Here is a 72,089-nt window from a genome sequence, read left to right as displayed (position 1 = left end):
TTCAATTAAATAATTTGTAAACAATTGGTTACTGGGTTTTTGTAGAGAAAAAAAATTTACTCAAAAACATTCTTAAATAATAAATGGTATAAACTAATACAGTATAACTGTATAATAAAATAACTAGTAAGTAGTAATGTTATTGTTTATTTAGCATAAAAATGTCTGCCTTAAAAAAGGTTGTACCTAGTTAGGCAGACTAGACATGATCCAGAGAAATCTATTACCTAAGTGTGTATGTAGTAGGTAAAGAAATTGTTATTTTTGTTAATAAATCATGATTATTATCATTAATAGAGTTTCGATTTTTGGTACGTCAACTGACGAATCATCAAAACTCATCGAGAAGAAGAGGAAGAAAATCTGAGACGTCACACGCGAAGTAATAAAAAAAAACAAAACTTTTAAAATCATTGCGCCGATCATCGCTTAAAAAAATTGTCTCAGTTTAATAATCTATTAACAAATAAAATAAGTTTGAAAAACCACGAAACTTCCACATTACGTAGAACCATCCTTATTTCCCTATTCGCATTTAGGAGGCATAGAACACCGCACTCTTAAGCTAGGGTTTCCTAGGACAGCGGCGCCTGTATTTTAACGGCCGTAGTGAACGGTGATGCGGTGGACAGCCGTCGTAACGGTGACTAGAGAGTGGTTTCCTAGGAAAACGATGTTGATAACATCGTTAAAAAATAAAAACACTCTCTAGTCACTGTTACGACGGCTGTTCACCGTATCACCGTTCACTACGGCCGCTAAGATACGGGCACCGCTGTCCTAGGAAACCCTAGCTTTACTGCAACATATCGGGATCATTTTTGTTGCTTCAAAGACAAAGTGATTAAATAAGGCTGCTAGGAATCGACTCTAGTACCTTAAACATGGTAGGCAAACGCGCCAACTACTACACTACGAGCGTACTTATCTTGATGCGATTTTTGTTTTCAGAATATTTACCTTTCAGAAAACACTCGTCTAGGGTTCTGGTTCTTTTTTGCATTAAATACGATACAATTAAGACATATTATAGAATACGTGGAATAACCACACTTTCCGTGAATAGTGGATAATTTTACATAATATATAAAAATATAAAGTTATTTAAAAAATGAAAGCAGAAATAAGTGTAAGATTATTTAATCTTTGATAAAGTTGTCATTTACACACTTGTCGCTTCTAAAGAAACCGCGCATTTTATCAATCAGTGAAACGCCATAAAAATTAGTGAATTTCTCTATATCCTCAATAAATACAGTTCGGAGCTAAATTGAGTTATTTGTGAATGATTTTTATCGTTCATTTTGGATCAAATCGTATTCAAAGAATCGCTGAATATTCTTTGCAAATACAGTCGAACGGATCGCCATTTTAAAGAAATGTATTTTCCGGTTAATCAAACCCGTTTCGGAACCAAATAATACATTACTAATTAATAAAGCAATTAACAAATTCTTGAGATTATCTATGCATACTATATGCTTATGAAAAGCAAGCAAATACGTTAAGAAGCAGGTTGGTATTAAAAATTCAAGATACCGTATCTTTATTTATTATCTTCTTTATAGTGCAAAAGACAGCATAAATTTCTAGATTTTAATTTACTGTTTCCTTTTTGCATCCTAGTACCGCGGTTTAATTTACGAATTCACATGATCGACATTCTGAAGTAAGATATTATTTTATTAAAGAACATATTTTTAGTGGAAATATACGCTACTAGCTTTTACCCGTTTTATCAGCGAGAAATTAATGTTGTTGTTCAACAGTTAGGTTTTTACCGATGGAACAATATATTTTTTTGGTATGGAAAGTAGCTTGAATCGATTGTCAGTCTCCCAACTATTACTATGAGAAAAATATCACGATCCGTTAGTCTATGGCGACGTAACATCGTTATTCTGTTCACAAATTCCAAATCCTAATACAAAATTAAAACGAAAACCAAAACAAATTAACCATAGATGCAAGTCAATTATAGACATTGAAAAAATCATTTCGAATTTGTTATTTTCGATATCCCACCTTACCACCTATTGATTTCCAATTAATGTTGTATATTATTGATTTATATTTTTTTCATTGTACTTTTTTTCTTTCGGGGTGAAAAATGTAATGAATGTATTTATTTTGATAGTTGTACAAATAAAATTTGAATACCTCGTTATGCTTAACTTATAAACAATATATATACAAAAATAATTTCAAAAACAAAACATTGTTAAAAATACGTATAAATTATTTTTCTTCTCACCTCTCCGGCTATCCGAACGCACAAAAATGACAATCGGTCTCTACGTAGAGACGTGACTAAAACACAAACAAACTAAGGTTCTTTCGCATTTTTAATATTCGTATAGATATATACCGTTGATAATTCCAGTAAAATTATTAAAAACAATTTAATTCGTGTAATTTAGTAAAATTCTAATCGGCAATTCGCAATTTCTTACTGTAGCATGAGCAGCTTTTCTCGTCGGGCAACGAGAACTTTTTCCTTGAAAGTGGACACCGCCTAGAAGACTTAAGTCCTCAGGTGAGGTGTGCAGAATGTGGTGGGCAAGCAGTGGCATTGTTTTTTTTTTAATTTGGCATTTCTAAATTCTATTTTCGTTTAAATAAAAATATATATCTTTCAATTCACACTACTTCTAATACGAGAATCTCTTTATCTAACGCGCTCCAACTTATTTTATCTACATTATTTGTCAAAACTTTATTTACGAGTATTATTATTTCAATATCAATTCCTTCACATGTTTAAAAATATATTTATAATTTTATTTGAAATTTCAGAAAAATCAAAACGTATTTTATTAAAAAAACTCTAGAGGACTTTAAAGGGAATATAAGTTATTTGACTAAAAACATTTTTAGTTTTCCTATAAAAACAATTATTCCCAAAGTTTATGGAAGAAATTTGCAATCAGAAGACAAAAGGGGAGCATCTGTATTTTTTCTGTTTTTTTAGTTTTCCAAAGTTTTAATTAATATTTCAGTAAATACATATAGAAAAAAAATAGCATCATTTAGAATAGTAATTTTTTATTGAAAATCAAATTTTAAATATTTTAGTTTGTGGATTGAAATTGAGTCGTACTTCAGCTTTCCTGAACATTAATAAAAAATACAGATGGTCCCTTCTGCCTTCTGATCGTGACATCATTAAATAAATAAAAACTATGCAGTTTACATTATTTAATAAGTTGTTTATTTATAACATATATAAGTCCTACTGAACTGCATATTTGCAGTTCGTAAGTAGGAAGCGTAAATATTTTAATTTTACATAATTTTTTAAATATTTCTCACATGCTAATGTTAATTTTATTTTATAAATTATTCTGGTGAAGTATTGAATACATAAATAAATACGAACGAAAATTAATGCTTCTATTTTATTCAAAGTATTTCTTTTTATAAAAATCGACGTTTTATTAGCCAGGTCCTCAGCACGTGTCTCGCTCCTTTACATTTAAAATTAAATGTAACTTTTAATTGATATTGAAAGCATTATAAATAAATTAAATAAAATAAATTTTAGGAGAAATAATACATCTGAATGAACATATTTATTACGTAGGTGCTTTTTGTGTTAAATAAAAATAATTCGATTCGAAGAGCATCGGAAATGTGATTTTGAATGGAACGGTAGGCAGGTTTAAAATGCGTAAACATTCAAGAAACATACTCCCGAGAGATGTATCGCGCTTATCCTCCCACTCGAAGGGGATTATTGTGTGTATTACGACACAAGAGTTTTGCAAATGATCCCGTGAGATGTTATTGTGCAACCTTTATTCGCATATACTTAATACTTATAATATTATAACAATGCGCGCTAATTGAAGACACTGCAAAAACCAGGCGCCATTTGCATAACAATCCCCGTGACAACTTAGCCGAGAAAATAATGCATCTTTGGTCTGCAACTTGATATAATGCCTGAGCCAGGTTAAGTCAAATTATGCACCAAAAAGACAAGCGTGGAATTCATTTTCATAAACACAAATTTAATATTTATTTGCTTTTCTTCCTAAAACATCATAACAGGTAAAAATATAATTATTAATTTTTACCTCCATCTTCATATTTATGTTAAAATGCTCTAGTATTTTAAAGTTTCAATATAATATTTTCTACAGGACTCATATTGACCATATCGAGTCTGTCCAACACCGTTTTTCAAGAAAAGTGGCATGGTTGCTCTGATTACAAAGGGGTTATTATTCCTATTTTGAAAAAGAGCAATCTCTTAATCTGTCTTCATTGGAGAGACGTAGAACTGAGATGGACCTTATATGCATTTTCAAAATACTTAATGCTTTAAGTGATGTCCTATCTCTGTTGCAATCTCTGTTGCAATTTTTTTTATGTTCCCAACCGTGTCACTAGAAGTCAAAATCTGCTATTTATAAAATCTTCTAAGAGCAACTTTAGTTTTTATGCCCCAATGTCCAGAATGTGTAGATTAGTCAATTCATCACACGACTTGGAATTTTTTGGTATAGATCTTCCGGCTTTTCGTAGATCTCTTCGCGGCTAAACAGTGTGGGATGAAGTTGGATTGGCATGGTTTAGCTCAAAGTTTTTGGTCTTTCGTTTTTTTAAATATATTGTATACTATTATTGTTTTGCCCTTGTTTGTCTTTGCCAAATAGTTTTAGGTTATTTTTGTTCAGTTTCTTGCATTTATGTTTCTTCATGTAACTGTTGTAATTGGCTTAGGCCGTATATATAATAAATAAATATGTAATAAATTTACAAAATCTGGAACTGCGTTTTTAGTTATTCGCGTACAATAATAATGTTTCCTTTTCTAATGATATTTCTTGATGGAACTGCATTTAAATTATAAAAATATTTTCAACATTTCTCTATTGTACGTACACGAGTTTAGCTGAGTCGTTTAATGACATAGAACAGTCATGATGAGGATTGAAAGTGCATTTTTGGAAAGTAAAGTTAAAGACATAATTACTTAATAAAGTAATATAATAGTTAGTTATGTATTATTATTTATATTTGGCACACTAATATTACCGTATACATTGTTGTGTTTTGCTTAATGTATATTAATAAATATGTTATATTTCATATTCCTCAATTATTTTGATTGTAAATCAAGCTGCGGTCGTGAGCTACACTTCTTTCATGGCGCTGGCTGGCGCTGTAAGCCGCAATATCTATGTAGAGTGTACATATGTAAACTCGAGAGAAGCGTCGATGTAGGACCTCAGCCAATCAATTCGCAACAATGAATAATATTTCCATTTTATGAGACAATTTAAGTTATTGTTACGATTTGTTTGAATAGAGCTTGGCAAAGTACTAACAATTTATTACTTTACTCACAACGAAAAATACTCTTAGACTGTTTATAAATTCATGTTACCTACTCATCTTCGTATATTATAGTACAATATAATACTATGACAATACATGAATAAATAAATATAGTTTCTGTATATTGAAATATTTAGAACCCATAGTTTACAGATAGAAATACTATATATACTCGTACTTGGATATATGGTTAAAGTTATTTTTAAGGCGAGAATAGTAAAATAATGATTACCTTAGCACTTGAAGTCCTTATGGCGCCAGAGACAGCTATGGCGTACACCTCCACATTGTAGAAAGGTGCAGCTTCTCTATCTAGTGGAGCTGCTGTGGATAAGATGCCCAGACGAGGGTCGACATCAAATAGACGATCGACTTGCTTTCTTCCATCAGTAACGTTTGTCACGTAAAACTCTACTTCTGCACCTTCGAGACGAGCACGTACTGTTAGAATACTAGTACCAGCTGCCTCATTTTCGTACACGCTTCCTTCCATGGATAGACTCTCAAATGCAGGACCTGAGCCGGAAGGTCCAGTAGAGATAACAGTTATATAGTCATCTGTGCTACGCCTTTCGCTTTGAACTGCCTCGTCTGTCGCCTTAACCGCCAGACGGTATCGAGGCTCAGCTCTTCCACCAGATCTACGTAAAGATAAAGCGCCTGAACTACGGTGTAAACGGAAAAGTTCTGTATTACCGGAGACCAGCTCGTAGGTGACTAAGCCGTTGGTACTAGAATCCAGATCTCTGGCGAAAACGTTCATTATTACAGTTCCATCTCTAGCCTTTACATCCTGGGTCGGTAACACAGCTGCATTCATAGACACAAAAATAGGAGCATTATCGTTTATATCCTCCACAATGACAGTGACAAGTTTTTCAGCAGACAAGCGACCGGATTCCGGCTGAGCGCGATCGGAAGCAACAACCGTTAATCGAAATGTGTCAATGGTTTCTCTGTCTATTGGCAGTAATGTATGGATGACGCCAGTAGCTGCATTTATACCAAAATGACGATTCGAGTCATCGGGATCTTGATGTGCTATCGCGTAAGTTACTTTTCCATTTATGCCAGAGTCTGGATCTTCAGCAGTAACAGTAACGATCGGCGTGTGAACCGGTATCCCTTCACGGATTTGTCGAACGATTGCCGTATTAGGAAAACTTGGAGGGTTGTCATTAGCATCGATTACAGCGACTGAAAATAGTATTGTTGTTGACAAACGTGGGTTTCCACCATCCGATGCCGTAATATTTAATACGTATGAAGTTAAATCTTCGTAATCTAAAGGTTTATGTAAAAACAATACTCCAGTTAGGGAATCTACGCTAAAAGAATCTTTTCTATTTCCAGATGAAATGGAAAAAGTAATTTCACTGTTTATTCCTAAATCAGCATCAGTTGCTTTGAATTGCATCAACTCTGTTGTCACTGGAGTGGTTTCTTTTACTGAAATCCGGGATTCTGTTTGCGTGAATTCTGGAGCATTATCATTTTCATCTAAAACTTCCACAGTTACTACCGTCGAAGAACTAAGACGTTGCTGCAGTCCAGCATCATGAGCAACAACTGTTAATTCGTATTTTAGAACAGATTCACGATCAAGTTGCTTAGCCAATGAAAGTTGACCGGTTGCTTCATCGATTGTAAATTTTCCTTCACTGTTTCCTTCATTGAGAGAATAAAATACATCTCCGTTTAAACCTTCATCAGCGTCAACTGTATAAACTCTAACTACTTGAGTTCCAATTGGAGAACCCTCAGATATTTGCACTTTATAAGGTGTTCGAAGGAATTTCGGGGGATTATCATTCACATCAGTAATAAAGATGTTTACTTTTACTTTGTCTTTGAGTTTAGTCATTCCATTATCAGTTACGGTTGCCTCTAAAGAGATAACATTTTGGCCCGTCAATGTCATAAGAGCCTCACGATCAAATACATGTAAAGTTTTTATAAATCCATTTCTTGGGTCAATGGCGAAATCAGTTTGTGCACTTGACAAGGAAAATATTAGTTCAGCGTTTCTTCCAATGTCACGGTCGGTAGCCAGTAGCTTTCCAACAAAAGAATCTGGTGGCTCATTTTCTCGAATACTAAAAGTAAATGTTGAGTTTGTAAATTCGGGGCTGTTATCATTTTCGTCAATGACATGAATGACTACTGGTACTTGTGAACTTCTAGGTGGATTTCCTTCGTCACTTGCAGTAACGGTGAGAGAATAATAATCCTTATCTTCTCTATCAAGTGGACTTTTAACGTAAAGATAACCGTCAGGAAAAATTCCAAATTTTCCTTCAGTGTTTCCTTCAGAAATATAATAAGTTACCCTTCCATTAAGTCTTAAGTCTGTATCCGAAGCAGAAAGGGCAAAAAATCTTTCATTGACGGGAGTCGATTCAAGTAAGGATGTTTCATAAGACGTGTGATCAAATACAGGAGTATGATCATTTACGTCTTCTACCATAACCACAATAGAATGTTTTGAAGAGAGTGGTGGACTTCCTCCATCACTTGCAGTCACTTCAATGGATAATGATGTACCCGGTTCCGATCGTATTGGTCTATTTAAATAAATAACTCCCGTAGCTTCTGATATTCTAAATTGTTCATCCAAATTATACGTTAGTGAATAAGTGACTGTACTATTTATACCTGAATCTCTATCTCTTGCTCTGGCAAAATATATTTCTTGCCCTACGGCAGTATTCTCTTGAATTCGAACCTCATCTTTATCTTTTGGAAAAACGGGATGATTATCATTTACATCCATTACCGATATATTGACAATGGTTTTGCCATACGCAAGTCCTGATCGAGCCACGACTGTCAAACTATACATCATCTTGTCTTCACGATCAATATTGCTTGAAGTGGTAATACGGCCGGTATGCTCATCAATTTTGAAAACATGCTTTATATCCCCATATACTATTGTATAAGTTACGGTATCGCTGAAACTTTTCACACGAACCTTTCCGACTTCCCTTCCAATATGAGCATTGTTTTTCCCGCTGTCTTCTATAATTTGAAAATCATAACCGCCGTAAGAATCAAAAACTAGCTCTTCCATATACGATTCTTTTATAATATCAACTATAGCGTCTTCTACGGCTCTTCTTTCACCTCGATCTTTGGAGGAAATCGTAAGCTTATAAAGAGGTTTTTGTACATTTCTTAAATTTCCTTGAAGTGTTATAACGCCACTCCATTTGTCAACAGAAAATAAACCTTCTCCTCCACTTTCTAGGTTATAAATAATAATTGCATTATCACCATCATCCATGTCAGTTGCTGATATTTTCAATAAAGAAGTACCTTTGGGCATATCATCAGCCACGGTTAGAAAATATCTCTGAGGGTAAAATTCTGGGCTGTTATCATTTATGTCTTGAACACTAAGAAAAACGGTTGCTGTTGATGACTGGGGAGGAAAACCTTGGTCCTTCGCTGTAACATGAATCTCATATTCAGATATTTTTTCTCGATCAAGTTGAAGTTTAGTTGTAAGTTGTCCAGTAAGATAGTCTAAAGCAAAAGTATCTGGATATTTTTGCTGCACATCTGATTGTAAAGTGTAAGTAACTGAACCATTAGTACCTTGATCGTGATCCGCTGCAGTTAACATTGCAACAAGAGTGTGAGGAGGTGTATTTTCAGATAAACTTACATTAATGTATGACTGTGAAAATTGAGGAGCTTCGTCATTCTCATCCAAAATAGTAACTTTAAGTTGAGTATAGGCCCATTTAGGATTAGGACCACCATCACGAGCCGAAACTTTGAGCTCAACGGTTCCTTGAACTTCCCTATCTAAAGCAGCACGGGTTGTTATGAGACCTGATACAGAATCAATAGTAAACCATTGATTATCATTTCCAGATGTGAATGCGTAAAATATTTCAGCATTTACTCCAGAATCTTCATCAGTTGCAGTGATACCGGCCACGTAAGTTCCTGGTGGTGCTAATTCACTCAGTATAGTAGAATATTCTGATTTTTCAAATACCGGTTCATGATCATTCACATCGTTAACATGGATTATAAGAAACGCTGTGGCTGTTCTTGGTGGAGTACCTTTATCTGTCGCTACTACACTTAGGTTATATTTACTTATTTCTTCCCTATCTAATACGCCATTAACGCGCACTATATCAAAACTCGGAGTGTATTCTAAACGAAAGTGATTGAGTTCATTTCCAGAAATAATTTTGATTTCTGTATCACCATTGAGTCCTTCGTCAACATCAATAACTGACATTGCCGCTACAACAGATCCGTTTATAGCATTCTCATCTACTGTTGCAAAATTTGCCGTTGCAGGAAAATATCTAAATTTAATTACAGGGTCGTGATCATTAGCATCTACAAGATTAACAGTAACGTAAGTTCGACCATCCTGTCTAGGAGATCCATGGTCTCTTGCAAACACAGTAAAAACACAACTTTTCGGACATGAACTTCCGTGGCGAGCAATAGTCGGACAGTTTTGTTGAGGACAATTCAATATTTCTGTTGTTGAAATCACTCCTAATTCTGGATCCACGGTGAACTGTCTCTCTGTATCGGATAAATAATAAGTTATTTTGCTGTTATCACTAAGGTCACTATCGGTAGCAGTAACTTGTAGCACTGGTGTACCAGGAGGAACACTTTCATTCAAAGAAACGATGTAATCACTGTGATCAAAAATTGGAGGATTGTCGTTTACGTCTAAAATAGTCACATTTACTTGTAAAAACCCTCGTTTTGGAGGGTCTCCACCATCCCGTGCAGAAATATTCAAAACATAAAATCCGCGAGTTTCTCTATCTAGCTTTCCTGTTGTTTCCAAATGTAAGTAAGACGTTTCACCACTAGGGTTGGCGGTAAGGGCTAAACGAAATTTATCGTCGTGATTTCCTTCAATGATTCTATAATCATCAGAAACTCCATTTACTCCGGTATCTTTATCAGTAGCCGCGTCTAGGAGCAACCGTGTTCCGGCCCCTGAACTTTCGGAAAATGCGACTGCAATACTAGGCTCTGGAAACTCCGGTGGATTATCATTCACATCAGTGACCATTATCCTAACTTCAATAGGGTATGTCGGCTGACTTGAGAGTACCACCAGATCATATCGATCATTTTCGAGGACTTCTCTGTCTAGTACGGAGTCTGTTCTTATTTCTCCCGTGTTTGGATCCAAAGTAAATTCAGAAGGCGGTTCATTGAAGCGATAGGTGAAACCAGGTTTAGTAGGAATGTATCCCACGGGAGAGCCGCGGGGTCTTCCTTCGGGAATCTCTAACGTCACGCGTGTGTCCACCGCTCGTGATTGCATCTGCGGTGACAAGGGCGGCAGGGGTGGCGCGGGAGGTGGCAGGCCTGTGCACAGCCCCGCCACCGCCAGCAATAGCAGGCACCCTCGCATCGTGTAACGCTATCGGCGGCACGTTGGAGTCACTGCACACTCGCTCATGTTTATCCCGATGGTTCAATAAATATCACTGTTCGATCGCGGAAATTCGCGCTAGAAACTATCGGTCATACCGCACGCGCGAGACTTGTAAAGTGGCGGCGAAGAAATTTCACGAGATACCGCGCGACTCAGCCTCCCGGGCCGCGGGGGCGGCGGCTGGAGACGCCGCGGGGCGAGGCGGGGAGCTCGGGAGTGAGCGCGCCTCGTGTGTGCTGTCCCGCTCTCACAACATGGCGGCTGACCGCCCGCTTCCGCAAATACACTTATATTTCCTTTTATTACAACGCTGTCACGAAAAATTATAAAACACAATCGCGAGATAAGAATTGGTTCGAAACTATCAAAAGTTCGCGAGGACGCGGGATGAATATTTCAAGTCACGGCAACGTAGATTCCGGAGCACCGTCTACCGCGCACGCAACACTGTCATAAATATCGAATACAATTAACTAAATACCGATCCCGGATTGGCGAGACGAACGACGAATACCGAGGTAGAAACTTAACTAAACTGCGGTTCACTTCAAATAGTACTTTATCATTCACATTCAAAGTGTTCTTCGAGTTAAACTAAACTTTCGAGTGGCGTAAACAACCGAGAGACCACGAAACCGCGCTCGCCTTGCTGCCGTGGGGACAGTCACCCGGGTACTGCGATCCGAGCGCTGCCTCCCTACCCGGCCCCCCCGCCCTGCTGCGAGCCTGCCCCTCTCCCCCTCCGCACGGCCCGCGGCCCCCTCCCGCCCTGCACTGATTAGGCCGTGTTATCCCGGCACGAAAGCAACACGCGAAGGATTTCATGTCGAGGGATGAGATCAAAAGCTCAACGCATATTGCACAGTTTTATTGATAAATGGAAACACGATGGAGGCTTGACATTCTAAAGGACACACGATACATGTTAGGAATAAATTTGGCGAGTCAATAAAATTACAAGTAATTTATTTAAAAAAAAATTGTTGTAGGTTCATTTTATAAATGTTGAATATCAATCAATCCTTCATTAGACTCTTAACCCATTTTTTAAAATTTCGAATGAATATTTGATGAGTACTTTATTGAGCGTTTTACCATAATTTTAATTCAGTTTATTCCAAAACGACTTTTTTTTCAAATGAATGCAATTAAAAAAATATATTTATTTCACTTTGATACTCTGGTATCTACGTACTTTGTTTGAAAAATAAAACAGAATTCATAAAAGGCATTGAATCAGTATACCTACTCACATATCCAATTAACCATTTATTTCACAAAACGTAAGGAAAAATAAAAGTTTTTTGCATAGTGGTAGTTAGACCCTAAATACCCAAATAATTAAAATAAATGTTTTAAAAACATTATATTTTCATTTAAAATATAGTGTAATGGGTACCTATTTACCAAAAAAGAGAGAGAGTGAGTGAGAGAGCCAGAAATGTATCATAGGTACCCTTCCACTTAATTATGTTTTGATTACCATCCCAGATTAAATAAAATATTGTTTATTACATTATCACTGTTATTTCATCAAAAAGCAGCCATTAATTCAGTTTATTATACTCGTAGGTATTTCAACATGAATAATGAAATTGGCGATTTCTTTTATAAATAAATACGGTGTTTAGGTAACTACTGAATATAGGTATAATAAAATTATTGCGATATAAAAAGAAACTCCAACACAATTCTATCAAGTGACACAAACGCTAGGACAGCCAACGAACCCATAATGTTTGAACATTTGACGCTGCACTGCCGGCTGCTTCGCCATCACAAAAATTGCCATTTGACAGTGAGCCTGCCAACATACAAATATAAATGAACAAAAGTCTAATAAAAATAAATAAAATCTTCTGTATTCCCACTTTATATGGACTTAGTTCAATGGTGAATTTGTTAAATGCGTCATTTTTAACCATATTTATCTAACTAGGTATCTACGTTACAAATATGTAACATATTAATTTTGTTATTAATAATGAAAGTGTGATTAGCGTTGTTTTATTAACTAATACAAAATACTAATACAAATTCATATCAATTTATATAAATTTAAGAAATAATTTATATAAATTTTATATTTGAAGCACTAGCTTTGTGGTTATTCATTATAATAAAATAACTTTGTTTTTGAAGGCTAATTATTTTTTTCCACTGACCGGTTTCAAAACAAACAAGCTTCTTCGTCAAGGTTTACGTAACTAATGAATCCTTGACAATTTTTTTTTCTGTTTACTAAATACTACACGTGGAGCCAATAATCAAGTCTTTTTTTCCCTTTTCCCGGTAATTTGATATGAATATTTTCGTATATGAGTGATCTTTAAGAAATATTGTTTATTTGGTATTTAATTATTTTTTTCGTATTCTGAATCGCTTACGTCACTTCGTAAACCTTGACGAAGAAGCTTGTTTGCTTTGAAACCGATCGGTGAAAAAATATCAATAAAAAATAGTAGTTAAAAACGAAGTTGTTTTATTTATTTTATTAATATAGAAAAATCTTACAAAAATAATGGAACCAAAAAAATGAAAACTTTCGAAGTGAATAAAATTAATAGAAAATATAGAAATTAACATAAATTAGTGAAACATAATAACATGTCAAATTTGACAGTGTAAAGTTCTTAAAAATACAACATCATCATCATCATTCTATGTCCGCTTCCGAGTTGGAGCACATGGGGTCCACAATATAGAAATAGGTCACAATGACAAATGATAAGAACTCAAGTATATATCTTTGAAAAAAAAACTAAATCTTTCTTTACATTCTCAAAAATTTTTTTTACGAACTTCTTGATAGTTTTTGAACTTTTATAATGAAATAATTTGGTTTTTTAACAAAGCACATTCAACGTCCATTGCTACGTTTTAAAACTAACTTTTCATGAAACGTACTATTGTTGTACTTGAAATTACATTTGAGTTATATTTCAAGAAAATTGTTTTCCTTTCACTGAATTTATGAGAGAAAATGTTTACAACCCCCTAATTGTGGGTTATTTACAACTCGTAAAAAATGACCAGCAAAATTGAAATATTTCGGTAAATTAAAAGAACGCTAATATTTTTATTTAAATAATGAAAAAAAAACCTTTAATAATATATTAGACACCTAAATATTTTTATTTATAATAATTATCTTTTTTAAGGGAATATTATTATCTATGATACACTTTTTCCTGGAGGCTGCACGTGAAGCGAAATCCCGGACTTTGTCTTCAAATAAATCCCATTGTACTGGATAAAGCTCAAACACGGATAAAAAACAAGGGTTTCAATTTAATTTTTACATTCAAAGACCGTTTACACTTGGCCACTTCAATATTGTTTCTGTCCCAGGACTCGACCATTGTCCACGTGTAAACAGCTGTTTGTACGACAGGACATTGTTCCGAGACATTGTCACGGAGGAAGTCGGACAGGCTGTATCCGTGGAACAAAGATTACCTTTACCACAGAACGCAGCCCCAATGTCCTCGTGTGAACGCGTACGGTCAGTACCTTATGACAATATCGATTCGGTCGATGCATGCGCATCGCTCCTGCGCATTTCTTTTGACAGTTAGGAGACAGATTTCATTATTTTTTTATTTACTCTAACAATTTCAATATATTTAGGTATAAAATTAATCTTGTGTTTTGTGAACACGTACGTAATAAACGCCTTCGTGGATTGTGAACTCACTCACGTGTTAACCGCAGCCGAATTTTCGTATTGTCAAGTATTATATTCGTATTGTAAGACAATATTGTCCTGTTTATTGTATTGTCTACGTGTAAACGATACTTCAAGCCTAATTTGAGCCATGCTTTTTTCAGCATTGAATAGCCAATAAGTAAGGCGATCAGTTTTACGCTTCAGGCGCCAGTCTAGAAATAATGAAATATAATATTATTGTCATTTAAAGTATCATTGAAAGTCTTCACCACTTACGGCACTTACCCAAATCTATTTTAGAAGTCTTCTGGCATCTTTTCAGATTCGTACAGTGCAAAAACAAATCATCAGATTTTGTGAACGTTTAATTATATTTTATTAATATTCTTCGTTTACAAAAGATTTGCGTTATTTAGAATTTATATTTACTACTTTCAATGCCCCTTTCACAGTCAGTTAACCTTAGTATGTATTGTCAATTTGTCTGTCACCCATAATCTTATTTTCCTCATTCTGATGGTGATACGTTGTGTTAGTTCCTAAGAGCGATAACATGCCACTGGCTAATAAAGTCGCTCATACGGACAAAAACCATTCTATGAATATCAAGCACGAAGTTAGCTACGGTTTAGAGTAATACCATGGGTCATAGATACTCAAGTCGAGAACTGCAAGCGCAAAACGAAACCGTTCGTTACACGTTTTGCCTCAAATATTGATAAACTAAAAACCCACCCAAAAAATTGGAACCCTTTTAGTTAATCGAGTGAATAATTACACTGAGGGTAGTTCTTTAGCTTATTAGTAAACCGGGGCCGCGATTATGAACGGCTATCATCATCGGCATATACTGAGACGGTTTACATTAATATCGATATTTATGTACGAAAGTGTGTATGTTTGTATGAAAATTCAAAGTGTCTCTGTCGGCAACCGGTAATTGAACATATTATTATTTTTTATTTAAATCTTAAAGTAGGGCACACATATCATACATATTGTTATGTGTGTTCTAATAATAACATTGCAAATATATTTAATTTATAAATTGTTTATCACATATGTCTTGACCATTATTTTAAATTTTGATATGTTTTTTTCTTCATAAATATTTTTTTCCATTTCGTAATACTTTTTAATTATTTTAAATAAAATTGAATTTTGTGACTTTGCCTTTTTCCTAAATGGAAGTCTAATTTTGTTCTTTTCTCTAGTATTGTGATCGTGTTCATGCTGGTTCCGATCAATTTTTTTCCAAAATTCTGTTTTTTTATTAGAGTTTATAATTTTATGAACAAATATCATTGTATTGCAAAATATTCTTTGTTTATATGTTAATAATTTCATTTCATTTACCATCGACTTTACCCTCGTATATCTGTTTTTTTTCAAAATGATTCCAAAGGCTTTATTTTGTAATACAGTTAGTTTATCTATGTTTTCTTTGTTTGATAAAAATAAAATGCTACTGTAGTAGTTAACGTGTGGTTCAATAATTGCTTTGTAAATAGTTTTGCAGGAGTCCTTATCAATAAATCTTCTGATCCTTCCCAAAATTGATATTTTTTTTGCAATCTTATTTATTACCATCTTAGCGTTTTGGTGAAATGTAAGTTTTGAATCCAACATTACACCTAAATATTTAATTTCAGTGACTTCATTAAGTTTTATATGAACATGTTTAGAAAATAATATATTGTAAACATATTATATTTTTTGTTCAGATAATTTAATTTTACTTTGTAGATGAAATTAAAGATAAATTTTAACGTTCCATCATAATTGAGGCTTGTTACATTTCTTACATGTTTTCTAACCTCTGGTATATTTTCTTTTATATTTACATATTTTAAAATATCTCCAATTATCAATTTTAATGTACTGTATCTCTCTGTTAGGCAGAAAAATGTTTTAATCTAACTGACGGCATTACGTTTTGTTCACTTTAAACCCATATTTAACAAATGAACAAAACATACTTTAAATTTATTTCAACAGAGAGGGAAAACGTTTTTGAGAAGGGAACATGGAAGTCTAGGCATTTACAGGGCTTATGACTTGTCAGTGTGTAAAGTGGCCACTTAAACCAGCCAATGACAGGTCATAAGCCCCGTAAATGCCTAGACTTCCATATTCCCTTCTCAAAAACGTTTTCCCCCTCTGTTGAAATAAATTTAAATATGAACAACTCCCTAGGGAGAAAATCCAGCGAGTCTGCAAGCATTTGGACATACTCAAACATTGTTGAAAATATACTTTATTTATTACCTATGTACTGAGTAGACATAACTCACTTTCCTACTCAAGTAATTTTCACATTATTTTACCTAATGACTTTTAGTCAACTTCTGCACTCTAAAGCAATGCCTACACTTAACTAAAACATTAAGATGTTACATATTTATGGTTCATTTAAACCAAAATGACGGGAAAGGCTTTAACGGAAGCCCACATAATAAAAGATATTCCTCAATATATTATTTGTAATGAACTGAAGCCGCTCAGAACTCACCGCAAACTTAAGATGTTACGAATACTTAGGTACCTATTTTACTATGTATTATTAAAAAAAAAAACTCAGATGTCAAATCTTTAGTACTCTTCTTAACGTTCCAGATTTATTTATTCATCTAAATCGCGTACTCGTCGATGTCTTGAAATCTAATTTTGAATATAATTTCATTCGATTTAGGCTCTTATGGAAGTTATTTCTGTTATTGTATTTTGGAATAGCGCAGGGTTCTAATTTAAGTCTATTGTTTTTTTTCATAGTTCATCATTATCATCATCCGCTTTTCTGCATCCAATTGTGAATAGAGCTGCTGTTTAGTTTCAGCATATGTTACATGAAGGCAAGGTGATCAAACTTACAAGAATAATGAAATACTGCAGTACAAAAAACCTTCAAACTTAATATTGAACGTATTTATGAACGTTATTTGAACGAAACCATAGAACTGATAAATAAAATATTATTTTCCTCTTTTTTTATGCCTTTTAGGAAAAAGCAACGTATGAGCTTCAAACTCATATAAATACTCACGGGTCATGGCGGGTTTGTGAGCTGCCTGCAACGTTTTAAACTTTTCGAGATCAACTGCTTTCCATGTGATGATTAGACACCTCAAGATGTTGGCTGGCGCGATGCAGAAGCGATGGTGAGGTTCTAAGGCACTTCCATTCCGTAATAAGTCACAACGCCTTATCACAAGAGGTAGTGTTTTTCATGGTGAGAAAGGTACAGGTAATAAGGACAATAAATGATAACAGGACACAAAATGCCGTGATTTCTTCAAAATGGAAGGCCTACTGATGTCCATCTATAGTTCATCATTTCTTAAATTAGTTTTATTGTGGTTTTCTCTAAACGAGCTGGACTTATCTGTACTCTATTATTTATCTAAGACTTTACCTGAGAGCAACTATTGGGTTGAAAACACTTTATTTTTACTTTTTTTTCATTTTATTTATTTCTGAAACCAACGCAGTCATGGTAATAAATAATAACAACAAATTACAAGACCAATTATGGGTTTCATATAGGAACAAATATATAAAAAAAACAAAACGTACAGTTTACTAGGGGGAAAGAAAGTGGGATGGAAAAATAGAGAAGGGAGAGAAGAAGAAGAAATAGTAAGTAAATAAAAAACAATGAAAAAAGAAATAAAAATGTATGTTAATGTACACATATAACATACATACATATACATAAACACACACATATATATATACATACATATATATACATACATACACATGCATACATACACATACATACATACATATATACACATGAACATGCATATATATACACATACATACACACATGAACATATACGCGTACACATATATAATTCATAATAAATAGTGGAAACTAATAAGTGAAACAATAAAAAAAATAGTAACTAAAAATTTTGCTCTTGTGACGTCTCTATCGCAATTTTGATATATTTTTAAAAACAGTATTTTTTTCTTTAAAAAAATCTATCGCGCTAAAATTTTTATCGTATGAAGAGCATACTCGATAAATGTATTCATTTTTATCTAGGGTTCTGGTTCCATTTCACATACAAAACTGCTGGACATAAAATACTCGTATTCATGGATACTCATATACAATATAACATCACACTCATGTGCCTAGTTATTTTTCAAATGGCTTTTTGGTGGGACTGTTTCCTCTGTGATAAAAACCAATAAATTAACAAAACTGATATTAAAAATACTACAACATTTGATTATGAATTATGATTTTGGTTTGTAAGCGCATTTTGAAAATACCTTGAACATTTTAGGATTTAATTAAAAAACCAAGTTACAAGAAGTACCGAGTTGTTTGCAACTACATAATACGTGGATACCAACTGTGCACGACACTTCGATTCCACGTTTACATTCCTTAGCCAACAAATTTACTTGTTATATAGACATTTTTAATCATCATCATAATTATTCCCTTTCCGCGCCTAATAGTGCATAAGACGCTGCAGTGTTACACCAATCGCATCATATCTTAAACATTTTTGATAGATGAATGTAAGATAATCGGTCTTACGCTTCAGGTACCGGTCCAGGGACTATGGAATAGTCTTGTAATAATAAATATTTTATTTCAACCATGTCGGTAATCAAACCCGAGACCTCTTGTATAGTAGGCTAACGCGCTGACTATCACACCACGAGGCCGCCATTTTTTATACTACAATTATTAATTTTAGACATAATCAGACAGAGAAATTTATTACCTATGTTTGTATATAATGAACCATTATTATTATTATTACTATTTTTAAACGTTCTTAAATTCGATGTATAAATCTAATTATTAAAGTTGATATAAAACTTTATTTTTCATGCAACTATTTTTTCGAATATTTTAATATTTGTACCATATATAATATCATCTAATGCACTTACTGTAATGTTATTTTTATTATTTATTTGTCAATACTATTTTATTTTGTGTTAAAAAAATAAATTACGGTTACGTATTAAATTTTTTTTTTTTTCAATTAAATTAGGAGACGGTCGGGCAATATAGTTACGGTGGGCAAAACGGGTACATCTCATATGTGGCTGTTATCACAAAAGCAAGACGAAACATTTGCATAGATTGTTAGATTACTTCCCCCGTAGACAAATAAGTCCACCTCGGCGCGCCGGGAGGATATACATGTCGACAATTTTTCCAGCCCGAAAATAATAACAAAATAAAGTTAAATATGCCGTGTTTTTATGACTTGTGTAATACTTGCTGTGTACCAATAAGTCTCAAATGATGCTTGGTTTATGTGTAAACTTTAACGTGTACAATTTTCTGATAAAGTGTTTCGATTTGGGAAATTTTGGATGGATTTATGTTTTTGGGTACCAGTTTTGCCTTCCCCCTACAGGGTTTTCCCTAAGTTCATAAAAAATGTATTACTTTAAATGATAATTCTGATCATTCTTATGGATGTTGGTCACTGAAAAAACACTGTTACTTTGTGTTTAATTTATTTCATATTTTTTTAAACTTTACGTTAAGCACTTGCCTTCCCCCTACCTTCCCTTACTTACTGCTTTTCATTATATATTTTTTTAATGCACATTTTTATACTTTACTATTAATGTTACATTATATCCATATTTTTTCTTTTTTTAATACGCAAAATTTAACTTTTGATTTTCCATTGCAGCATGCTTTTTTGTTTTCGACTTTTTTTAATTCAAACTGTCGTTTATTTTTAAAATTATCACTTTGTTTGTATTTACCTGTATTATTTTTATAAATGCCCTTGGGCGTATTGCAAATTAAATAAATAAGTAAATTAGTCGGTAAAAAACGTTTTCGTATATTGTTATCGGCACAAACGTTAACGACGTTCGACAAGAAATTAAAAAAGTATGAACAAAAAGAGGTACCACAAAAAAACTGTCATGGTTGATAAATAAGCACTTGTGACTATTCACATGTCCAATAGTTTAATGATTAAATACTGAAGATCAGCGACGCAGCGCTTAGAACCAGTGGTGCTATTCTAAACCGATCTCGCGGACGTAGAAAACACTTTTATCTCGCGTATTTACATACAAAGTACACGAAATAAAAGTGTTTTCTACGGTCGTGAGACCGTTTGGAATATCATCCCAGGAGCGATATCTAGAGCGGTTGGAGTAGTAGTCGTCGACGCCTAATATCAGACAAGACTAGATACAAAAGAAAATGCTCTTTATTTTACCGCATCTAAACTGATGAAAACCACAAAACTGTACTGTACCTACTCACTTCTGGCTATGAATGCTGGGTATTGAAAAAAAAATTTGCGACATCTCTAATCATACTGAAAGGATAATATTAAGAGACATATTCGGAAGATCGGAAGTCTGCAATATCTACAATGATCCTAATATAGTACAATTTATCAAAAAAAGGAGGCTGCGATGGGCAGGACACGTAGTAAAAATGATTAAAGAGAGAGTGTTCAATAAAATGCTTCATACAAAGCCCTATGGTAGGCGTAGCGTTAGTAGACCAAAACTTAGATAGTTCGAGTGCAGCGGGATGTAGATGCTATTAGCATCGGGGAATGGAGAAGTTAATAACCAATACTATTTAAAATATCATCAACTTTTCTGCTCACTCAAATTTAAAATACACATTTGGTCATAATATTCATAATTATAATTCGCGTTATTTAGGGAATCTTCATATGTCTAAGTTTCGCTCAACAAAGTTTGGCAGTAGGTTCTTGGAAAATATTGGCCATTCCGAATATAATAAACTGCCTGATGAGCTAAGACACGAAAAACTGAATAAAAAATCCAGAAGTGTCGCAATCAAAAAATATTTCTTAAAACTTTTTGATAGTGATAATTATTAATGTAGTTTATATAAGATGGTGTTTTATGATTCTTATACAATAATGTTTTCTTTTTATTTCGGATGTATTAATTTGTATGATATTTTGTCAAAAAATGTTTTTTCTTATGTACGGTCCCAAATGAGTTTCTAATAACTCCTGGGAGTATAATATGTAATTTTTGAATTATGTTTTATTAATAAAAAAAAAAAAGTCAGGATAGAGAAAGATGACGAGGAATGTTGCAGGCAACCTGTAGAGTGAATGATTATGATGAAACTGCTGAAATACGGTATTGAAAGAAAAAAATTGCACTGATGAAAAACCGCAACCTGGGTAGTAATTCAAACTCAACGACCTTATAACGCATGTTGGTAGTTTACCTACACAAAAATGAGGGTGAAAACCGTTCGTTATAGATTATTAGTGAACATTTTAGCAGATGCGTTTTTGAAATTTATTTTACGTTCTTCTTTCTTTATAAGTTATTTTAATTAAAAGTAGAGAAAATGAAAACGTGCAACTAATAAACGTTTCTATGCGCGCCTTCCCTAATGCCACCGTCCCTATTTTTCTTCTCATAATTTAACTTATTACCAAGATAGACAAATTATACAATAGTTCAAGCACTTTGACATTATTTTGGATCAGTCAATGTTTTTAAGAAAATTTCTAATTTTTTTACGCAAATAGCTAATATTGCCTAAATGACGTCTCAGTCTCCTTATGAAAGTACTTTTTTATTGTTCACACATTAACTGTTTTTTTTAAACTGCAATACAAATAAAGTTTTTTTTTTAAATTTGCTCGATGGAGTTTCATCTTTCAGCAAAACAGTAATTTACTCGTACAATAAAATCGAATGTTAAATGCCATGTATTAATGTGTTATATTTAGTTGAAAAAATATTATATAATAGAGCCTGTCGGTGAACCGAGTAAACATGTTATTTGTTAGTGTGAGTAAGCACAATAAAATATTTTATATGAAAACTTTATGTCAAGCATACGCAAACAAAGGTCATTAAAGATTGAATTCACCTTACAGTATTATTAAAATCATTTTTAATGTCCGAAAAAAACTGAAGGCATCAGGAGCATTTTTTTTATAAAAATATTTCGCTTTTACAAATCGATTGACAAATAAAACAATATTTGCATTTTTGTTCATTTATTTATTCATTCTTTAAAAAACCACTTTACACACAGCGTAACATTTATCATTCTATCTATGTTTGAACATTGTATTTCTTTAATTCTTACATCTGTTGATCTTTGTGAAGTTACTTTTACAGTGTGTTAAGTAGCCACTTAAACCAGTCAATGACAACCTGTCATGTAAAAATGCCCTGTAAAAATGCCTAGACTTCTATTTTTTTCTTCTATAAAATGTTCTCCACTCTGTTGTTATAAATTAATATTAATATCTCCCGAGTGGGTTGAATCCAGTTCTCATCATTCAAAATTTGAACAAACTTAAAATATTTTTGATGAAAATATTTGGTTAATGAAATCCAGCATTGCACGCGTATTTTAAATGACACGATTTAACAAATTATATCTCAATTTATATTAATAATAAAATATTATAAAGGTTCTTACCATACCGCCTATAGTATAAAAATGAGTAATAGTTAAAAAAAACTGAAAACATTACCATCTTTTGACATGTTATCTAACTATAAATATGGTTTAATTCTTAAATAACACTTAGTTCTCTTTTTTGGCAACAGATGGCAGTATCTCAATAATAAAATATAAATCCGTATATTATGCGGGCGTGAAGGTAAGTGCGATACTAGTCATGATTGGATATACAGTGCAGTGTTTTTCAACCAGTGGGTCACGTAGCCTTGCTTGGGAGGCGGTTAAAAGCGACGCAAAAGTAAAAAGTTTAGGAGGGTAGAGGGCTTGCCAGCTGTTTTTTTACTGGCAAGAGTCGCGTATTCAAAAATGTTGAAGAACTGGTATAGGGCATAGCTGCGTTTCTCAACCTTTTTAAGCCTGTGGACCAGTAAAATTTTCCGGACCAGTAACTCAGGTATAAAAACTTTTATTTATGTAATATTTTGTTTATTGGTTTTTAATATTAAATTATATCAGGTATAGAAATAACAAACGACGCTTTTTTTAGTACGGGAAATTTTTAAATGGGCAACAAAATATTTCTGCGGACCGGCAGAAAATCATATCGAACCTCTACCGGTGGCGGACCGGCGCGACGCGGCGCTTGGTAAACGCTGGTGTACAGCGTTGCATAGTTATAATGTAATGAAATAAAAAAATGTAAACAAATGTGTTCAAAAGTTAATCCAAAATATGAATATAGACCCAGATTTACAATGGAAAACACAAACTAATACATTGGTTAAGCAAATTAGAAAGTGTAAATATATTTTTTAAGACTCAGAAATACCCTTAAAATTGAACAATTGAAAACCGTGTATTATTCCATTGTACAATCTTTACTATACTTTATCTTTAATCTTTGTACAGCATGGTATTATTGGTTGGGAAGGTTCCTACACAAGTATTATAAACTCAGTAAAAATGGTACAAAGATTCATAATTAAAGTGATTTAAAAAAAAACCATCAACACTCCCACCAACAAAATAATTATTTCAAATTTTTAATGTTCCATCAATTGACAGAATATATAAAAAAATGAATTTTACAAATCTATAAAGATAAAAAAAAATCTATACATTAAGTTATTCACGTAGACGCCAATATGATATTAATATGCCAAAATTTCATACTAAACATTTTGAAAAACATTATGTATATCCGGGAATAAATTTCTATAACAATTTGCCCGACGAAATAAAAATTTTCGATGTCTTTACAAAATTCAAACTAAAGGTAAAAATATTTGTTTATCAAACTCTTTCATTTTGATTACATTTATGTTGCTTTTTAACATTTAAATCATACTTAAGTTTTTATTTTAAAATGAAGGAAATGTGTTATTTTTTCAATGTATTTTTTTACAGTACTTGAAGTAAATTGAAAACCTTATTTTAAACTTTCTTCACCGTGTTATAGTATGTATGTGGGTGAATGTGTATGTGCGTGTGAGTGAGTTTGCGTGTGCGTGTGCGTGTATATGTGTGGATATTTATACATGCGTGCGCACGCATGCGCATTTGCATTTGTATATGCACTTTTTTATTTTTATATAACTTCATTTATTTTTTGAAATATATGTATATTTTGTACTTAAATTATTAATATTGAAATCCCACAGAAAGCACAAGAGGTTGCTTTTTTTTGGTGTAGTATTTCGTTTCGTTTTTTTTGTTTCTGTACTTTTCCTTTATTAAGTATTTCTTTTTGTTAACAGGTTGTAACTTTTTTATTTAATTTAATTTTAAAAATAAGAAGCCTTTTATGAAAAAAAACGTGTTTTTTAATAAAATTTGCGTTTTTAACATTACGCCTAGTGTTTAGTATATAACAGCATTTATCAATATTATTCATGGACGATTACCTTTCTTTCTCATCCTTCCCTTGACCTATCATTATGGTACCTACCTTACATCAAGATAGAAGAAATTCAAAATTAGAAGATTTGGATTTGAAACAAAACAAACATTATTTTTGACACATTACAAAATATTGCATCAAAATTCGTGCTTTCTTCGCGCGTCGTTGTAAAAGTTATCATAAATTGTGACATAATTCATAGTGAATTTCGTCATCCAGTGCCCAAAATTTAAGAACTCCTCATCGTACATTTCAAAGGAAGGTCCGTATTCCGTGTTCCTTTCCTTTCTTCAAATATTTCGAACCTTTTACAAAACCGAATGAAATTGGTTTTTTCGCTACAGTCCGCTTTTCGTAAACACCTTGTAAATTACCTAATATAAGAATCGTTGCCATTTTAGAAGAAAAAGGTAGGTTTTAAAAATATTTTTACGAAAGTGTATATTTACATTGATCATTGTAATAAATTTAGTCATAGCTTTTGACGATGATTAATTTTTTTTTTCATTGATGTTATTTTCCATTTGCCGAATTATTAATCAGAAATGGCTAACCTTTTTAAATTGAACAATTTGATTACGTCCTTAAAACAAGAGCAAATGGTTTTTTAGGTAGGTACTTTTTGTATAACCAACTTCACACCGGTCGCAATCGTACAAACCAACAAAATTCGAATGGGTTAATTTTTTGTTAGTAGTTTTTTGTTATCAATTTTATTTATTTAGAATTTAGAGGCTACTCTCATGTAAAAATAAAATTGAGTAAAGATGAGACGACCTTGCAGTATACTGGTAAAGCGAGCTTGCCATTGAATAAATATAAATTGTAACAAAATCGTACAATAAAAATTAATTACCCTATGTAATTTTATCGGGCCGTATGGATTTTTGACGGATGTTTGGGTTTCAAAAATAGGCCAATGACTTCTATTCTGCATGTCATCATTCTGACATTATTTTCATGAACGTAATGAGGAAGTTCAGTGGTTTTGATTTATTTTTGTATTTATCAATGAACTATAAACTAAGCCAAAAAAAATAATCGAGAGTATTTTTATGTATCGTATTATCATCGCTATGAATTTTTATAGTATTGTAATTTTGAAATTGTCGTCCTCGTGGTGTAGTGGTCAGCGCATTTGCTTACCATACAAGTGGTCACGGGTTCGATTCCCTACATTGTTCCCACATGAAAAAAGGTGTTTTTACACTAGAATATTTCATAGTCCCTGGACTAGTACCTGAAGCGTAAGACTGATCATATTACTTTCATGTTATAAAAATGATCAAGATACACTGCGATGTGTGTATAAATTCAGTGCTTTATGCACCATTAGCTGCAAAAGGGGAATGGTGACGATGAATTTTGAAATAACTCCACCCGTGACGTCACTTGTTGTCGTCAGTAAGCCATCCTGGCATTCAAAAAGAGATAACATATAATTGGTAGGCTATTCTTAAAAAAGTTCATTTTTATCAAAACGTACTTTTATCACTTTTTTCATACATTTTCGAGAAAGTTCGCTGTACAAATAAATGCTCTTATTTTTATTGCGTTCAAGAAAACATTTGTATTTCCAATTCCCTGTCGGACTGCATTTTGGATAAAATAATTAGCGACCGTGGCACATATTTACAATGTTTATTTTTCTACATGTATCAAGTGTTACGTAAATGTTGTTCCTATCTGAATTCTTTTTTTTTCTTTATTAAGAAAACATGCACTATATATTTTAAATTGGTTTATAAATCATAAATAATACTATACGTACAAAAATATTAATAAATTGTAGGAAAACCTTGATAAAGCATCTTTTTCTAAATTACAAATGATTGTATCAGGTTTACTTAATCGATACCCTAGTTAGCTAATCTGGTTTTTCCGTCATCCGAAAATGTAAAAATTATACACCATTTTTAAAACGTACTTCTGATTACACACACTGTACTTCTGATTACACAGTACTTCGCTTTCAATCGTTAAATATTAATGTTAGTTTAATGTTTAAAATCGTTAAATATTAATGTTGTTATTGATAATATTATCTCATTACTAGAAACATTATTTTCAAAAAAAATTAAGGTAAATTACCCATTAAATACGAATCAGTAGTTGTTAATAAATATAGGTTTTTACTTTTCGTAACTAATGAATTGATTCCTTTTTATTTTATTTCTATCATGTTCACTAAATATTACACGTGGACCCAATAAATCAAGTGATTTTTTTCTCTTACACGGGTGGTAATCTGATATCATTATTTTTGAAGTAAGACAGGAGAGCAAAGTTGTTTTATTTATTTTATTATAACGAATAACCACAAAGTTAGTGCTTCAAATATAAACTTTATAACAAAAATATTATTCAAGTTGTTATTTAAATCGATCGATTATCGTTAAATCGTCAACATTTAGATTGTTTTTTTAAAATTAATATGCACCGTTTAATATTACAATAGACATGTACTAATTTACGTATTATATGCTTCTCTCCAAAGATTTTTAAAAAATACAACAGGCTAGGATGCCTATTTACAGTGGTGAATTTTAGCACATAACACCCTAGCTTAATAAAAATGATATTTATTTTTTGTGTTCTCACCGAGAATTGAAACAAGAACCTTCCGTGCGTGAGTCAAGCATCTTAATCACTATAGCACGGAGGCCACCACACATTATTTTTTTTATTTTATTTATTTATTGGGAATATCAACAGTAATACATGTCAAAAAATATAAAAAATAAATCATACAGAGAATAAAACCAATGACAGATATCCACAGAAATACATTAAATACACGTACAATAAATACCAGTGTGTTTGTGTGAGTGTAAGTGTGTGAGAGGGTGGGTGAGTGGGTGTTATATTGGAATGAGGGTGGACATGTGTGTAAATATTATTGCACAAGTGTCGAAATTTACGTAACCTTATCTTTATTCAACAGTATTTTGAGATTGTCTAGACGTTTACAAAGACTGGATTTTACCCTAGGGTATTAAGATAAAAAAAATACTGCAGAAATGGAGAACATTTTAGAGAATTTATTAATTTTGTTTATTTATTTATTTACATATGACCTTATGGTCATTGTACATTTTTTAAAACAATTAGTCCCAACTCCATGGGATTACAAGTTCTGTGTTGAGATGGGACGTGCAATTATATGACACAAACATATGAGTATATCACCACAAATATAGGATTAGAAATATAAAAAATAACTGTAAAAAAATATTTTGTAAAACATGTATATGGCACATCAATATGGTAAACAGTAAACTCAAGCATTTGGAAAATCATCAAGGAGTTTTCCACTCAAATCCCTTCCACTAAGGAACATCCAGTCCTTAACTCCTTTCTTAAAAATATTTTTTTTCCTTGAGAACTTAATACGTTCTTTAAAATATTGAACACTCTAGGTGCGATAAATGAAAGATGTTTTTGAGCAAAAGTCATACGGGTTTTGGGTATGACATAATTTTTGCTCTGGGAAAACCTCGTACGGACATTCTGCTGAGACCTCTCCTTATTGTTTGACCAGAAGTGTGTAAGTGCTTCTTTTAGGTACAGTTGTCGCATATCCAGCATCTTCATGTATTGGAACAGCTGTTCTGACGGGTATGTTGGAATGAAATATGAAAGTCCACTCATTTACAGGCCTTATGACTTGTCACTGGCTGGTTTAAGTGGCCACTTTACACAATGTGTAACATAACCCATTTGGCTTATGTGTGAACATCCACACTTCTTCCATTCGTGACGAAAGAATTGATGAACAGTGGATTCGAGCTACAAATACTCATCCAGGATTCTGGTTCTACTTCATCTGAAACTTGTATTCTTCATCCGCCCTGACACAGACACATTTTGTTGACGTGTCCTCATGTACAAACGCACAGGTCCGATGCACTCTGGTCCATATAACTCCGTCATATGGCGTCTTCTCTACTTTTATTTGATTTTTTTTTTCCTATTGTGACTTCTTGTATATTTAGTAACCGACATAGGTGGACTTAGTCCTGATGGTGAGGAAGTAATTTTGAAACCGGTTGACGTATAACTCAAAAGCTTAAGTGTTTTATACAAACATTTGTTTTGAATAACATTTTAGTGGAAGCAGTTAGCTACAATGAAATTAACATTTTACTAATGTCCATAATGCAACGTTGCACATCACGACCGCGTCAAATTAAAGATCCAAACGACGCGACGCTGCTTTTTTGCGGGAATAATTATTTATAAAACGATGCCACCGAATAAGGAAGAACATCGCTTTTTTATTTTTTTAAAATTTATTAATAGACTTTCAAACTAAGCTAACAGAAATCTCAATATTTTTATATCATCAACGCTTTGATTTTAGTTTAATTTTGTGATTTGGAAATTACTCCGCCTGTGACGTTTCAAATTCTCAACGGAAAGTTGTTCCTTGAATGTGTTGGCATCCCGGTAACCGTAAATGTATGAAAACACTGTTATTGGCTGATTTCTCAGATCTAGTGACGTCGTTCAAAGTACTCGTAGTTCATTTTTATTATTTTTTTAATAAATTTCCGAAAACTTCGCTATACTATTATGCTTTAATTTTTAAAATATTTTAAATATCCAATTTCCCGTTGCACTGAACGTCCTCAATTAATAATAGTATTTTATTTTTTAGGAAATACAGGAATTTTCAAAAAAAAACATTATTTAACATAATCTGTACCAAGCCTAGTTAATTTAAAATTTTGTCAAAACTAAGGTAATTGGCTTCATTCTCAAACAATCAATTGCCAAAAAATCTAAATAATGAGCTAATGGAATACGGATATCTCTTTCCCACGTGCATGTTTGTAATACGTATTGTGACCTGTTACCTCTTTCGTTTTGCATTATCGAGTGCGGTTCGATATTAAAATCGTTATATACGAATGGCGTACGAGAATAACGTGTGTATTTGTTTATACGCCATTGTTTGAAAATAATTGAACTTATGCTCATCGATTTCAGAATCATTAGTTTGAGCAATGAATTTTTCCTAGGTTTTTCTTAAAGTGCTTTATTATTTATATATTATATTACAAATTTTACAACAGTTTGGTAAGTAAATGTTTTTTTAGTTCATCAAACGATTGTTAGATGTGTATATTTTCTTTTAAATATATGTGAAACGCAATAAACTACTCATTTTTAAAACTCTTTGGTTACATTAACCTAATTTTCATTAAAACCGCATTTTAATCAATTTTCTTTCCGTATTTAATGGCTTTAAAGTATAGATACGTATTTTATTTGTCAATGTTTCAAATTTATCAAGAGATACCTTAGCAAAATACAAATTATACTATGTATATCATTATGTTGGTAGTTGGTATTTAAGAAGGTGTATTTATACATGTTTATTTACTTGATTGCCTCTGGGTAAAAAAAAAATATTGAATAGCACAGGGGAAAACTGATTATCGGCAGATGTGTTCTTACCATTAATACGACTTGTCATTTCGTTATTATAATGTTTTACGTATAACGTTTTCAAATTTTTAATTTTTGGTCCCAATGCCATTATTTTATTATTTAGTTTGTAATTTTGTAGATATAACTTTCTTATGAGAATGATTTTAACATAAATAATTATACCTACATATAAGTTTTAAAAATACGATGTATCTACCCACGCAGACAGATTTACGATGTATAACATTTCAATGAAAAGATCGTTTATGGGAGAATAAAGAAATATAATAGATATAATCAGTAATATAAATATAATAGTTATAAACAGTTTTTAGTTCACATAAATTGTGCAAGATACGAGTACAATGCTCTCAAGAAAATTATTATGTGTTCTGTTAAATGCTATTTTACCTTTTTTTGTCGAAATATCTGTCATAATATTCATAAAATGTTTGCTATTAGGTATTTACAAATGTAAGAACTTTATGTTAGTTTTTTTCATATAACTCCTAAATTTGTTGTTTTTTTGTTTAGAGACAGAGATATAAGCATTTTCAAAATTGACGAAATAACACTAGAACATTTTATTATCTTTATTCTCCATTTTGAAAGCAAATGCGTCTCCAAGACGTCACGAAAGTAATGAAACCTGTTCTAGTTTTTTCAAATTGGTGAATTTAAGTATCACTCTTCTTTTATTTCAATAACAAACTGCAATGATTTTAATTTAAACCTTAATGCGTAGAATATTTGTAACGCGCACACTTAAATACGTATAATAGACCTTTAAGTTATTCTCCTGCATTAATTGAAGAGATAGTTGTTGTATAAATTATAATTTAATACATAAAATAAAACTTACCCATTATCACCGCTAGTGTGTTAGTATTGTGCTTCATAAACACTCGACTTTTTCCAATAAAATTGTTCAAAAATACAACTGATCTTGTACGTTAAATTATCTGACGAAAACATGAATATAATTATTTTACTCGCAGGTTGTTAATTTGTAAATTTAATTATTATTAAAATTATACGTGCAATTATTATTACTGTCAGTTATGCGAATAGAAATGAAGTATTTTTAAAGTAACAAATAATTTTTAATCTTTCAGTTACTACATTCCACGTCAGTAATGCGATTAATAACAATATTTGTGTTACGCCTAAATTAGAATGTCCAAACAAGAATATTACCTTCTGGCTTTATGACAAGTAAGTGATAATCATAATATTTATTGATATACTGATACTGTGCCAAAATTAACAATTATGAAAAAGTATCACTAAACTCGAGTTACTCTATAAGATGATATAATATTATTATATTTAAACACTTTTATTGTAGTTTTAATGTAATTACGACCCCCTCAGTTAGTAGTAGACTATACAATATTGGTGAGACAGAAGAAAAGTAATTCAAAACAAATTTTGATTAATTCAGCTGCATTTATTTCGCTAGAGTTATTTTTATTCTGTAAACTATAGATTATTAGTTTATTACTAAAATACGTTTTTGTTAATTCATTGATTATTGTAGATTGTAGAAGTATTGAGATGCATATATAATTTATTAGTTCAGTAATACAATTCACGTATGCACGCGATCAATTCAAAAGTAACGTCTATTATATTTTTAGGTCATGTGTTTATGTAATTTGCAACTCTTTCTGATGTTTAATTGCACCTTTATAGCGTACATAATATGTTTACAAGGAACGAAACCTACCTACTTCAGAGGCGGTAATATACTTCTCAACCAATGTTTTTAATTTGTCCAAATTTTTTAAGAGCGTTTGGTGAATAGGTAATTGAGTACAGTTTTTCTGTCACTCTCTCGCACATGCCTCCCCGAATACTGTTCGAAAAAAACAAAAATGGAAAAATCAAGGCCTCTTACTCCCGTTTTCCACACCCCAAAACTAAATAGTTTCGTAATTTCTGCATATTTTAATTTGGTTTTTCTTTTTTCTTTTCTTTTCTCTTCTCTTCTCTTCTCTTCTCTTTAAATAAAAAAAGGAATGGCCTACGCTTTTTTTCCCATTAATGTTATAGCTTTATTTTAAGATGCATTTTTTTTAAAAGTGTATTTGTGTAATTATATTAATATGTAAAAATTATGTGAATGGAAAAATAAATATATTTTTATTAATTTTTCTTAATCTTTTTTTTAAAGAGCTTCAGAAATAAATTTTCAATGTCGACATGTTTTGCTTTTTCAAAAAATAGTTTTTTTTTAAATATTCCATGCGTCCAAAGATGGCAAATAAAACTTGGCCCTTTTAAGGGTTTTAAGATGGTTCTAGCTCCTGTAAAAAACAATTAAAAATATATATTTATAACTGAGAGAGCACGTCTAAACACAACTAAAATAAATCATCGCTCAAATGTCATAATCTAGATAGAAAATACAGGAATACGATCGTATGAAGAACTCCAGACCGCGCATCTTCTTAACGTTACTCTTTGTGGAATTGCGAACTCTTATAGTTAAGCATTTTTTTCGGCACATTGCAAGAAAAAACAAAGAGACTCTCGAAAAGCTGGTAGTAAGCAAGACAGTTGAGGCTAAGCAAGCAAGGGGACAGTCATCTACAAGATGGACGGACCAAATAAAGGAATAAACGTGATTTTTATTGAATACTGCTCAGAACAGAGAGAGGAATGGAAACATATCATACACCCAGTGCGTACCTGATATCTTTGGAGACCATGACACTCGGTATTAAGCATGACGAAGAAGAAGAACGCAATTACTCCTATTTGTTAATTATATTGTTTTTACTCGATTACGTCGCTGTCGCCACTGCCTTATGTCATAGAATAATCAGAATGTATCTAAACATAAAAACTTGGCAAAGTCTGATAAAATTTTTAATTTGTATTTGTTTACATAACAAATACTAAACATTCGTTTAATAGAGTTATTAACTCTCTTAGGAGTTTCAGATCGACTGGTAAAGCATGTCATTGAAATCCTTCACGATTCTTTTACATTTTTAAAGTAATAAAGGTCTATGAAATACTGTTCGGTAAAAAAAGCATTGTTTTTTTATTTATTAGTGGCATGAAAAGTATTTTTAAATTTGTGGTTTTGAATTCCTGCAAAAACTGTCATCCCATTGGCCACGCCCCTAATACGTCGCAATTCATGTTTATTTGTTCCTGATTATTCAAATTTGTTCGGAACATTGTCACGAATCTTAACATCACAACTATCAAGGCCAAACATGTCGAGTTTTTCTTGAGACGTATTAAAAAAAAAACGATTTTTCATATTTATATATGAAAACACTTTTCCACTATATTCATATTTATTTTGAAAATACAATTAATTATTCTCAATCCATTTCATATATTTTTATCGGTATTCGTAGTATGCGATATTTCCTATTATGTTCCGAAGAATGAGCGCTATCGCGTGAACATTGCCATGCAAAACGTGTAGTAGAGTAGAAAAGACTAACTGTCTATGCCAGTTTACTGTGAACTCAAAGCTGTGTGTCGCGTCTTTTTACGCAGCTTCACGTTTACTGAACGTTCCGGAACTTTTCTATTATTTACACGGTTTACCACTTTTTATTGTGCACGGTTTACCACCTTTTATTGCAATCAGTAATGCAAAATTAAAAATCTTAGGTTGAATGGAACACAAGACGGGTGCTTAATGCTGCATCTAATGGCAATGACAATGAGTAACATTATTTTAAAATGAGTAGGCGGTAAGGTGGGATGGCAAAAATAATCGATTAAAATTTCATTAACATATTACAACAGAGATGAAGAACGTTTTAGAGAAGATAATATAGATTTCTAGGCATCTACAGGGCTTATGGCCTGTCATTGGCTGGTTTAAGTGGGCACTTAACACATTATATAACATTCACCATTCTGCCCATATTTGAACATCATTATTCCTGCAATCCTTTCATATTTTGATGTTTTTGAAGTTAAAGAGCCGAAACCTTTATTTATACGGGTGAGATTCATCTGATTGAATTATATCACCTACATTCTAGGCAACGCCTGAAAATTGTATATTTAAATTTTGATGCTTTTTCATGGACCAGGTGGATTAATCAACAATATTTTGAATGTGTCTTACTTTCTCTGTTGTAATATGCTAATATTAACAGCTTCGTAGGGAGTTGAATCCTGTCCTTGTCTCCAAAAATTTGGACAAACCCAAAATATTGTTGAATTCAATTCTTTAAATTTTCATAATTGACTTACTTTATCTATGGTTAGTTTGGTATGATTTTTGTTTTGGATTTGTAGTAGGATCTTAGATTTGCTAACAGAATAACGATGCAAAGTCGCCATAGACTACTTGATCGTCATATTTTTTCCATAGTGATAGAGTACCGGCATATATATTTAAATTAATGACAGGGTGACCATTTAATGATAATTTTATGTAATAAATTATGATGATCCCCCATTAACCCTTCTGGGCCTAAGGGAGGTATCTGAGGTCCCCCAGGTAGGATATTTTTTCAATTAATTTTTGTTAATCATCATATTGATTTCTTTTTTTTCATAATCCTACCCCCTGGTGTTTAGAACGAGTCAAAATCATTAAAATTATTTTCTGCCAAATTCTTTCAATAATTCACGTTTGTCTTTGCTTTTTCCCGTGCAAACAGTAAACATTACATTTTACCGCTCTACAGTTAAATATTATTTGACATGTTCACCAATTTGCAAGCGTACTTTTTGCTATTTGATGCCATTATTACATAAAACCGAATTTCGTGATTTATATTTGAAATGCATTCCCCTTCCCAACTTTCCGATGTACCCCTACGCTAGCGTGTAACACGACATTAGATCAGTGCTGTTCAGCGCGTCGCTGTTTTGCAGGAAAAATGCAATATTATTAAGATTACAGTTTTATGAACACTACCACCTCTTTTTTTTACAGTTGTATTTATAGCATTTTGGCTGGGGTATTCCTACCCCCTCAGGAACTTACGTTTTTTTCACCCTTAGGCTAAAAAATGACAATAATTTTTCAATGTTTCGAAATGTAAGATCAAATATTAATTTCACTTATATTCTTTTAGGTGCACTGAGGCAGATCCATACGAATTATCAATGTTTAATACGGAGACAATAAAATACGCAAAATTTAAACCAAACACCCCATTTAAAATTTTGGTTCATGGATACACGGGGAGTAAAGACTTTGACCCTAATACTGATATTAGACCAGGTAAAATGAAACTAACATCAAAAAAATATGTCCACTGAGAGATATTTCAAAAAAGAAAAATAACTTTTTTCAACATGGAATGTAAAAGTGGATCTAGGCATTTTCAAGTCTTTATCATATTGACACTGTTTAACATTCACCATTTTGCCATTATTTGATCAACCATGATTGTTTGTATCCGGAGGATAATGAAAAAAGTTCTATGTGTAATGTATAAACAGAACCCTCGTCGATTGTTTTCAACGCGATGGCTAAACCTCAGATAAAACTCCGCTTTACCTACATGAATTCCATTTTCTTGGGTTATTTATAACGGCTTCAAAATGAAAATATTTGTATTTTTATTGAGGATAAAAAAAGTAATCAGAAACTTAATTGTAGTTTTTACATCATTTTTAAAGACTAAATTCCACCAAACCACTTTTTGTGGCTTGTCGGTAGATATTTTATTGACTTAATAATGTAACCCTTATAAGAAGAATGTATTTACAAAAACAACAGTCGGAATACAGATGCGCAAATATTTTTGTTTGAAAAAATGCCAAGATTCCATATAACTTTCTCAAAGAAATTCTGGAAACAGGCAACTAGAATCCAAACTGTCTATGCGGTATGTAGCTGCAAGCTGCTACCACACCTTTGAGGTTATTTTCACAAAAGTAGCGCTATATACGACTTTATAAATAATCTAAAGTAATAATTTGGCGGCCTTAGCAATGTAGTGGTTTCGACGCTTGACACAGAAGGTTCGAGGTTCGATTTCCAATGAGAAAAATCTTGTGAATTTTCTCAATCCTGGATGTAATTTTCCAGTGTAATTGGGCGTCCTGGCTTGTTGTAGTCCAAAAAAAAAACATCGTCATCATTATTTTCTTTCCGCACTTAATGGTGCATAGGGCACTGAATTTGCAGTGTACCTGTTTTTTTTACATGAAAATAAGATGACCAATCTTACGCTTCAGGTATCTGTCCAAGAACTATGTATTCTAGTGTAAAAACACATTTTTAAATCAATATTTCATGTCAACCATGCCGGTAATTGAATCCGAGACCTTTTGCATGGTAGATAAACGCGTTGACCACTACACCACGAGAAAAAATAAATTAATAATAAAACCTAATATATAATACATGAACTAGATATTACACTCCCAGGCGTTATTAAACAAAAACTCATTTGGGACCGTGCATAAGAAGAAAACATTTTTATGACAATACATCAGTGGCAAATGGTGATTTTATTTACAGTTAAGTTATAAAAAAATATCATATATTTGTACCTACATAGAAGATACATTATAATGTAAGTAATATATACCATTAAGTGATATTTTTCTGTGGTTCTGTGTGATACAACAACTCTTATCCATGAAGTCAACTCTAACAATTTAACTTCGTGATATATTATATTATGTAGATATGTTATCCATTAATGTAACACATAACTCATAAATAAAAATAATAGCTCTATAAATTCAGTCGATATTAGGTATTCAACTGAAATGTCAACTGGCCGAATCGTTCTAGAAATTAATAGTGCTAAAAACGGCCGCGTCGAGCGCCATATATCCTGCAATATAACGCATGAACGTAATTATGGTCCTATGTCAAAAGTACCATTTCAAAGAAAAATACCCCCTAAGAAACAACGATGGAAATACTGTTTTCCAAATCGAGAATCTTTAAATAATTTGTGTAATCTGCAAGTTTAATCTAGGAGAAAAAACCCGCGTTGGGGTTAAGACATTCAAAATATAGTATACTTATTTGTTTGAAAAAATAAGCTGGAATAATCGGCTAGTTTCTTGGATCACCGCAGGCGCTGGGCGCGCTTTGTTAATATTAATATTTATATTAGGATAAAAATACGGTGGAAATAATTAAAAATAAATGGTAATTATTTATTTGTTTTATGTAAATAAAGTTACAATAAAACACTGTATCCCAGCACGTCTTGCAGGTACAGAGCGCATGAACGGTTAGGATTCTAGTTCCACGTTTCCAATTAAAATCAATTTAAATTATACTGGGCCTTACTTATAAACTTGGCATAAAGCGGATGATCCATCCAAATTAAACCACTATTATTAAGTATAACTTTACGCCGAGTTTAGGTAAGGCCCAATATTAGTTAATAAGAAACACGTACGATATATAATATTCCGTTTAATATCAGTTATTTGTACATTTCAAAGTATGTGTAGTGCAATTTCTATTTTTTTTTTCAGAATATTTGAAGAAATGTGAATCGAATGTGATCTCAGTTGATTACAATCCACTTGTAAAGGAACCTTGTTATTTAAGTGCCACTAGGAACGTACCCCTCGTAGGCCGTTGTATAGCACAACTTATAGACGAACTGGTATTGACCAGGAACATCCCTCTTTCTTCTATACACGTAGTGGGATTGAGTTTAGGAGCTCATGTATCAGGAGCCATAGCCAATTGGATCAAATCTGGGAAGCTTGAGAGAATTACAGGTAACTATTTAACTGAATAACGGAATGAATTATGGCCTCCGTGGTGTTGTGGCAAAAGCACTTTCTGTTTGATTTAAGACTGACTGATTTCCACTTGATTTCCTTTAGCAAAATTATCACCCACTAGTAGAAATTAAAGAAATAAAATGAATAAAAAAATTAGTAAAAAAGTATACACCCACAATGCGCGGTCCGTCCATTGAACCAATTTTTCCCTAAAAATTTGACTTCCAAACATTCAGTAAATATTTTTTTATATTACAAAATCAACTCATATTATTAGTAACCACAACACATAATATTCAATTAGTTTGTGGTTAATCGTATGATCTGAAATGGGTTCGTTGTTTATTAATTAGTAACTTCTAAAAAATTGGCGCAAACCCGCACACCTATCGAGAAAGAGAATTCAAATTCATAGTGTTCCATCTAAAGCTTGGGTTTCCTAGGAAAACGGTGCCGATATCTTAACGGCCGTACGAACGGTGATGCGGTGAACGGCCGCCGAAACGGTGACTAGAGAGTGGTTTCCTAGGAAAACGTTGTCATATCTGGCGGCCACGGCAGCTTATCTGTCAAAAATATGCCCTAGAATGCGATCTGTCATATTTGTCGTTATTTATGAATAGTTTGTCACAGTTTTATTTAATTTTAAACATTTTCGAAGGCATGCGACCTTCTCGTGCACGAAAATTGTATTAAAAAAAGAGTCAACTCTTTTTAAGATTTTTAAGACAGTGAATTCAAGGAGAAATACTGTTTTTCGAAGGAAAATATGAGGCGCATAATTACTCTAGTAAAACTCGATTTGGAAGGACACAAACGAGATGAGAAAATACCAGTAGAACTCCAGGGCCTATTTGCTATTCGGTACTGGGGTAGTAATGAGGTATGTAATGAATAATAATTTTGGCAATATGTAAGTATCGTTTCTGTCAATTCATTTGACAATTTTAAATACGTAAATGTTTAATGCCTATAGATATTAACTTTTGATAAATCTTCCAGATTCAAGACGACTCTGCTGATATACACGAATTTAGTCACCAAACTATTTCAACATCAACATCAATTGGCATGAAAAACACCGGACTATATTATAATGAAGCCAGTGTCCAGAACAAATCTAGTTATATCCGGCTTATTTTGTATGAGAGGATTTCTTAAAGTTATAGGTGCAATAGATTTTTTTTAAAATTTATTAATAACAAATTTAAATATAATATTAAATACAATTTTTTACATTAATCAATTACATATATTTACATTAACGTTTCCCATTACGTAAAAGAAATAAACAATTCTTGTGTACATAATCGGGAGTGACGTCTTATAATAGATTATTTTAGAATAACATAAATAAATTACAAAAAAGATATTAACGATGATTTCAATCAGTGTTACATAAAGAAGAATTATAGATGTAATTTTTTACTTCTTTCTTAAATATATTGTATTCCTGACTGTACTTTTTATTATCTTTGTTCATTTCATTAAAGAAAAATATTCCTCTGTAAGTATAATGATGTTGTGCAGTAGTTGTTTTTAATTAATTTAATCCATCACAATAGATCTTCACAGGTTGCAGTGACGTCAGGAGTTTGTATACAAGGCCTACTTCACAATATCTTTGATATCCGATAATAATGCTATTAACAAAAAAGGCATTTGAATTGTTTCAAACAGATAAAATATTACTCCCTAGTTTACCTCACCCTTTAGATAATAGTAGAACTTTATTTTTCAAATTTGATCCTGTACTTACATTTTATTAAGTGTGTTTGCAATAATTGGATCAATTCAAAATAATCCTCATTTAAATGATTTCAGTATAATATTAGACGCTCAATTTCAACATTCGAAATTCATTAATGATCTTGAAAAAAAAACCTTGATCAAATTTGGGCACATGATATCATACAAAGTCCTATATCCAAGCAACATTCTAAAACAAAATGTATCCCTAGAGTTAAAAGTTTTTAATGAGAAAACAATTGGTGGGTTTAAAGTGCGTAGCGCCTAAAAATCCAGAACTGTTTGTAGAACCCGAGAGTACTCTAGATTTTAAAAGTATATTTTGTAGATGGTGGAAGATTGTAAATGGGTAAAGTGTATTTGAATTTCAGAGATTCAACAATCTTCACAAGGAACCCATTAGAGAAGATAGTGTAGATCATAAAAATTTTCTAAGAAACATGTCCCTTTGGTTAAAAACTTGGAGACTCTCAATACCTGAGAGTTAGTCTCTAGGTGTACAAAAATTTAAATCCCCCATTACTACATTGGATGCGTTTTCAATGTTGATCCTATATATATTTTCCATACATAAAGTAGAATATTTACTCTTGAGTAAATTTCAAAACGATAACTTAGAAGCGAGGTTCGGCTGTTATCGTCAAACGAGTGGAGCTTATTATTGTATTATTTATTTGCAAGTCTTAGAGAGTGAGAGAAAGCTTTGATTTAAATGTGCTGTAATATTGCTGGAGTTGAGCGAGGTTTTGGTAGGTATGTGAATATGAGAGTTAGTGTATATGAGTGTGAGGGTGGGTTTGTGGAAAGGGTGAGTGTGTGTTTGATACAAGGGGATAGAAACATCTTAAATTTATAATGTAAAAACAAATATATGATTTATAGTTTATATAATATATGTTTAGTCTCTCTGATTTGATGTTATATGTTAAACTTTTAAATAGTATTCCTTGAGTATGTTGGATTTATAGATAAATATTTGCAATTTGTAAAATATCATAATTACTTATAATCACATCTATATAATAACTAATTTTAGTTTATTTAATCCTGTAATTATTGTTATTAATATCATACTAAATGGGATATGATAAGGTTTGCTGACGATATTGCTATGGTTGCTGAAAGTGAAGAAGAACTAGCAAGAGCCCTTACAACTATGGAAAGCATTCTTCAAAATAACTACAGTATGAAGATAAATAAAGACAAAACAAAGCTACTGACTGTAGGCCGAATACAACACCAGATGAGAGTAGTGATGTCGGGAATACCACTAAAGAACACCAAGGAGTTTCTCTACCTCGGGAGCAAAATAACGTGGGACGGTTGGTCTAAGAGCGAGGTCGACAGCCGTATACATCAAGCTAGACTTGCATTTAATAAAAGGTCCAAAATAAAAGAATCAAATAATATAGACCTAAAACTAAGAATACTCCTAATCAAGACCTATTTATGGAGTATCTTGATGTATGGCTGCGAGACATGGTGCGTATCCGAAAGAGATAAACAGAGACTAGAGGCTTTTGAGATGTGGTCCTATAGAAGACTACGAGGAATTTCCTGGAGAGACCACATTACAAATGAGGAGGTTCTCCAAAGAATCGAAGGTGGAAGGCACCTGCTCAGGACCTTGTCCGAAAGGCGAGCGAGATGGATCGGTCATGTAATACGTCAAGAAGGCCTGCATGTGCAATGGAGGGGATGACCGAGGGAACAAATTCTAGGGGATGCCCACGCCAAGAGTACCTGGAGGACCTATTAGAGGACGTGCGCTGCTCATCATATGTTGACTTTAAATGAGCCGCACAAGACAGGGAGGAATGGAGGAGAAGAATGAAAGGAATTGCTGCCAGCCAATCCCAGGATTGAGACCAGAGAAGAAGAAGATCATACTCAAATAATTTTAAAAAATACATTACATAATAATTTATAAAATAAAAGGTGTATGTTTTTGATTAAATAAAAATAATATATGCAATAACTACATTTTTATTTGTAACTGATCTTGGTGCGTTCTATTCCTTCACAGGGCCAATTTCTAGTGTTTTGGTGAACAAATCATGATATCCTGTAAACAGAAATAAGAGAAAGAAATATTTTTTTCTTTTATTTAGGAAACATTAAGTACTATTACATAGTTTTATAGTATGCAAAATTTTATGTAAATTATGTTTTTAATACCTCTTATGAATATACACATTATTGTTATTCCATTTTGTATTATAATTTTATATGTATTCTTCTCCTTTTTGTAAATCATGAGAAATGGAGTTTATACTCACATAATATATTCTCTATTGCATAATATTTATGTAAATTTAAGATCATAATGAAAAATTCTCAAACGATAACGATACTAAAACGATTTCTTGTTTAGCATTAGGTCTTATACCCATATATATGTAACTAATATAATATTTGTACTTTTATACAAATATGAACCAAACTTTTCTTCTTTAAATATCTCTTTGTAAAACAAAAGAACCAGAATTCACTTTACTTTACGTTTTCTTTAATATACATATATAAACTTGTAATAATTGTAGTAACAATTTATACTGGAACATCAGAACTTAATATTGCTTACTATATATAAACTGTACAGATTTCTTCTGAAAAATTACAATTATTATACACTTACTTCTTACAGACACCATAATATATACTTATAACTTCCATATGTAATAATATACATAACTACAAACTGTAAGTTCGAAACCAAAATGTCTTCAGCGTTTAACTAATAATTTATGTACCCCACAACACAGTATTGTATAACTTTTAACTCTTTAGGAATATCATCTGCTCCCTATCATACAAGTATATATCCAACCTCTTTGAATCATAATTAAATTCATTTTATTAGTCTGTCAAAATATAATATAGTATTTTACATAGTAACAACAAACATAAAGAATACATTTGTCATTACAAAGCAGACATTGTAATCAATTCATTATTACTCTATTATAGCTATGTAAGTACTCACCTAGAATTTACATCCATAATTTGGAATCCACAATACATTACTTATATTGACAGGCTGGAGAAAGTACAAAATATTTTTTTAATATATTTGAATTTCTGATGCTCTTTTACATTTCACTTGAAAGACTTTTATTCTTTCTTTTTTCACTGCTGGTTTTATATTTTTAAACTTATTTGAATTACTTTTAGAATAGCATTTAAAAATAATATATTGCTTTTTTTACCATAATATGTTATTATTTTTTTAAGATGTTTTTTTAAATTAACTTAAATTTATTGTCTTTTTTTCTTTAAATATCTCTTTTTACAAAGAGATATTTAAAGAAGAAAAGTTTGGTTCATATTTGTATAAAGAACTAATATTTTATGAGTTATATGTATATATATGAGTATAAGACCTAATGCTAAACACGAAATCATTTTAGTATAGCATACTTGAGGATTTTTCATTATAATCCTAAATTTACATAAATATTATGTAATAGAAAATATATTATGTGAGTATAAACTACATTTCTCATGATATAAAAAACGGAGAAGAATACATATAAAATTATAATACAAAATGGAATTACAATAATGTGTACATTCATAAGAGGTATTTAAAACATAATTTGCATCCAGGTAAAAATAGTTTGCTCATATTTATTAGTACATTTTTGTTTTTATGATCAGTATTATTCTGGGAAGTGTTCATTTCAGGGGAGTGTCTGCCTTCCTGGAGGTGGATCTGGTGAGTCCGAAGTAAGTACTGCTGTGGGTATGGTGTCATTGGATTTTTCCATCACAATAGTGAAGGTAGATTTCAGAAAGTCTTGTCTCCCGTCTATTCTACATTGTATGGCGTTCTGGAATGGTCTTCTGTGGCAGTCAGTAAATATAAATACGTGGCTCGTGTTGAGAAGTTCTTTGTGGATAAAGGTTTTCTTTGGACTGTGGTGGATGCCTGGTGTTTGTCTGATGTCTGCGAGTCTGAGTCGTAGGTCGTTGACGAATGTCCCCTTGTCCTTGCATGTTGAGGCAGTGAAGAAATCGCTCGGAAGCCTAGTAATTTCTGCTGGCAAACATTTGAGTTCGACTCGCACAGCAAATCTAGTAGTACTATCGGGAGAGTATCTACCCTCTCACTACTCATATCTTGATCTGCACTTGGGTGAAAATAATTTTGTAGTATGTACTTATTCTGAAAATAAAATTCACAATGAATATACAGGAAAGTTATTGCAACCTACCTTATGTATCTAAATAAGAACTTATTACTGGTGTTTATGGAGTTGCTATAAAACTAGTTTGATCTTGTCTCAAATATAAATGGGAGCTCATTTACATACCATATTATTTAATTGAATTCGGTGATAAGAATCCTGGAACAAATGTATTAATAAGTCCCAAGTATGTCTATATTTAATCGTTTTTCTGTGCCATTAGTTTACTCATTAAAAACAATGTTTTGAGTATGTCCAATGTTTGCAGACAGGCTGGATTTCCTCCCTAGGGAGTTATCTAGTTCTAAATTTGTTGCAACAGAGAGGGAAAACATTTTCGAGAAGGGAATATGGAAGTCTAGGCACTTACAGGGCTTATGCTCTGTCATAGGCTGGTTTAAGTAGGCATTTTACACATTGTAACATTCTCCATTCTGCCTATGTTTTAACATCACATTTCCTCAACTCTTCCATCTGTTTTTTTTTGTGAAGTCAAAGAGCTGAAACTTTTATCATTTGGGTGAGATTTATTCGCCTGAACCAATTCACCTACGACGCAAATTCAGTATTCCCTTCTCAAAAATGTTTTCCCTCTCAGTTGTAACAAAAATTGTTTATGTTGGTGACTACTCTTTGGTGTTTGTAGCTTTCTAGAATAAATAAATGTAATAATTAATGCAGAAAAAATATTATAGTAATGTTCATACAAGAATTACATTGGTATACTTATTTGTATCCATCGACAAATTTGTTGTATTCATTTCATGTTCAAAGGGCATATTTTATTTAAAATTCATCAAACTTACTCTGTTAAGATTATGTTCCAGGCATTTTTCTTGGCTCTTTAATATTCATGGAGAACTCCTTATTTTAAATCACACCCATGTGACTTTTAATCTGAAATGTTGTGTGTTATTTCATAAAATGTCAACTTCAAAATAGGTTAGGATTTGGTAAGGTAACCTAATAAAAAGTGTGATAATGTCCTTACAAGACAAAATGCGTCACATTTTACACCCTTGTAAATAAAAAAAATAAAAGGATAATTGAATCCAATAAAAGCATTTTACTTTGGATACCTTACGAAATTTTAATATAGAATTCAACCAATTATCTGCAGACACAATAAATAGGTTAGGATTCCTTGGAATCTATTACGTATAAACAATGTTATAATACATGTTTTGAATTAGAAAAATAACATTATGATAGATGCTTAGCTTTTTTCTTGTAGCTTATAAACATTTGCTCTGTTATTTTTATATGATTCTATTGTTATTTACATTTTAGTACATACCTGATATTTCAAGCGTTGTCCCGATATTTCTTCACGAACTTTGTTTCAACTCGACTTTTTAATAGTCTTTGCCCTTCCATTACATAAATCGTCATGATTTTTACAAAATTAATCAATATTTCGACATTTTCAACATTCCGCACCACGTTTGCACTCATTTTGACAGCCAAACGGTCACCGCTTCGCGACAAAAACCGTTCGAAAACAGTTCGCACCGCTGTGACGGCCGTCCTGCAAATGGCGGCACCGTTGCTTCGACGTTACGTTCACGGTCAACGCTCTCTAGGAAACCAGCGCCATTGATTTACATAGTCAACGTTTTAATGACGTCATCCGCCGTCCCGTGACGGCCGCTTTGTGACGGTACCGCTGTCTTAGGAAACCATAGCTTAACTCTGGAATAAGGACCTGTATACGTCTATTAAATCCTATAAGGCGGTCGCCCAGTTGTGAATTCATAAGTCCGCGCGTGCGCAAATTGTAATCTTTAGTAGCGCTGTGGAAGCAGTTCTAACAAACCAATTCATGTTTATTTTTCATAATTCTAATATTAAACTATATCAGAGCTCTAAATTTAATCGTTAACTTCACCATGTGCCCCTGCGCACCCACCCCAATTTTACAGGGCCGGATGGATTGGAACGATACATGTGAAATGGGCTCAACTCTTTGGCTAACCTTTTAACTCCCTCCATATTTATTTGAGAGGTAGTTTATCACTGCAATATTTCTCGATCTCTGGACTGGCGTCTAAAGCGAAAGACTAATCATATTGTATTAGTGTATCTTGCAAATTATCACTAATACGCTGCGATTGGAGTGCCAAGGCAGTGTTCTATGCTCCATTAGGCGTAGATAACAATTTAATGATTTAACTTTTTGTACAAATGCTTTTTTTTTATACTGACAGATTTATTACCACGTGGTAATTCCCATCAATCAAAACGTACAATTTACTACTAAATGTATTTTGTAATTGAGTATCATGGTACAAACATTAAATGATATGAATTTTTTCAGGTTTGGATCCAGCATTGCCTCTATTCGTTACGAATGATCGGAAGATAAAATTGGATGATACTGATGCTAAGTTCGTTGATGTTATTCATACGAATGGTTTAGCCAAGGGAGTATTGCACAATTCGGGACATGTGGACTTCTTCGTTAATGGGGGATTCAGACAACCAGGATGTAACAAGCTTCCAAGCATGAGTAAGTGAAATTCGTGGTCATAAAAATAATAGCGAATCGGTACCTAAAGAATTCCGGAGGAGAAGATTAGTATTCTAAAATATCACGCGTCATAGAGTTGGAATTTTTTTATTATTATTAACAAATAAATATGTAATTTTATGTTTTCGATATTTAAAGTATACTTTAAAGTCAAATATTTAAATAAATGATAGAAAATATTTGTATAAAACCACTTACCGATTTTTTTTCATGTCAATATTAACTACTAACAGCGTGTGTCCTAGCAGCACAATGGTTTTATATTTTTATGCTACTACTGTGGTGAAAGTGTATAGTAGAATTCGCTTGTTAGTGTGGTGACTTTCCTGACAAAGAGACGGGCACGTCTCGAAACCGGTAATCAGAAATGTCAATATGTAATAGCATACAATTAATTACCTACATCGAAGGGTAATTTTATTTTAACTAAAATCCAAATCAAATACAAGACATTAAAAAAATGTATTGAAAATATGGTATTGCCATACATAAATATCCATATTTATTCAAATCTTCGTGTATAAAGAAAAAGTACTTTGGCGAACTTATTGCTAAATACAATATATTCCAACCAACCAAAATACCGACTGATCAAAAAAAGAATTGGTCAAAAATTAATACTAAAAAACATTTATTATATTTTGCAAATTTTCAGTTGTAATAAATTGTTATTTTTTTAAAGTAGGTAGGTGAAGTACCTAAGGTGAAAGCCAATTGTACAATTTTACCGCCATCTAGCGGCCAAACTAATAAACATTTTCAATATAATGTTTACAGATAACATTCAAACCAATGGCAATTCAATCCATGTCGAATTTATTGGTGTTTTCAATAAAAATACATAGGTTCGTGAACTACCCTATAATGATGATATAATTTGCTTATATCTTGTTACTTTAATAATTTGATCATGATATAAAAATGTTATTGATAAATAAAATCATTATTCGTTGTTTTTAGTAGCCAAATATTTGAACAAACTTACCGATTTGTTTTTTTTTTTTTTAATCAGTAGTTCTAAACGTATTTTTTCATAGGAAGTCTTTTAAAAAAATAGTCGTGCATTTAGTTGTTTTACTTGTAATATTTTTTCTTGCAAAAATGCTAAATGAACAGCGATAAATTAGAACAAACCATTTACAAGTGTCTATAAAATAATATAAGAGCTGTAAAAATGGTAAATGTATTGTTATTTTTATATTTTTGGAGTCATCTAGAACGATTTGGGTTACGACTTTTATCTGTTATAATCTTAGCATAATATTAGGCCAATGGCTAATAGAGTCGCTTTTCAGGACAAAAACCATTCTATGATTATCAAGCACGTAGTTAGCTACAATTTACAGCATTACAACGGACCGTAGATACTCAGGTTGAGAATTGCAAGCGCAAGCCGAAACCATTAATTACACGTTTGTTGTTAAACTAAAGGAAAAAAAAATAAAACGCTTTTGTTCTCTATCATAGACCTTAAGGTCTTCTCTTGCGAATCATTGAGTTTATAATTTGTCTATTTCCAATATTACATGTACAATGCAAAGTGACGATTACAAAAAACGCTACATACGTCTTTTTGGGAAGATATGAGGATATTGAAGAAATAAAATGAAACGGTAATATTTATTTTTCATAGTGGAAACTTTTCATTTGAAGTGTTGTAATTGCAGCTTCGGCGCATGCGCATTATGTCATCACAAACGTCAAATAACGATCTGACGCAAGCGCTGTAACTACCTCTAATTTTTCAATCTAGATCCTTGAATTCGCTAGAAGGATCTGTCATTGTTGTCTGAACTGTAAAACATTCCGCGCTCAATGTAAGAATTTAAATTTACTTATTTTCTCTCGTATTTCAAATAGGCGTCTGTAATTAAAAGTAGACACATCGAAACTATTTAAAATTGAAATGAATCGCAATTAAAACAAAAAGCTCTCATGAATGTGATATTTGTCCATTCCAGTGCTTATACCGTGGGGTACGGGGTACGGGTGCCTTCAAAAGATATGTGCTTATGCTTCGAATGAACAGGCTCGATAGCGTATCTTCGTAATACGCTATTGACCGGGAAAGTTTATTTTCTGTTACTACTGTTCTGTCATAGTGCGCCCGTCATCTCAGGGGCTCGATTATGATGGGAAGATAAATACGTCATACGTTCACCTTGGCGGTATAGTTGAAGATAAATTCGCTCTAGCGATTACAAAGATATACTACCGACCCCCCTCTTCAAGTTTTGGGTAGGTTAATCGATATGAAACAAAGGGGAAGCGTACGTTACCGTACACATATATACGCTCTAAAATGACAAAGCTTCAATATTACGTCATAGTTAAAGATAAAATTCTCTCGACCGACTGCAAAGATATACTATCGATGTATCGATACCCCCACCATCAAGTTTTGACGTAAGTACATCGGTTTATACCGACGGGTGTAGAACCCCTCGATACGTTTATCTACGCATTAAAAGTGACAAAAATTTTGTTCCACCGAGTAATTTTTTATAAGTACAATTTATTTAAATTTTTAATCGTTTTGAGGTTGGCACTTTTTTTTAAAGGCTTACTAAAAATATAAGAAAGGAATAAGTTAATTTTGGAGTCTAATTGTATTCCGACACAACTGTCAGATTATGAGAAACAAGCGGCTACTTGCAAAAATAATCTCGCTAGGTTCTGTCCTATAGTTATGAAGTTACCACTGTAAAAAATAAATTAAGTTATTATATTTTTTCCATCTGTTTTACTATATTTCTGAGAGAACGTATCGAGAATCGACTTTGTAATCACTACGTACTACTTTAGTAGATAAATGCAGACGATCGTTAAGCATATCGTTTTGACAATGGTTAAAAGTCATATAAATATCATGTCCAAGCGAGCATTTTTCGCTTGAATTGAGATTTATTGAAGTTTATAATCGCTTTGAAGTAGGCACGAAGAAGCCTATTTAAAATATAAATGAGAACTATTTTAAATGTTAACGGCGTAAGGAACGCGGACTATTTTTTTTAGCGGTCATTCATTGGCTTATTTCGATCATATGATGTCGATATAGCAAGTAAGTATATCATACCGAGGTAAGATACAGATAGTACAGAAGTTAAGTATACCGTCTCGATATATACAGATGAAAATAGCGTTCATAATCGAGGCACTGGTGTATGTAGCTAGAAAAAATAATGAGCTATATTTATTTAAAACTCGATCCTTTTTATTTTCGTTATTTTTTTCTTTGTCATAGAATGTTTATTTAAACTAAAAGTGTGACATTTGACTTTTCCTTAAACTCGTGGATTACCCATTAACTTCTATAACGCCTTTTCATGACAATAAAATTAGAATGCCGGTGTCTCAGTTTTTACTCAGATAGATTATCTTAGATCATTACAGGGTTATGCGTGTTTAAAGTCATATAAAATTATGAAAGACATATTGGTTATACTTAAAAACACTTAGTATGAGAATTTTGATAATGTGCCTATTTAAAAATAAAATGCACTTATGCCGTTAAAATAAACAAAATGCCAAATACGATTTTGATTAATTTATTTGATTTTTATACCTGTTTTTTTTTACATTCTTATTCATATCTGTCTCTTTTTAAGTTCTCACGTCATTTTTCATTTTTCACTACTAAAAGTTAGAAACACCAAACTTTTTAGTTTTAAAAGTAAGTGCTTGAAGAGAATATTAGGTATAAGATGGTTTAATTTCATTACCAACATTGAAGTCCGAGAACGGACGCAGCAACTTCCTACAACGAGCATCTTAGGGGTACAGCGATGGACCTCGCTTGGACACGTGCTGCAGATGCCTCAGGAGAGCTCTCTCTTTCATACTTGCGGGATCCTGTCGTTCTGAGAGGCCGTCGACGACGATTTTTTGGATTTATTCGGCGTTATGTAAGATGGATTGACGTGGGAGGAGGTGAGAGTACTGGCTGTCATTAGGGTCTCCTGGAGGCGTCTTATGATGTCCGCATTCTCCACTTTATTTTTTTATTTTTTTTATTTTTTATTTAACAAATTTACGGACAATGTCCAATTTAAACAAATTACATGACGAAAAACAATAATGATAGAGTAAGAAATTATCGAAAAAATACAACAAAGAAAAGCAATGACAAGTTAATAAATTATACTAGCATTATGGAATCCAGGTTAATTCAACAAATATACAGTCAATTTATTGGAAATATTTCTTCGGCTTATTTGTAAAAAACTTAATTTACAATCAAAATAATTTAGATCTTAATTTTTATTTACAAATCTAATCATTCTGGGTAGAGGCAAATGGAAACTATAATTAGTCTTATGATGATCGAGGAACAGAATTTCATTATTTCTGAGTCTACGTGAAGGAACATTACGAGATATTTGTTGTAGAATAGTCGGGGCATCAACTAAACTATTAAGTATCTTAAACATGCAAATTAAATCTGCGTTAAATCGCCGTTTTCAGAGACTGGATATATTCAGGAAAAGTTCCACGTCGGTATTTTTATAGTGATCTATTGTGATTCCTAGTTTGTACGCAATTTTTCTTATAAATTAATGGTGAACTGATTCGATGCGATTTATATGAGTAACATATGAAGGAGACCATCTTTCGGAGACGTATTCAAGAATGGGACGAACCAATGGGCAGTAAAGTGATTTTAGAGTTAAAATGTTTTTAAAATCGGATGTAGTCTATTAACAAATCCAAAGAATTTAAGACTTAGGTGCGGATGTAGTAAAGAAGACGAATAGTTGTGATCGCGTGGTTAGTATTGCGGACTCACGGATCTAAGGTCCATGGTTCAAATTCACTCTACCCCAACTTAAATCCCATTTTAAAATAAGGATTTATTTACAACCCCTTGAAAATGGCCTCCGAAAATTTAATATTTTAGTACATCGTAAAAACACGAATAATTTTGTTGTATTTCTTGTTGAACTGAAGATATCTTGCAGGACACCCGCTGGCACAGTGCGGACTTGCAACTCGGTTATGCTTTTACTATACCCTGTCTATGTAATCTAGAAGTGTGTAAGGACCAAAATTAGATTATATGAATCATAATTGTACAAACATGTTTACAATCATATTAATTTTAAAATAGAATATAGATAATGCAAAAATTCTGATAATGTTTTCGCATTCCAATAAACCATGTACATATATATATATCAATGATTGTTGTGGCATTTTTTTTTTTACTTTTTTAGCTGTCGATCAGTGTAGCCATCGCAGAGCTGGTGTATATTTCGCAGAATCGATCAGTTCTCAAACTGGTTTTTTTGCTAATAAATGTGACTCTTGGGTTAAATATATTACCGGCAAGTGTCAAAATATACGTTCTCCTGAGACCATAATGGGAGAGTTTACGCCTAATACGTAAGTAAACTTTATTACTCGTTAAATGTTTGAAGCGCTATCTTTAACATTATTATTAAATATATTTAAATGAAATAACTTTGAATCAAAGAAGTTTATGATTAACCCTAAAGACGACATAGTGTTTTACCAAAACTAGTGGGTTATCAAATTATATAAAAAAAGGTAGTGCATACAAAAAAAATCAAAATATTTTATTTTTATACAGTGGAACTTTTCGAAATTGCCTATAAAGATTAGAATTTTCTGCTATTTCAAGTTTTGCTGGTAGCAAAATAATTTTGATTCAAATGCGTCCTAAATGAAATATTTTCTAATAATAATAAATATTAACGTTGTAAAGTTGTGTGTCCAGACGAATAGAACCAAAACCCTGTACGTGTGTTTTTGGGTGGTGACTTTTTTATGTAGTGATTAGCGCGTTGGCCTACCAAACTTGAGGTTTCGAGTTCAATTCCTGGCATGGTCGCCATAAAATAATTTTATTGAATATGGTTTTACACTGCTATATTTTACTTTTTTTTTAAGAAATTGTTTTTGTATATTTGAATACGTTTATTTATGTAAATTGTTTGAGTACATATTTTTTTAATAAAAAAAACAAAGGCATTGGGGGGATCCTGAGGGGTGGGGATGACGTGTTGGCCTCTGTCCATACGTCCTCCTCCCCCCTCCTTAATCTGCATAGAATGTGTATTCCTTAAGAATATTTATAATAACTTTCCTCTATGCGCAGCTGACAGAGTGTCCCCCAGGACTCTAAAACAGCTGCGGGTTGATGGTGGGCTTAAGAATCTCCCCTCAATGCTGTATTTTACTGGACCTAGACTAGAAATTATAACGTTAACCTGATCACCTTACCTTCGCGTAACAATTACTTAAGAAACGCTTCATTAGATGTACCAATGCAGTGCTCTATGCACCATAGGGTAAAGATAAGGAAATTATGATAATAAAAGTTATAGAATATATTTATATTACAAACTAATCATAAATATGTTACCAGTTACTGTTAACTATTTACTTTCAGCATCTTACCTACTGAAATTGCACTTATTAAAATATTTCGATTCGCAACAAAATTCAAGGTTGAGTCAATTCATTGTATTGTATTATATATAAATAAATAAATAAAATAAATAAATATCATTAATGCCAACATATTAGGGCTCTTATAAGTCTGTTGATTGGCGTACACAACTTAGAGTAATACTTCGCGACCCGCTTATAGAGACCCCCTTTTGCTCTATTGCATAGATAAAAAGCCTGGTAAATTATTGGTTTGGTTTTCGATGCAACAAACGTATAACGGACGGTTCGTCTCTGTGCTTGCCATTTCCGACTGGAGCACCTACGGCCCGTTGTTTTCTTTCTGCAAACTCTAGCTGACTTCACGATTGACAATCCTAGTATGTTTTCTGCCCGCATGAGCGACTTTATAGGCGGATCGCGAATTATTACATAATTACACAACGATATTTTCAAACGCGTTCGTCAGTAGTTCATGTCAGGACTGCGGGACACAAATGTGACTTGGGAAAATGCCCAGGAGCAGGCAGCTGACAGTGATGAAACGGAATGATGATTTCTGAACGCTATCACGTATATAATTTATATTTTAAAAAAAATCAAATAAAAGTAAAGGTGCGAAGGTTTTCACTGTTATTTATAACAATATGTTTCTTTTTTGGGTGATACCGCGTGTGTTAGATTTGTTTCGACGTTTCAGGAGCCAATCTTTAGGGTAAATTGTGTGACCCCACAGTTTGTGACCACACAGTTTTCCCTGAAGATGGCTCCTGCAAAAGTAGCTGAAACGTCGGAACAAATCGAACATTCACGGTATCACCCAAAAAAGAAACACATTGATATTATTTAATAAAACTACATTTGATAATTAGGTTAAAACTTTGACTTTCAATTACGAAGTTCTGCATTTAACTTATGCAATTGTATATTTTCAGAAACAATAAAAGAGGTTATAATAATAAAAATACTTTATAGTAATTTTTTTACCAGTGAGTTTTGTTTGCTTATATTCTTATAATTGTTACTTATACTTAAGTGATTTTAATTTAAATTCTTTAATTTACATAATTATATAATATCATGATTTAAAACCCCTGCTTGCACTTGTATATAACATAGAATTTTGTTTAGTCTCCCACCAGTCTGACGATGTCGGTCACGACGAAACCCGGTCACTGGTAAAAAAATTATAAAATAATCATAAATAAAAGTCGAATAAAACTATAAAGTATTTTTTATTATTATAATTAAAATGCAGTTCCACTAAGAAATGCCAGTAGAAAAACTCAATATATTAATAAAAGAGATGTTTAAAAAAAAAAAATACTTTTCAAATATTATGTTTCAAGAAAAGATATGATACGACCAAAACGTTGACAACCCTGCTTTAACTTTCACTCTTTCTGACGTTCTGCATTATTTTTACTTTCATCTCAGTGAGTCGTGCATTCATCTCGCGTGCGAGTCACACCAACATGAACTAATTCACGTAACTTTTGTATCTCAAAAGAAGTCATCTTCGATGACGTTAGTCATATACATTTATAACTCATAAATATCTGCAGTAATATACCCAAATACATCAGTATAATACATATAAATGTGGATACATTTTCTATGTATTAGAATATGGTATGCAGTGGAAAGCTACATGTCATCCAAATATATCTCGTCGATTCTAAGAGTTTAAACACAGGATCTCAGGGTTGAGCCATGACTGGCAAATGCACGTACCAATACACCACGAGGTCGACAAATTTGCACCCTTTGTAAAAATCTTACCTGTTCGGTTAAATATTATAGTTAACAAAAGAATGACAAGGTATTGGTTAACTGTGTGAAACTACGAAGTGCAAAACCATGTGGCTATTGTAAGTTATATAACAATTTGTTTGAAAACGCATTATTCAATGGGTAATCAAATAAGGATGATAATAAGTATCATTAAATTTGTTCATTGACATGCTAAGAGTTTCACAAATCGAATGTTATTGTATATAATTCTAGACTTCGCATAAAATTTATATGAAATATAAGAGATTTATATAACCTTAACTCTTTGAGACAGTTTTTTATTTAAGTAAAAAGTAATTAAATTTTATATTTGAAGAACTAACTATGTAGTTATTCAATAGAATATATACTATACAAGCTTCTTTATGAAGGTACTTAACAAATGAATTCTATCTATTTTATTTTATCAGTATTATGCTGTGTATGGAACTAATAAATCAAGTCTTTTTGTCTTGTAAGGATTGTAATGTGAGATGGATGCGCTCAAAACTAGACAGGAGTGGACTAAAGAAAATGTTGTTTATTTTGTTATTTATTATGTTTTTCTTATTATGAATCTCTTTTTCAATTTCTCCTTTAAGTCCATGAATATTCTAAATCTGGCACGTACCAATTAAATTGCAATGATTGCGATTCAATCTAAATTGGAAAAACTAAAATAAAATTGAATATAAGTGTAAAAGAACACTTAAGTTGCCTAAATATTTTTTTGTTCTGAATTCGCAAACCACCTGATGGAAAATAATTATAATTTCAATAGGGACACTGAATGAAAAGTTCTTCTAGTTGAAAATAAAATATAAAAATTAGGCAACTTGGAAATCTTAAAAAATGTGGCTGCACTTGAGCTACATGCCGGAACTGAGTGACTGCGTTTAGTTGACTTGTTAGGCTCACTGTTTGGGCTGACTGTTCGGCCTGACTTTCGTTACCATATCCTGTGGTCTCTCAATAGGCCGCGTTCCTTTGTTCTTCGTGTCTCCATGGCAGGAACGATATTAATGTTCTGCAGGACGTTGATCTCGTCGTTATGTGCAATACTGTTAGTCTTACAAAATATAATGTACTATATTCAATACAAAATGATGACTTCTAACGATCGTCGCTCTATTTCAAGTAAAATGTTTGCACGTCTGCGTGTCATCGATCAATGGACTATGAACCCCAAATGTGTAAAAACAACTGTTTAAATCAGTCAGGGGCTAATGACTTCTGTTAGAGAAAATGTATTTTTTAATTATATTATCAATGTAGTAATAAATATAATACACCACGGTTTCAAAAAATTAATTGAATATTTGGTACATTTTTAATACCAACATGCTTCAAAGAGTTAAAGAAAAATGAGGCATTATATTTTTTTACTGATGTTAATAATAATTCATAAAATAAGAAATTATTAGAAAGGTCTGAGGCCTTCAAAAGTGATTGATAGAAAAATGGTTTTTGCGAATATTTTTTCACATCTACTATACATTTATTTTAAAAATAAATTTAAGTGTCATTATTTTTCTGGGTAAATTTGTTTGTCTTCTTTTTAAATTTATTTCAAGAGGGAAAACATTTTTGAGAAGGGAATATGGAAGTCTAGGCATTTACAGGGCTTATGATCTGTCATTGGCTGGTTTAAATGGCCACTTTACACACTGTGTAACATTCACCATTCTGCCCATGTTTTTGAACATTCACATTTCCTCAACTCTTCCATTTGTTGACTTTTCCATTCCTCAGCTCTTCCATTTGGTTAAGCCCGATGAATCTCACCCAAGTGATAAGGTTTTAGCTCTTTCACTTCACAAAAGTCAACAAATGGAAGAGTTGAGGAAATGTGCATGTTCAAACATGTGCAGAATGGTGAATGTTACACAGTGTGTAAAAAGTGGCCACTTAAACCAGCCAATGACAGGTCATAAGCCCTGTACATGCCTAGACTTCCATATTCCCTTCTCTAAAATGTTTTCCCTCTCTGTTGAAATAAATTAAAAAATGAATAACTCCCTAGGGAGAAAATCCAGACAGTCTGCAAGCATTTGGACATACTCAAACATTGTTGTTATTCTTCATTTAAATACTTATTCAATTTTGTGATGCTGTGTATTCTTCAGCCTGACTTGTTTTTTTGCATCTATCAACATTCGAACCGTAATTTATTTAGCCGTTCATTCTCTCTGTCATGCCTAACTATCGCAAAACCTCTTTCTAAGTTTGTTTATAATGCTCGCCTCGGATTGCTCAGTTTAATATATGATTAAATGTAAAATTGGCATTTATATAACTCAACAAAAAACTAGATCGAGTGATATAAGTTTTGAAAAATAACTTTGGTAAACACTTTCACAGGCCGACAAGATTGTAATGTAATAAATAACTAACGAATATAATTTTGTCAATACTTTCCATCCCGGCATGCTTCTGATTCGCATTAAAGAACTGAACTTTGAGATTTACAAAACAATAAAACGGATGTGATATTATTTTAATATAGAAGCATGTATCACTAAATGTTTGCTATTATTTTAGTCATTTCATGCATCCGAATGGTTCAAATTGAAAGTGTCACTATATAAAAACTAAGTTTAGTTTTAGAAACGATAAAAATAAAAAAAAGATAAAAAATTTATCGTTTCTTACTTTTTATAATGTTTATTTGATTCGTTTTCATTATTCGCTTCAGTCTAAGGACTTAAAAATATTTTAGTGTAAAAACACTTTAAAAATATTTCATGTCAATTATGTGAGAAATTGAATTCAATACCTCGTGCATGGGAAGCAAGCGCGCTGACCATTAGACCACGAGGCGGCCCGTTTTTTACCAGATAAAAATAGTTCCTTAATTTAAACGTTCGGGCAATTTGTAAAAACTCAAATATGTTATTAATGAACAAAAACATGTTGCAGTGAAACATTAAAAATATGTACCTGCATGCATAAAAAAATATTTTTTCCTTTTTTCAGATCTCGAGGGATGTACTTTGTAATAACCAATGACGAATCCCCATTTGCCATAGGACGTTCGTATGAAACATTTGTATTTCAAAACAAAGAAAATTCCTTCGCTTTCGATGAAATTGTTGCCGAAAATGGCAGACTTAAACATCTAGAAGAATTGATTAAATTACAATCAGCGATAAAATAGCGGAAGAAATCGTGACGCCATAAGAAAGATCGAGAAAAAATAAGTGGTTACATTGACTTTGAAAGTTGCATTTACTTTATTATATTTATTTAACCGTGATCTTGCAATGCATTACCATTTCAGGTTCAAATCATTGGTCCAAAACATGGTCACTAAAATGGTAACAAAATGCAACCGATTGTTAGATTAACTATAATTGATTAGATAAGGAATGACACTAGAACTTTTGTTTTTATTTAGTGTAAGCAATGCTCAATATTCAACTGGAAATATTTAATATTTAAAGACGTAGACTGCACGAATATCTTTCTGGCAGCATTAAAATTGATACTAAAAATGCATAATGTAGCTTGATAATAAATAATTATGTACATTTTTAAACTCTTCGTTTCCCCCCCATTTTCCACAAGCATATTACTGATTATCAAAAATTGATGTCTTATTTTATTTTGTCAATGTTATAAATTTTATTCGTATAAAATCTGCATAAATATATTATGTTTCTTTGCTCACTTTGTACAATCAATGGAAACCTGTTATTGGTTATGAGTTAATGCAATATATGTAGGTATCTGTTTACTATAAATATTTATGTAGAACTGTTTTTTTCCTAGAAAAAAACAAAAAAAATAAAAGTATTAAAAAATTCAATGGAATAAAACAAAATAAAAGAAATAAAATAATATAAAATATAATTAAGTAATAAGAATGAAAATAAAATTATAAAAAACGAAAAAAAACAGTTCTTTTGTTTTTCAGTTTTTCGCCATTTTAAAATACCTATTTAAGTGTATTTCTACATTTTAAATAAAATACTACCAACAAAATTTTAATATTTTTTCATAGAAGGATTTGTTTACCCAGTAGTTTATTTATTAGATTTATCATCATTATTATCATCTCCCTTTTTGAATTGGTAAACCAAATGCAGCTTAGTTCGATTATGATGTTCAGGTGCCAGTCTAGGAACAATGAAATAATGCAGTTTAAACTATCAAAATTAACATTTGATGTCCACCCTAACAGGAATCTAGCCCAGGACCTCTACAATTGTGTTTTTGAACGCATTTACCACTACACAACGAGGCGGACTTATCTCCCCTTATCTTGGAAAATACTCGTCCAAGGTTCTGATTCTATTTCATACTCGATAATGTATTCTTCATCCGCCTGGGCACAGCCATATTCAATATCTTTAAAATCACTCTTATGAATACCAAATTTTGGTAATTGAATAATGGCTATCTATAACTATGTAATATTTTTTTATTTATTAGGTTAGCCGCTATTTCAATTAGTTTATAAACTAATATTTACGCTTACTTTAATTACATAATATCTATTCACATCATTTTACAGTAAACATAACATTTCTTTTTAAATTCATTCAAACTCCATTTATTTTTCATACATTCAGGCGTATTTTTATACATTTCTAAACCTTTATACAAAAAGCAATTTTGGGATTATGTTTTTTTCTAAAAACGGCAGCCTTTATTATTCCCTTATTTCTAATAACATACTTATGATTTTTTTATTCAACACTTTTGTTGATAAAGGATTTTTAAGTAAAGAATGAAAATAAGCATCTACATTGTTTTGCACTATTCTCATGGCTCTATTCTGAAGTACCTCTAACTTATTTAAATTATAAAAACACTCGCCTCACTCCGCGGTTCCAGGTTCTATTCCCGCTAAGATCAAATAACAAATAAACGACCTTGCGCATTTTTTTCTGCAATTCGCCATAGTAATTAATTACATTTCTGCTGTTGTAGTGAAAAATTCAATATTATAAAACATGAAAGTATGGAATTAACATTTTACAACTGAAATGGAGAAGATTTTAAGGAGGGGAATTCGGAATTCTATGCATTTGCAAGGCTTATGATTTGTCATTGGCTGGTTTAAATGGCCACACGATAAATAAAAACGTATTTTACAGTGCATTTTAATTTTATGTTTTTGGGATAAACGGAAAATTTCTTATATATTATGTACTTTAATAACCAAATAGTAAATTACATTTACTCTCTAAAGACTGCGTAACTTCTATAAATGTGATGCCTATTTTGTATTAATTTTCAATAAAACCATTGCAAAATATTGTAGAAATATATCAATTAAATGATTTACTAACATTTTCTTGGTAAAAAAAATAGTCAAACGAATATCTAAGGTAAGTGATCCACAAAACTTTCTCTTCTTTAGAAATGCTTTGATCTTTGAACTAAAAAAAAACATGTGTATGAACTTTGCAATAATACAATAGCGGGAATATGTCATATGTACACATACGAACATAACCTGGTTACATATGAGCATAATAGTTATTTCATAACATCATCACATACACACATCGCAATCATAATAAAATAAAACGTATTCATTTTGACTGTTTTTGTAGTGGTAGACAATTAATAATAATTTACATACGAATATATTGTGAAACAAAAGTAGGTATAAAACGAAATGAATGATGCCCAGCAAAAAACGTTATTTCACATTTTGCTTACAAAACAAACGCAAATTTAAATTATTTTTTTCATTACTCGATAATTTATACCATAAATTGAATTGATTAGAATTGAATTATTTTTGATATCCAATAAACGAATACTTATCACAAGAATTAATCATTATTTCAATGGTTAACTAGGTTTAATTTTTCAAAAGTATATATTCAAATCTTATTATGTCATTCTGAATTTCAACTTCGCAAGTCTCGCCCAGATGATCCAATCCATATTTGATATATCTAGGTTTAGACATGCAAAATGTCTTGGCGAGTCCATATCTACAGCACAAAGAATTGTTGGGTAAATATAACGCTTGTTATCTATTGCCGAATAAAAGGCGAATAATTTTTTTCGGTAGAATCTTCTCTTGAAAGGTTAAAAACAACTGTTTGGGTGGGTACCCATCAATCACCTTCCTCGATAGTCTGCGAGATTTTAGAATTTTCTCATGTCATTCCGCAATTCAATATTTTTGATTATCTCTTTATGAGTCCACTCCAAAGGAATTCCTCTGACCAAACCCATACGGGAGACCATATAAAACAAAATAAACACTTTACCTATGTATTACCAAACGATTACCATATATAAAAGTGTTTTCCGCTAAATCGTCGACAAATTGACACACGGTTTTGTCCAATAGATAAACGAGGAACGACGCTGTTACGAGTATGCATGAGTTTACCACAATTAAAGGGAAATTTGAGTTAGGAAGAACATTTTTTTGGACAAAAACACAAAAAGGTCCCTGTCGCTCTCTGTACATTTGTTAATAATGATAATTTCTAATGCATTCAGATGCATCTTCAAGGATGAAGGCTGGTTTGATGTTAAAGGTAACTAAGAAATAGGGTTTAAGATTTTTGAGGTATTATTTGAAATATCTTTGGCAGAATTATTTTTGCAAAGTTTTCTTATTTTATTTGGTAGAATTGAGTGTTGTTTGAATAATGAAGTGTTTGGTAAAGATGTAGAGGGAATGTCAGGAGGTTCCTTACGATGCATTTTGATTCTCTCCATATTCCCAGAAAATTATATTATATAAAACAACAAAATTTATTTATATATTACAACAGAGATGAAGAACATTTAAGAGATGGTAATATAGAAACCTAGGCACCTACGGGGCTTATGACCTGTCGTTGGCTAGTTTATGCGGCCAATTTACACACTGTGTAACATTCACCATTTTGTCCATATTTGAACATCTATATTTCCTCAATCCTTTTATCTATTGATGTTTGTGAAGTTAAAGAGCTGAAACCTTTATTTATGCGGGTCAGATTCATCTAATTGAATTATTTCACCTACATACTAGGCAACGCCTGAAAATTTGTTAAATATATATGTTTATTCCATTCTGCCCATATTTATTGGGCAGAATGGTAAATGTTCCACATTGTCTAAAGTGGCAACTTAAACCAGCCAATGACAGGTCATTAGCCCTGTAAATATCTAAACTTCTATATTACATTCTCTAAAATGTTCTTCATCTCTTTTGTAATATGTTAATATTAACAGCTACCCAGGGAGTTAATTCCAGTCCTTTTCTACAAAAATTAAGACAAATTCAAAACATTGTTAACAAAAGTTATTGTTACAATTTACTACTGAAAATGAAAATTTCGGTAGTATGAAATGTAAAAACTAAAATTGAGATTCAAGTAATAAAATAAAGATAGCTTTGGCTTAACTAGGAAGTCCTTCTTCACCAGCAACCATTTAAAAACTAAACAAACTTTGAAAACAATCACAAAAACACACTTATAAAGCAAAATTACTTCAGCTAATCAGTCAGCAAACTGACTCTTATAGCTAGCTGTCAAATCTTAAGTCCAAGTGGGTAGATATATGGTTATAAATGTATTAGTTTGCAAGAAATTATATATTTCTATATTTTTATAAACTAATTGGTATGTTTCCATATGAACATCAGATTGCATAAAATGGTACATAAAAAATATTATTACATATAATTTTTCGACATTTTTTTTAGTGTGTCGAATCTTTTTATGTGGACAAGGTAGCATTCCACTCAAGGGGGTGGAATTATCAAGATTTAAATTAAACCAGCCAATTGCAGGTCATAAGCCTTGTTAATGCCTAAAATTCTTAGTACCCCCTAAAAAATAAATTTCAATAATTTGACGAATTTAATTTTGAAGTATAAAAACTTTAAAGTAACGTAAAGCGATAACGCTTTGCTCTTAATTCAATGGAAATATTTAAATTTCAATGGAAATTTACCTTACAAGAGTAATAGCCTACTTTAGAATGATCTATGTTATATTGATGGGACTACATATTTTATACATTCATAATACTTATATACACGACCTCATATTATGTAAATAAAGAAGTTCTATTCTGATATAATATTAATGGTTTAAAGCTCAACTTCGTAAAATTACTAAGATCTATTAGGCACGTTTTATTCTTTTGAAAATACACAAACAAAACAATACGCAAATGTGTTTCTCAAAACACAAAAACAAAAATAGACCAGACCAATACTGAGCAATTAGAAACTTATGTAGACTTTATTATGTAACTAAAGTTACGTAGGTTTTTTATTTATTTCTATGGACATTATACCTATCTAAGATCCGGATACATACAACATACAAATATGCTATATTCAAATTTAAACATAAATGAACAAAGACTAAAGACATGCAATACTTCGGATGTTTAAGTAATCATTAGTGAATAGTATGATATTTTCTACATCAGAAAACTCCAAAAAATGTTTGAAACGCACGATAAGATTTCAACGTATTCAATGGAAATCACAATTAGGGTAGGTTATATCAAGACGACACTACGAAAAATGATGTTTTAAATAAATTATATCCGATTTAATTATTGACGCTGTACTGCTGCCTGGAACGCGTATTTATATGGTAATGTAGGCAAACTTATAGTGAAAACCCAATATTAATTTAATTTTTTCAAATATTTTTGATTTGTTATTTTATTTTGTTCAAAGGGGAAAACAACGGCAACACAATTTTACCCATAACTTCGCACACGTAGTATTAGGGAGAAATTAATTAGATATGTCATTTATCAATGGGAGTTTTTGTTTATCAATAAGAATTTTCCCGATGAAATGATATATTTTATCATGATTGAAAGTAGCTTGGTCTACCAACTGTGGCTATGAAAGAAATACGATTATCCATTAGTCTAAGGTGACGTAGCACCGTTATTCTGTACACAAATCACAAATTCTACTACAAAACCAAAAAGAAAGGCAAACTAAACTTACAATGGGTAAAGCAAGGCAATTATAGAAGTTTTAATAAATCACTTAAAAAAATTTTTTGACATCCCACTTTACCGCATACAAACAAGCACACAATCGCATTTATAATATTAACAATATTTTGAGTTTTTCCAAATTTTTGTAGACAAGGACTGGATTCAACTCCCTGGGGAGCTGTTTATATTAACATATTACAAAAGAGAACAAGAACATTTAAAATAAGGTAACATAGAAGTCTAGGCACCTACAGGGGTTTTGACCTGTCAATGGCTGGTTTAAGTGGCCACTTTACACACTGTGTAACATTCACCATTCTGCCCATATTTGAACATCTATATTCCTTCAGTTTTTTCATTTGTAGATGTTTGTTGATAAATCCACCTGGTCCATGAAGAAGTATAGAAAGTGAAAAAATAACATTTGTAGGCGTTGCCGAGTATTTAGGTGAAATAATTTAATAAGATGAATCTCACCCGCATAAATAAAGGTTTCAGCTCTTTAAATTTACAATATTTTTTTTTAGAGCTTTTTTTTCTAATGTATTGATGTTTTAATGTTAAAATTTAGTTTTAATTTTTATAAATTCTATTATTTTATTTTTGTAAAAGGTTCATTGAACCGTATATAAATAAATACAGTAAAATATATTGTGTTCATTTCTTCGTAATTTACATGGAATAAAAGTTAAGTATTTCGACTTGGATTAAATAAATAATGTATTTTTATTATAAATCCGCAGTCAATATATATTATTGTGTCACATATTACGTTATAATGCGAGTCGGGCCGAGCTCGTCTGATTGCCCGCACTTTCACGGTAATGGGCGAGTAGCGTATCGAAAGTGAACGCGTTTCTTCTGCAATAACACTCGTACCTACGTACTAGAAGACTACCGCCCGGGTATGTAAGGTTAATTCTATACATTTAAATGCTCTGTAAGTATCCATTGGACAATGCGCCTGTTGAATTTATTTACAATTTATTGATTGATGAACATTTTTATAGAAAATCAAAACTATCTGTCTCGTAAGGACTTGCTATTAGAATGGGTATCATTCACAAAGTCTCAGATTTGATTGTAAAGAATGTGTTTTTAACAACAATATTTCGCACCCCCAGAAGTACACTGCGGTTTGTGTAAAATAGCCCTTTTGCAGTACAGCAAAAACAAACCTTTTAAATCGTATCAATGCTCATAACTTAATGTATATTTACATTATGATGCGGAGTATTTTTTTTTGGTATTTGACTGTTAAAATATAAGAAAAACACTGTAGCATCATCATAACTCCAGTGTTCTTTCTAATATTTTACTTAATTCATTTGAAAGAATACTGCAGTTCGTGTTCGTTTGCTCAAAAAATATCTTAAGAGAAAAAAAATGTGGTTAAACTGCATTTATAACTCGGTTTAAAACGGTCAAATTTAAAAATAAGACCATACTTTTAATGCACAAAGCTATAAAATAAGGAAGTTAAGTTGTTTCTTAAATATTTTTTTATTCGTATTTAGACTTCAAACTAAGCCAAATTAAAAAATCGTGTGTTCGTTTATCAGCGCTGTGATTTTTGAGTTTTGTCATTTTGAAATACTCACAAGTCACAAGTTTTTTTCAATGAATTCTGCTGTATTGGCCTCCCGCTAACCGGAAATCTATCATAAGACGTCGTTCATAGTAGTTCATTTAAAAAAAAAAAAAAAAACATTTTCGAGAAACTTCGTTGTACAATTAAATACTCTATTTTTAAACACACGTAAGAAAACATTTTTTTTATCTAATTTCCATTAGCGTTGAACGTCTCTTCTGTCGTCATAATTCGTCAGGTTTAATGGCTAAGACGCTTGCTTTACGCACGAAAGATTCCAATTTCGATTCCCAGTGAGATCACAAAAAAAAATCTGATTTTAATTTCGGGGCTTTTAGCACGGATTTTCTGTTCTATAAATTCACCTCTGTAAGCCTGTTGTGGTGCGAAAAAATACAAAATGAGACTTTTCATCTTGCTTTAACGTAGCAAATTATTTTTCGATATACGCTGCGATTTGGGTACCAATCCAAAACTCTATAACGGTACAATGATAAATAATTACGACTAAGCGTAGTTACAAATTCTAGCTTAATTACACTTATTGCTGTAATCATTTTGCGTTATTTATTATAAATATTACCATGATTTTAATCTAAGTTGCAAAATTAAGTGTCAAGTAGGTTGACTATGTACGAGTAGGCGTTAAATAATCTGATTCTCGCTATGGCACTCATAATAAACTTTCGTTATGTATGGAGAGCATAAAATTATTATTTTTACAAAACATTTTTCTTTTATAAGTACTTAACTCAATTCTACTAGAACATTGATTTAAATTGTTTATGAATCACTATATAATTAATTTATTTTTTACTAAACTTTTATTAGGTAATTAATTTACACTGAGAATAAATTTAGGTTTTTCAATCAGTACAGTTTTTAATTAGGGGAGAGTGGGGGAATTGGAGCCTACTAAGGGAAATATGATATTTTCAATACCTCCTATATTTTTTTCAATGGAAGTTTGACTTTTCTATTACTTTGGATATTTAGCTATGATAGTTTCCAAATATAAGTAAATAAAACAATATGAGAGTAAAAAAAAAAATATTTAAAAAAAAACATATTCCGCTCGCATTACCCCACACATTGGGTAATGAGAGATAAAAACCCCCATAGGTGTAATGAGAGCCATCACTTAATACTAAACAAAATAAAAACTTACTTTGGTGCACGTTATAGGAAGGAAAACAAGCCATAGATATAAAGTAATCAACAGAACATAATAATGAACAAAAATAAGAAACTCTTTTTAAAGTTTAATAAACAACATAAGCTATTCTAGGGATCTAAACAAAAATTGCAAATATAATCATGGGATTATCGCAACCCAAACACTCAGAATGGGCCCATTTTTCACAGGCTCTGCAACGGTACCATAGATCTTTATTTTTACCAACTTCGTTACATGTGATGCATTCATTTTCCTCCTCTGAGTACTCAAAATCATCATCACACATATTATTTTCATCAACAGATGATTCTTCAGTTGTGCTGTTTTGGAACAAATATCTGTTTGCTTTCTTTATGTTTTTATAGATGATTTATTCTTAATATTTAATTTAGTACCCTTAGTTTTCTTTTTTTAAATTTTCTTCGGTCTATTTTCTTTTTGGTTCTTTTTTTCTCTCTTTTCCTCAAATATTCTTTTCATAGGGTACCAGTCGAAATTTCTGAATGCTGCTTGTTTCTATTAGTCTTTGCAGAGTTTTTAAAGTTTTGCGGACGAAGATTTAAAACATTTAAGATATCAGCAAAGCTTGTAGATGGCTGTGGAGAATCTTTTATTTGCGCACCTTGTGATGGTTGGTTGCTGGTTTGTTCTGACAAGGTATTAGGCATTTGTAGTGGCTCTTGAGTTGACGTCAATGATTGTAAAGTAACTGTAGCTATTGATTCAGAAGATAGAACAGAGTTACAATCGTTAGTAGTGCTGTTGTCATTCTCATTGACGTAAAAAGCAATAAAATCTTCATCTAAAAAAAAAGATGGGTCCATGGGAAATATTCCGGTAGTTTTAAAGCCAGATATTCCCTTGTCCAAGGATGCTACCTTCGAGGAAGATTTGTTGAATAGTCCAGCTATTTTGTATAGAGTTATTTTAATCATGTTTCTTGATTTTATGTACATGTTGCATTCCTTCCTATAAGCTGACTTAAGTGGACCAAAAAAATCACATCCAAAGGTTGTAAACGATGTGATGAATGTGGAGAGATGTTCAACATGGTTATGTGGTTCCTTTTAGCCATTTCATATGCAGTATGACTGTTACATATGTATGCATGACTGTTGTGGTTGTCTATAATGAGCATGATCTGTTTTTCAGCAGCAGACCTTATAAATTTAATAAAATGTTGAAACCATGCTAGGAATAGTTGCTTATTAGTCCACCCATTATGAGAACAAGCATAAGCGGCTCCTGGTGGCCCGTCACGTTCCAGCTGTAGAGAGTGTCGTTGTCGAAGGAAAATAAAGAATGGGGGCACATAAATCCCTGTTGCACTCATAGCCCAAAGAGCGGTAACGTTTTTGCCTCTTTCCCATGAAGTGAACTGCACCAACACGCTTCCGTCCTTTGAGCGCAATAATATTGTCTGTTTTGTGGATCGTGGAAAATCCTGTCTCATCTATTTTAAAAATGGTTTGAGGTTTAAATTTAAATGTATTTATTACTGTCTCAAGATTATTGAAGAAACGGGTAACTTCAGTGTTATTCACAGCCATATTATAGCATATTTTACGCAGATGGCTGCCTGTTATGCCTTAAAAATGCCTGTTATGCCTCGGCGGCCTTTGTGGTGTAGTGGTCAAGACGCTTGACTCACACACGGAAGGTTCCGGGTTCGATTACTGGTGAGAACACAAAAATTAAAAATGTAATTTTTCTCAAGCCTGGATGCTCTGTGATGTAATTCACCACTGTAATTAGGCTTTCTGGCCTGTTGTGCTGCAAAAAAAAATGTAAAATGTAAAAATTTAAAAAAATGTTAGACATATCAAGGATATGGTTAACAAGTATTTGTTCCTGTTCACTAGTGAACACAGGTTTTCTCCCAAGCAGCGGGGAACGATTGTAAGTCATATCATTGCTATTTGCTAACCTGTACCGTTTCTTCAGGGTGCTATATGCTATCTTAAATTTCTCTGCCACTTAATAAACTGATATTCCTTCCTTTCATAGTTTCTATAACACTTTCTAACGTTGCCGAGGTCCAACTGGCTTTTGATGTCATTCGCTGTCTAGTTCGTGGCATCTTAAAAATAGTATAAAAACATTATCCATTAGATTAGAATTACGTTTTTCGAAAGGGGTAATAGTAGCCATGGCGAGGTAGTGGGAGCTCTTTAGCTCTGATTACCCCGCACTGCGATATTTCAAATAATATTAAAAATAATTTAAACAAACATATCAGTAGTATTTCCGAACTCAAACATTGTGCTTAACAAGGCTTGTAATGTACATAATGCAAATAAAAACTAAATAACACAGTTTAGAGTACTCACTTTGATGTAGTAAGAAAGAGAAACATTATAAGAATCAAGCGAAAAAATAACGTGCTCACTTTAAAACTACTTTGGCCGTACTGACTCCAGTAAAGGTCTACTGCTGACGATAGCCGATGTTAACCGAAGCTGTATGATTTTTTTCGGCACGCTCCTAGCACTAGAAGTCCGTAAAACATAAAGGCTCTCATAACCCGCCGGCTCTGATTACCTCACTCTCCCCTACATTCCCAAAATATGTACCGCAAGTGTAGCTTTTCATAAACTATTTAATGTTTTGTAATTTTTTTTATAGTTTTGATTATTAAACAACATTCAATATAAAATTATCATGAAAAATAGAGATTCTAACATTAGGATTACAAAAATTTCAAAATAGTTTATATATCATGCTTGCATTTATTAAAAAAAAAAAGGGTTGTGGTCTCATAGCAAGTGTTACGGAGTCACGGATCAGAGTTCTGAGTTTCAAACCCTACCTAACTATATCTTGATTCCCATTTTCAAATAGTGAGTAATAAAAACACGTTTAAAATATCCACCAAAATTTGAATATTTAAGTAAATCATAAAATCACAAAGATTTTAAAAAATATTTTTGTAAAATCACGAAAAAATATGAACCGCCAGTTGGTTCCGGAACATAAATTTTCCTTAGCCAGGCTTAAAAATGAATAATAATTATTTTAAATCTTACTAAATAACAAGCCCCCTTTTAAAATAACTTTTTGATAAAGACCCTCCAAATGAAAATATTTGGGGAAATCATAAAAACGCAAATATTTATTTAATTTTTACCAAAACATAATATAAATTGAAATATTAAATAAAGTACATAAACATTCGTAAACACGTTTGTTTAGTAATAATAAATAATAGATTTACTATATTAACCGATGATGACTAAAGTAACACAAAAAACATTATAAATATAACATTCGAACAAATAAAAAAAATCTCCAAAAAAATAAATGATTGAAAAAAAGTTTTTTTAAATGAAATAATTTTGATTTCGAATCAAATAAGAACCACATACTAAATTGCAGCACTAAAAAATGACAATTATTTACTTTTGTAAAAATCGATTACTCTTTTTTTCGCACCACACAGACATACACACCAACAGACCTTGATGCCGAATCATAGTGGTGAATTTTAGTTCACACCTAAAAAATTAAAGAAAAAAAAACATACTTTAATTATTGTGACCTCACCGGGAATCGACGTTTGATAGTAATACTTTTGAGCGCATCAAAAGAAACGGTAAGTATGCAATATTTTTTATGAAAATGTGGATTCGGTCATGTTTTTTACATTTTCATTGTAATTATTTTTATATCGTTTTTTTTCATTGCATTTATATTTATAGAATCTAAATTTGAATAATTTATTTTTTAGTATTTATATCTGATTATCTTTTTTACATTGTTTTCTTTGGAATGTTATTATTTATTAATTATACCTGGTTTTTCTTAGTTATTATTTTATTGCATCACATGTCATAATTTAATCTAATTAATTTTACTATGTTATTTTCATTGTTAATTATTAACGCTTAACACGGGCACAGCCTAAAAAGCCTTAATAAGTTCAATAATATTTAAACGAGTGTAATTTTGAACGAATAAATATATTTATATTTATTTATTCACTCAAAATTTATCAAATAAGAGTGGTACTCCACCTTTTTCTGGTTTTCTTGTGTAGTGAACTCCCAGTGTGATCTTCTTCTTCTTCAACCTTCTGTCCTCCACTGCTGGATAAAGCCCACTTCCACATCCTTCCATTTTTCTCGGTCGGTTGCTACTTGCAGCCAATTTTTACCCCCTACGGCAGCTATGTCGTTAGACTAAAATAGTTAATTATATATTTTTTTTGTGAAAGAAGACCAGAATCATGGACAAGCGTTTTCAACCCGATGGATACTCTCAGGTAAAAATATTGAAAAAAGAAGTCGAGTGGAAGTAAGTCCGCCTCGTAGTACCATACTCGAGGTCCCGGGTTCTATTCCAAAGAGGGTGGACATGAAATATTGATTTAAAAAAGGTTTACTCTTAAATAACTCATTGCTCCCGGACTGGCCCGTAAAGCGTAATATTAATCACCTTACCTTCATGTAATAGATTATCAGAATACGTTGTGTTTGGTGTACTAATGAAGTTCCCTGTGCATTTAAGAGTGCGGATAGGGACATTATTTTAAGTCGTGAAAGTCGAAAATCGGTTTTGGAACCGCATGCATAGTAGTAAAAACGCCAAACACTACTTTTAAAAAAAAACCCACGAAACGAAAACTTTTTTAAGCAGTTGACAACGCCTGCATTCCAGTTTATAGGCTCAGCATGAACCAAGAACATTCGTTTTTAACATCTGCACTTCACTTTCTCGTCGTAATCCGTCGCGGTCGGTCGATAGCTGAAATTATTTGGCCGTTCCTCTTTAAATACGTCTAGAAAAATCGGCTAAACAAACGAGTACTCTAATTTGTTTATTTTGTTAAGTCTTCTGCATCCTCTTCCATTATCGTCTATCTAGGACGAACATTTCTATACCATTGAATAAAAATGTTTTTTAGTTAAGTGACGTTTGTGTTTAATGACTTGTGATTGTTTTAAAAATAATGTGCACGATGGCTTTTCTAAAAAAGAACTTGATACACTTTTCGTTATTAGTACAGTTGCTTTTAATCACAGGTATTTTTTATTTATATTTTATATTTTACGGTTCCGTTGTAACGTACTTGTCCTTTAACATTACTACGAGTAATTTCAATTCTATTACTTTATCAAAGTAGTTTGTTGGAAATTAATTCTTAATATTGATAATGTAAAATATAATTGGTATTATTTATTCAAATTTATAATATTTTTTCCCTGCGAATAATTACGACTAATCCATAATAAGTTCATTGATGAACTTAATTTGAAATTAATAAAACATTTTTTTTTTTTTTTCTAAAAATATTAAGAGTCTATCATTTTTTTGTAGACAAGAACAGAATACAAACCCTTTGGAAGTTATTTATATTATTGATGAACAGCGCGTAAAGACACTTAAACCAGCTAATGCAAGGCCACGAGCCCTGTAGATACCTAGACTTCTATATTACCTTTTTTAAAATATTCTTCATCTCTATTGTAATATGTTAATATTAACAGCTCCCCGGGGAGTTGAATCCAGTCCTTGTCTACAAAAATACTGCTAATGCACGCACAACAATCATTCTGGCTTTCGACATGTACATCTTTGAGTATTTTTTAATTTGGTCATGCCATGTCTTTCCCGGTCTTTCTCGTATTTGCATTTTTTAATCATTTTAGTTCTTTCGCTGTCCATTCGCTTTACATGTCCAAACCGATAGGATATTTTCACAAGTCGGGAATAACGTTGAAAATATAATTTATGATTTATTATATTTAAAAAAGATTTTTTCGATTCTTTTTTTCAAAGTTTTTTATTTGATTTATTTTGGTTCACAG

At 32.0% G+C, this 72,089-nt stretch overlaps 2 protein-coding genes and 2 long non-coding RNA genes across 7 annotated transcripts in view; 2 read left to right on the top strand and 2 right to left on the bottom strand.

The window, feature by feature from the left end:
* The window catches only part of ft (cadherin-related tumor suppressor fat), a 358,439-nt gene extending 346,983 nt beyond the window's left edge, over positions 1–11,456 (bottom strand). Inside the window, exon 1 of the mRNA XM_088231200.1 lies at positions 5,579–11,456. Coding sequence (XP_088087326.1) covers positions 5,579–10,759 — 5,181 coding nt within the window. The 5' untranslated portion in view covers positions 10,760–11,456. The remainder of the gene's footprint in view (positions 1–5,578) is intronic.
* A 13,639-nt stretch (positions 11,457–25,095) lies between these two features.
* LOC148278569 (pancreatic triacylglycerol lipase-like) lies at positions 25,096–58,105 on the top strand. Of its 4 annotated transcripts, none has more exons than XM_088231203.1 (7): positions 25,103–25,194; positions 31,336–31,435; positions 35,287–35,435; positions 37,664–37,915; positions 46,178–46,369; positions 51,604–51,772; positions 57,551–58,105. In XM_088231203.1, the coding sequence occupies exons 3-7, from the start codon at positions 35,318–35,320 to the stop codon at positions 57,729–57,731; spliced, it is 912 nt and encodes a 303-aa protein (XP_088087329.1). In that variant the 5' UTR covers positions 25,103–25,194; positions 31,336–31,435; positions 35,287–35,317; the 3' UTR covers positions 57,732–58,105. The 4 variants fall into 4 exon arrangements, with proteins under 4 accessions (XP_088087330.1, XP_088087329.1, XP_088087328.1 ...); XM_088231202.1 differs by lacking the exon at positions 25,103–25,194 and adding an exon at positions 31,097–31,218; XM_088231204.1 differs by lacking the exon at positions 31,336–31,435 and having other exon boundaries at positions 25,096–25,194.
* On the top strand, positions 38,349–41,645 carry LOC148278571 (uncharacterized). Its single transcript, XR_015823158.1, has 2 exons — positions 38,349–38,804; positions 38,924–41,645. It is a non-coding gene; the product is annotated as an uncharacterized LOC148278571 (long non-coding RNA).
* Positions 43,193–45,408, bottom strand: LOC148278570 (uncharacterized). Its single transcript, XR_015823157.1, has 3 exons — positions 45,158–45,408; positions 44,667–44,757; positions 43,193–43,838 (listed from the first exon to the last, which is right to left on the bottom strand). It is a non-coding gene; the product is annotated as an uncharacterized LOC148278570 (long non-coding RNA).
* Positions 58,106–72,089: the final 13,984 nt, after the last annotated feature.

This window comes from Micrasema longulum, unplaced genomic scaffold, assembly GCF_059751315.1.
Source record: "Micrasema longulum isolate JH-2025_06_02 unplaced genomic scaffold, ASM5975131v1 h1tg000860l, whole genome shotgun sequence".
Classification (NCBI taxonomy): domain Eukaryota; kingdom Metazoa; phylum Arthropoda; class Insecta; order Trichoptera; family Brachycentridae; genus Micrasema; species Micrasema longulum.
This window is presented reverse-complemented; position numbering and strand designations above follow the sequence as displayed.

Coding starts and splice junctions, on each gene's coding strand:
- LOC148278569 (XM_088231202.1), top strand. CDS start 31,194: ATGAATATAATTATTTTACTCGCAG. Junction 31,436..35,286: donor ACCTTCTGGCTTTATGACAA/GTAAGTGATAAT, acceptor ATATTCTTTTAG/GTGCACTGAGGCAGATCCAT. Junction 35,436..37,663: donor TAATACTGATATTAGACCAG/GTAAAATGAAAC, acceptor TTTTTTTTTCAG/AATATTTGAAGAAATGTGAA.